Genomic DNA, 71,038 nt, shown 5'->3' on the forward strand with positions numbered 1-71,038 from the left:
GAAGTGCCCTCGGTTCCCATCCACATAAACTGATAAGCTTTTGTGCCTGCAAACATCAATGCATCAGTTACTTCTTATTAGCTATGACTCAAAAAATAAACCAAATGCCTCTCAGAAAGGATGACATAATCATTAATTTACTGCAAGTCTCTAAGCTAACTATATTATATGAACAAAATCAAATGAAACGGACCAAGGGAACTATATTGATAGATGCACAATAGTATAAGGATCATCCTATTCTACAAATATCATATAAGTGCCTTGAAAGCACAACATGAACATGGAAATGTTATACCAGATTGCAAAAGTGTTTTATGTTATCTAGGAATAATTGAGATTTCTTGAGTGCAGATCAAACCTGATAGAAAAGTTGAGCCGGGCTCGCTCCAACATGATTGATAAGGGATTCCGTTTGAGAACATTCGGCTGTTGTGTCGCCAGATGCAATATGTCGTCTGAGATATTCCTCCAGGTCAGAACTCTTCATGTAGTCAATGGCTGATGGTGAAATAACAGGCAGGGCTAAAAGCTGAAGTAAAGCTTCAGACCGCTCTTCATGTCTATCTACTAAATCCTGCGGCGTCATTGAAGGAAACTCAGAAAGCGTTTCTTCGCATGAATTCTCAATCCACGGACAAAGTAACTTGTGTCCATTATCCAACTTTAAGCTGAAGACAGACGCTGCTTTCTCCACTGTAAGAAACCAACAGAGACGATATCCAACTTGTTAACTGTATATACACACACAAAAGAACATTCTACACACACGTACCTTGTTGCTTTGACCAAGAAGCAGGGGCTGAAAAGTAAAGATGAGCTCCACAAGATTCACAAGAGATAGTATCAGTGTCATCATTCACCCACCCTCTCCTCGCGCAATTCAAAGCACTAATAACCTAACACACACACAAACACACACACAGAACAAGAATCAGCTAAGCATTCCATAGCAGAATTAAAGGTGAGAAAGAGGCAGACCTGGGGTTTGGCAAACCAAGTCATGGACTTGAAAGAAGCAAGCCTCCTCATAAGGTCTCCTCTATCCCACGGCCTGCAAAGACCAGACTGTGATGTCCCGGTGGCCGGAACCTTCAAAGACCTATCAATGGTGGTAGCTAATGCAGTCTTTGGCTCAACAAGTGCTAACGCAGATGAAGGATTTGGACGCTTCTTGCCTCTTGATTGCTGCTCTACAGGTGAGCTACAGAGACAAACAAATGATATACAAGTGACTAGATTACAGCTTCCCTTATGCAACCACAATCATCTAAAAATTGAAATCAGATTAACGATTGTAAAGAGTCTGAATCAATCTTAGCGAAGGTAGATAGAGATCTGATACTGACCTAGTGGAGGAGGGGGAAGAAGGAAGCGGAGATTTGGATGGGGTGAAGAGCTTGTCCATGATCTGGTGGAACCTCTTCTCCGAGTCTTGTGCCATTGTTTACTTTTCTTCTGAGATCGTATAAACCCTAATCCCTTTCAGATTCGCCTCTTTCTTCGCCGCCGCCGCTCAGGTGAATGAGTGGGGGTGGTGGTGAGGCGGAACAACACGAAAACGACGGGACTTCTGTCGTTTTGGTTCTCTAAGAACATATTTAATAACATTTTTCTTTGTTAAAGTTAAGAACCTATTCTTAAATTATAATAAGAACATTTTTAAGAATTCTAATTAATCATGGTTAAGGTTCCTAAAGAATCACAATTCACAAGCAATGATTTTCCATTCTCATCCTTTCTCATTCTTTTTTCTTTAGAAAAATAATTGTTAAATTTAAAAAAGAACAATCATACCTTTTTTTTTATGTTATCTGTTAATTTCATTTCTTTGCTCAAACAAGCTTAAAAATTTTGTTTACAAACAAACTTACATCCAAGCAGTTAATGTATTCTCCATCTATACCAAAAAATTAAGTCAACCCCCACATCAATCTTCACAAACCTTGATCCAAACCCAAAAAATGCCTCGGACTTAACCATTTAGGTCCTAACACCCACTGAGGACCGCCTTTCTTCATTATCAAAGAGTTCCCGAAACCAAAAGGAGCATCTATAGCTACATAATACTGCATGTAATAATCATTCATTTTTCATGCTATTTTATTTATTTGCATTCTTTTCTTATTTGTTTTTCTTGTTTTTATAATAGTCACCAGTAGGCATGGGCGTTTGGTACCCCCATCGGTTTCGTTTTGGGCGAAATGGATTTTTGGGTTTTCGGTTCTTAGCTTAGAAGTCCTATTCAGGTTATATGAAATTTCAGTATGGATTCGGTTCGGAACCTATCGGGTTCGGAACCTATCGGGCTCGGGTCGGATCGGTCATTCGACTCAGGATCCGCTTAGTTCCGAAGTTAAAATGGGTCCGGTTCGGTTTCGGGTTTTGTAACCAAAAACAACCGAATGTTAATAAATTAACCGAAAATGACTCAACAATCTGATCAAATCCGAAAATAAAATGTTCATAACCAAAGTTTGAACGAACCAAAACATAAGTAGTTCGACTTCAAAATTTAACAACCAAAGTCAAATACCACATCGAACTGCAAAATCACACAATACACTAGTAGACAGTACAAATTAATTGTTCAAATCACATACATAAAACAGAATCTTAAAACGTAGACGTAAATTAAAATGCTTAGTATTGTTGGGGATGTTTCATCTCATCTCCATACTCTGAAAAATGCAAAAGAGTGTTAACAATTTAACATTCATATTGAGTACTAAGCTTATACAAGTTTGTTTCATGTGATTAAGAATCAAGAATGTCTCTTTCAAACGTGTCCACATCTTCAGTAACAGGAAACATGCAAAATGCAAATGAATAAAAAATGAATCAAGCGACATGCAAATAGAAGACGAGGCGATTGACTTTGAATCGATTACCAAAGTGAAAGACAAGAGAAATATGGGAAGATAACTTGCATTAGATGAACTATACGATACAATCATATATACATCTCGACATCACCGAGATATACTCAAATATACTTGACACTTATCGTAATCTATACAATGCTTATCTAACTTATATGTCGGACCTAGATACTCCTAGATCTTCTCCTTAACACTCCCCCTCAAGTTGGAGCGTGCAAGTCGTACACTCCAAACTTGGACAACAAGTAATAAAATGCAGTACTGCCCAACGCCTTGGTCAATATGTCCGCAAGTTGCTCGTGTGTTCTAACGTGTCTTGTTGCGATAAGCTTGGCTTTAACTGCATCCCTCACACTGTGACAATCCGACTCTATATGTTTTGTGCGTTCGTGAAAGACTGGATTTGCAGCTATATAAATAGCCGATTTGCTATCACAGTACAAGTCCATAGGCTTCTCATGTTTTACTCCCAAATCCACCAGCAACCTCTTCAACCATTTAAGCTCCTTCAAAGCACCTGACATAGCCCTGTACTCGGATTCTGCGGAGGAATGAGAGACCGTATCCTGCTTCTTAGTTTTCCAGGCAACTGGTGAGTTCCCTAGCAGCACCATATACGCAGAGAGAGATCTTCTGGTTCGCGGACAAGCATTCCAGTCTGAGTCACAATAAGCTCGTATATGCAGATCGCTATCAGATTTCAACATTATACCCTGCCCTGGACATCCCTTCAAATACCTTAGGACCCTCATTGCAGCTTCCCAATGTGCATTCGTCGGCTCATGCATGACCTGAGAGAGCACGTGAACAGAGTAACTCAAATCAGGTCGAGTTATAGTGAGATACACTAGACGTCCAACTATCCTTCGAAACCTCACTGGATCTTTAAACAACGGTCCCTTGTCAGCCAACAATTTATGATTAATCTCCATTGGAGTCGAGACAGGTTTACATCCCAACATCCCGATCTCATTTACAATGTCCAAAGCATACTTTCTTTGCGATAGAAACATCCCCAATGGTCCTCTTGCTATCTCTATGCCAAGAAAGTATTTAGCTCTCCCAAGATCCTTCATAAGAAAGCACTTAATCATGTATGCCTTAAACTTCTTTATCATCTCAAGATCATTACCAGCTACAATCAAATCATCTACATAGATGAGGACCCGGATACACCTACCATCCTTGACGAAAATAAACAATGATGCATCCTCATACGATTGCACAAAACCAAAGCCTGTTAAGGCTTTTGTCAACTTCTCAAACCAGCATCTCGGTGCTTGTTTCAACCCATACAAAGACTTTCGTAAGCGGCACACCTTATTCGGATGCTTAGACTGAAAACCTGGTGGGAGTCTCATGTACACTTCCTCCTCTAGATCACCATGAAGAAAAGCGTTACTCACATCCATTTGATGAACCTCCCAGTTCCTAGCCACTGCGACTTCCAATAATATCCTCACGGTATCCATCTTTGCCACTGGGGCAAAAGTCTCCTCATAATCCTCTCCTTCTATCTGATGGTTACCGCAACACACAAGCCTCGCCTTGTTTCTCTCGACTGTTCCATCTGCATTATATTTGATGGTAAAGACCCATTTACACCCGATTGCTTTCTTTCCTGGAGGCAAGTCCACAACATCCCATGTTCTATTAATCTCGAGAGCATCCACCTCCCCTTTCACAGCCTTATTCCACCTTTCATCTGCAAAAGCTTCTTTATAGTTTTTCGGGATTACTCCAGCGCTCACCGCCGCTAAGAAAGCCTTATGGTGCTCTGAAAAATTGTCATCAGTAATGTAATCTGTAATGGGGTATAAGCACTTTGTTTTACCTGGAACCGTCGAGGGTAGCTCTGATTGCTGGCCAGAGATGGTGTTTAGTTTATCAGGACTAGCTTGTGCATTATAGGTGACGTAATCTCGAAGCCTAACTGATGGAATTGTCTTACGATGACCACGCCCCAACTCTTCTGTCCCAACCGGCTGTGCTGCTGCTTGTTCATTTTCTGTCACCACCGGCTGAACCATTTCTTGGACAACCTCTCTCTCTGTCCCTTCCACATGTTCTACAACAGAGTTAGAAGGAATATCACTTCTCCCCCTGTCGATCATCATCTCTGCCTGCGTTTCATCATAAACTCCAAGGTCCAGTCGAGGGAGGATACTAGTCTCCGCTTCTTTCTTCTCTGTCCAAGGAAAACTAGTCTCTTCAAACACCACGTCTCTAGATATCACGAACTCATCCTTCTCCATGTCATACAGCTTCCATCCTTTTTTCCCAAAAGGATATCCCACAAAGATGCACCTCTTGCTCCTCATTCCAAATTTATCTCTGTCTCTTCTTGCGTGATGTACAAAACACAGACATCCGAACGTTTTGATGTTGTCGTATGAAGGCACTTTCTTATACAGGAGTTCGTAAGGCGTCTTTCCACCAAGCACCTTTGTCGGAGTTCTGTTTATCAGGTGTGCTGCTGTCAGAACACTTTCCCCCCAAAATCGAACTGGTAGATTTGCTTGAAACAGAATCGAGCGTGCAACATTTAGAATATGACGGCGCTTCCTCTCCACGCGTCCGTTCTGTTGAGGAGTACTCACACAAGATGTTTGATGTACTATACCCTTCTCCTCAAAATACTTTGTCAAGCACATGAACTCTGTTCCATTATCGCTTCTAACCGCCTTGACTATACTACCAAATTGTCGATGTACAAGAGATATAAAGTTCAGTAGTACTCTCTTAACCTCACTCTTCTCAAGTAAGAGATGGATCCACACAGCTCTGGAGAAATCATCCACGATTGTTAAGAAATATATAGCCCCACACGAAGATGGTATACGATAAGGACCCCAAAGATCAACATGTATCAAATCAAAAATCGCTGAACTTTTATTAAGACTTTCAGGAAACACCTCTCTAGTCTGTTTTGATTGAAAACAAATATCACATCCACCAAACTTGTTTGGGACGTCCTTAACACCAGAAATAAATGGTAAAAAACTCAAAACACCATACGCAGGATGTCCTAGGCGACGATGCCACACAGCTTGATCTTCAGAAGCTTTCACTCTGTGACCTCTCTTCACCACGACATCCCGATAAACATAAACACCATCCTTGACTTCACCGGCTCCAATCAGAGTCCTCGTAAAACGGTCCTGTAAAATACACAAAGTATCTGTAAATACAGCTAAGCAACCAGTCTGTCGAAGCAACTTTGCGACTGACAACAAAGTACAGTTCAAATTTGGAACATATAGAACATTTTTCAATGTCAGGCTAGACGACAGTCTCAAGTTACCACTCTTGATAGCCATGACATTACTACCATCCGCAAAGCTCACTGGACAAGGAATGACACTGTGGACGCCACTGAGAAGTGTTACATCCCCTGTCATGTGATGCGAAGCTCCGGTATCTATTATAACCTCTCCTGTTTGAACCGTACCGTTTAACCTCTCTGGTATTGGAGTTGTCTTTTGTCGCTCCAGGAGTGCGGTCAGTGAAGCCCATTGATCGGGAGTGAGCTGCAGTATTGGTGAGGTCTGGTTTCCTGATGCTCCCTGTGAAGAAGTGCCGTGAGCCTGCACTGCATTAGCGCGCGAGGAGTTAGTTCTGCCACGTCCTCTACCTCCTCTACCACCTCTTCCTCCGGACTGGTTTCTCTCTGTATACCACTCAGGGAACCCAATGATCTGCCAACAATCCTTCTTCTCATGTCCAGATCTTCCACAGTTACCGCAAACCACAGAGGATCGAGTTCTGGCTCCCCCTGTCGCAGTATCCTCTCCCTCTTTCAATGCCGCATTGACTGCAAACCCCACTGGAGTTTCTTTGGAATCACTCCTTGCTCCTCCTAACCTTTTCTCCTCTCGCACCACTCTCTGATAAACAGAGTTAAGGTCTGGTAACGTCTCCAAACCGATAATGTTGGTGCACACATTACTGAATCTTGCTTCATCCAGTCCCATGAGAAACTGATGAACCTTTTTCTCTTCATAATCTTTCGCATAGATCTCAGCCGCCTTGCACGTACACGTCGGGATAGGTTTGCAATTCAACAACTCCTCCCACTTTTGTGATAATTTCCCAAAATACTCCATAACACTTGACCCTTCTTGCTTGCACGAAGCCAGCTCTGCCTTGAGCTGATGTACTCTTACTGCGCTTCCCACCGAGAAACGTTGCTTAAGCTCTGCCCACATCCTGCAGGCGTCAGGTGAGAATGGAATTGTCGACCTCAAGACAGGAGAGATCGACGCTCTGATCCACCCCACTATCATGGAGTTCTCTGTCCTCCACATCTCTGCCTCCACTGGTTTCTCTGTCTCGTCAGGAAGTTTCAAACTCCCGTTTACAAACCCGATCTTGCGCTTAGCACGTAACGCATTCTCGAGTTCTGATGCCCACTCAGCATAGTTCTCTCCAGTCAAGACTACCGGAGTAATAGCCGTCCCAGGGTTGTCGGCTGGAGCCAAGTAATACGGCGACATGGTTCCTTCAACTGGAACATTCGATGAACTCACCAACGATTTTCCATCACTCATCTTTTCCTTCTTCTCTCGTCAATGAACTCTACACAAAATAAATTTTGGTGGCTCTGATACCATGAAAGACAAGAGAAATATGGGAAGATAACTTGCATTAGATGAACTATACGATACAATCATATATACATCTCGACATCACCGAGATATACTCAAATATACTTGACACTTATCGTAATCTATACAATGCTTATCTAACTTATATGTCGGACCTAGATACTCCTAGATCCTCTCCTTAACACAAAGCATTCATAAGAACCGAAGAAGAAGAAGTGCAGAAGACATGAAATAAACAAACCTGTAATTGATTCCTCTAATTCTCAGATGGAGCAGAGGACAAAGAAATCAGTAGATTTATTGTTTCCGGTTTGTAATTATAAAGAGATCCAGTCGAGAGATTTTGGGACTATGATTTGCTCGCCGAATGGTAATCAGAACAGGTGAGAAAGAGTTGACTACATGGAATGTATAAAGATCGGTTTACTCGGATGTTTAGTTCGGATCTCGGTACACGACCGAACCGACCCGAGGACTGCTTAGAGCTAAAGACCCATTCGGTATTTTGCATGGTCCCGTTACTGATCCAAACCCGCTACTAGGGTTCGGCTTAGAGTACAGATTTTTGGTGTACTTAATTATGCTCAGACCTAGACACCAGTCCAACCCTTAATGAAATATTTTGATTATTTTTATTTGATCGAGCTAAATTTAATTTTGTCCAAGTTCTGGTCTGGGTTTGATTAGAAACATGGTTCGGCCTAGTCTATATATCCATCCTAGTGATCATTTTGAACATTTTGTGGTGTGTTTTCAGCAATCCAAATCTGCTGATAAGTACATAGGACTATACACTGATTCAATCCCAAATGTAAAGGTTTTCTACATGTCATCGGTTACTCGGTAGTATAACCCATTTATCAGTTTTCCTCTGAAATCTTTCCAGTTCCCTCCTTCCAGTAAATCTTGTTTCAGTACAATAAAAAAATGTTTATTTTGTGTAATTACTTTCTTCAAGGATGAACTTTTTTGGGCTGCGGCTTGGCTACGCCGGGGATGAGTACCACTTGAAATAGGTTGAAACAATGCCGGTTACATGGGTGAAACTGGATGGAGAATGGAAGAATTCTCTTCGGATAACATATAACAGATAAGCCGGTGTTCAAGTCCTTGTCACCAAGGTAAATAACCTGGTTTCTTCAATAATGTTATTTCTGAAGTTTCAAGAATACTAATCTTGACTCTTGTTTGATTTGTGTGTGTGCTTATATATTGTTAGAAGTTAAAGAAGGTGGATATACTTCTTGTGCTTGTCTAAAGAAAAATGATGGCTACAACATTCAAACAACTGGTAAGTTAATTTAGTATAAAATTCGGTGAATATTGAATGTTTTGCTTGTTTAGTGGAGGAAAATTCAGGTGGTTTGATGTATGTTAGAAATTATCTCTCTGCAGCACATGCGAAACTCAATTTTCATCATGGTTTGGTTCAACCTCAAGCACTTTTAGACTTTGCTAGATCTCAGGTAATCAAATCTTTGAGGAACACAAAACCATTTTTTCTTGCTGCTTTAATGCATTAACCACAGGTTCTTTCACCTTGCAGAGCGATTACATTCTTTGAAAAACTGTCAAGGAATGAATTGCCAAGTTGGATATGGACCAAAATATCCAATCAGAGTCCACCATACAGGCCCGTCATTCCCTTCAATCTTTGTTCAACGTTCTTATGTGAACTGTGTTGGTTTAGAATGTCTCACGCTGATATGTTATCCACGGTGCTCTTGTTGATGGACCAGATCAGAATGATTACTATTCAGATGAAGGACAAACCACGAGCAAATCAGAACCAACTTTTGTCTGGAACAGCTCCACTTGTTGGTCTATTCGCTAAACTCTAACTAAACAATAAACTGTGTGCTCTTACTCTTGTTCCGTGAATCATATATGTATGATGGAGGAGGATCTTCTAAACCATACCAAACAAGTGAACAACTAAACCCACCAGGTTGTTGATCTTCTTACTTGCTTGCTCTATACAACTTCTTGCCTCTTCGGGCATTTCTGATTCTCATTTTCTCTGAAAATCTTCACAGTTTTTGTCTTACAAAACAGTTTTTGTCTTACAAAACAACACCAACATCATACTCCAAAGCAATGCACCAATCGAACATTTCATTCAATAACTGCTAATTGGATGGCCGGGAACTCTAGGTACTACTACATACCCTAAGTGCTCATCAAGAACAATTCTCAGAGGGACCGGACCTCAAGCTTCAGACTGAAGATCTCTAACCTATACGCTTAACCAAACAGGGCAAAACAATGCATATCACCTTCCTCAGGGGCAAGTGAAATCTGGCAATCTGCCCCTCTATGGGTATCAGTTTTAAGTTACTACTAATCCTCTTTATTAACATCCGGTTTTAAAGTCGTTTATCATTTGAGTGATAAGAATTCGAAGCTCAAGGAAGACAACAATTCAACACAAAAAGCACTCAAAATTGAGTTTTAATTTAAATTCAGACAATAATATAAGGATTCAGACACAAGTGGACTAGAAAAGAAAAAAAGCTGAAATAATAATAAGATGAGTAAGCATCACAAGGCTAAAAGACTTGAGCACACAAGAAAATTCTTCTCCTTAAGCTTCTAATCGTCAAAGGTAGTCTTCTTGTTGACTGCCAAAATCAACCAAGAACATGTCAGAAGCTGGGGTACTTGATAACTATCAAGATTCAAGACAACATCTATTAACAAACTAACATACCTGAGGAAGTGAAACTAGGTTCGCTGAATCCACGGCCACCACCATTGTCTCTACCAAAACGACCACCGCCATTTCTACCACTGCCAAAACGACCACGCCCACTGTCTCTTCCTCTACCACTACCAAAACGACCACCTCCGCCACCACTAAAACGACCACCGCCGCCACCACTGAATCCTCCACCACCACTGCTGTCCCTTGGTTTAGCCTCATCGACAACAATATTCCATCCTCCCAACTCAGTACCATTAAGGTCATACGCCTTCTCTGCGCCTTCCTTAAAGTCAATGTACGCAATTCTGCATTTTAAAACAATTGTTTTAGTTAACCATCTGAGAGAAAATAATACACAAAGTAGAGGGAAGAAGAGTCACACACCCTCTGGAAGCACCAGTTTCACGGTCCATTGGAATTGAGACCCTTGTGATCTCTCCACATGAAGCAAAGTGTTGAGTCAATGCCTGCCTGATATCTTCCTCAGGAAGGGACGAGTCGAATCCCTTGACGAATATTTTTTGACCTTCACCACCACCACCACCGCTTCTGAAGTTACCACCACCGCTTTGTGGAGTGTTGTATGCGGGTCTATCTCCCCTCTCCGCAGCCATATCAAGACGAATGTCACGACCAAGTAAGGCTCTACCGTTAAGTTCCAATGCCTGAGTACAAATGAATTTTAGTCAGCAAGCAAATTTCAAAATAAATACTTTAAAAGTACAAAACTAGCACTCACCTTCTGTGCATCTTCAGAACTAGCAAACTCAACATGGCCAAATCCTCTGAAACTGCCATCATCCTTGTTGGTAGCAAATCTAACATCAACAACTTCGCCAGCTTCTTTAAAGAAAGTCTCACTGTATTTGGAGGATAGACTATCATTAGATCACGACAAAAAAACTGAACTTGTCCAAAGAGAGAGAGATAGAGAGAGCTACTTACACGTCTGATCTTTCGATCTGGAATGAGAGATTACCAGCAAAGAGCGTCTTGGGTCCTCCTGTAGCAGGAGTTGCTGGTGTCTTAGGCTGAAAGACAAAGGACGAAACACAAATTAACTTCAACGTATGACATCAAAAAATGAGGTTAGAGATACTACTAGAGGGATATTCTTACCTGTTGCGGCTCAGCGTCCACCATTTCTACATCAGCGTTCTGGTTTTAGTAAAAAAATCAGATCAGCAAACAGCAAGTTATAAAAAAATTATGCAATAAAAAAACTCAAACTACGATATTTTGGAATCATAATGAAATATTTCACACCTTTTTCTTTGGGGTTTCTTTCTCATCTTCACTCTCTGATTCGTCAGAGTCAGATTCACCACTACTGCTATCCTTTTTAGCTGCCTTGGTGATAGCCTTTTTAGGTGCAGGCTTTTCATCTTCACTTTCCTGGAATGACAAAAAAATCAAACAAATCAACAACGATTCAAATTACAGGACATCAGAAGCTGCTTATTGATCAAGTTAAGTAGAGAATCTAACCTCATCAGAATCTTCATCAGATGATTCTGAACTGCTTGCAGCCTTGGTAGCAGGAGCTGCCTTTTTAGCAGCTGGTTTCTCATCCTCAGACTCATCTTCCGATGAATCATCATCGTCAGAAGATGAAGAATCTTTAGCTTTAGCAGCTGGCTTCTTAGCAGCGACAGGTTTCTTTGTAGCAGGTTCCTGTTATCCCATCACCAAACACACAAGTAAGTTACATAGTTCAGAAACATAAAGAGGAAAACAGTAAAAGATACTTATGAGGAGGTGCTTACTTCATCAGAAGATTCCTCATCGGAAGAGTCTTCCTCTTCAGAAGAGCTCTCTGACTTGGCCTTCACAGAGCCGTTTTTAGCAGCTGCAGCAGGTTTCTTGGTAACAGCAACTTCTTCCAGAAATAGATGATAAAGGCCAAGTATGTTAGCAATAGTCCAAAGAGAGCAGGCTAAAAACTCGCATAGTAATCAAAAACTAACATCATCTGAAGATTCTTCCTCAGAAGATGAGTCATCTTTTGTTTTCTTTGCAACCTTTCCGTTAGTGGCCTTCTTGGCTACCACAGGTTCCTTCAAAGACAAAACATTGAAGGTTTTAGAAAGACGCTACACAAAGTACAAAACTGAAGCACACAGTAACAAACAACCACAAAACTCTTACATCATCTGAAGAAGAGTCGTCAGAGGACTCCTCGCTGCTTGAATCAGCCTTAGCTGGAGCCTTCTTAGCAGGAACTTTCTTAGCCTAACATGAACAATACAATACTATGAGACAAACATCAAACATAGATTAATCTACAATTACTAAAACAGTGAGTATTGTGGGAACCGAAATTCACACTGTCGATTTCCGTTTAAATAAGGAAACTAGGAAAACCCTAATTTCCCAGAGGACCCGGATATCTGTTAATTACCACACGTCAAGCAATCAGAACACGAGAATAACAACGATAAAAATAAGAAATCGAAAAGAGAGCAAAGTAGATCTTATTCCGAATCTGCGTATGAGCGTTACAACAAGGTATAAGCCTGGGCTCGAGAGCTGTCGGCGAGATTCCTAGTTCTAGCAACCCTAAGACGGCTAAACCTAATTGAGTCGCAGCTCGAAATAACAAAAACGGAAAATTGCCTAAATTGCTCTAAGTGCTAAGTTTGCTCTGAAAAAGTCCTCCCTTCTTGCTCCTCGCCTAGGACTCCTTATATACTAGCTCCAAGGTCGGTTTACGCTTTTACTCTTCTGCCCTTAAGCCGTCATAGCATAAAAATGGAGATATTCAATTTTTCCCGATCTTCACAATTATCTTCGAAACTTCCGTATTTATCCGCGGAAACTTGACATTTATCCTTCTTCGTGGGCCAAGCGTGAACCATGCTGTGGTTCACGGGCTTTTGGTTAGGAAAAATCGTAGGATGGGCCTCGAATCGTGTTTTAGGTCCCTTTGGGCCGTCTTCCGACTCGACACGTTTACTACGAGTTTTCCGCGGTTTCTAATCCGCGAAGTTTGATCGATGAATTAGAATAGCGGGAAACATGGACTGAACTCGCTACAGTCTTCGGGAGATAGCATTCGAAGGTTTGACGAGAATGCAAGGACTGGTATCGTATCGATGTTCGGAAAGGTTCAATCGCTACACGACGACCGAACTTTGGCTCGAGCCCGGTCGCTACGTAGCGACCGAGCGAGACAAGTGCTCGGTCGCTACGTAGCGACCGAGCTTTGACCTGAGCTCGGTCGCTACGTAGCGACCGAGCGGGACGATCGCTTGGTCGCTACGTAGCGATCGAGCTTGGCTGAGCTCGGTCGCTACGTAGCGACCGAGCTTTGGCTCGAGCTCAGTCACTACGTAGCGACCGAGCGGGACGATCGCTCGGTCGCTACGTAGCGACCGAGCTTGGCTGAGCTTGGTCGCTACGTAGCGACCGAGCGGGACGATGGCTCGGTCGCTACGTAGGGACCGAGCTTGGCTGAGCTCGGTCACTACGTAACGACCGAGCGGGATGATCGCTCGGTCGCTACGTAGTGACCGAGCTTGGCTGAGCTCGGTCGCTACGTAACGACCGAGCGGGATGATCGCTCGGTCGCTACGTAGCGACCGAGCTTGGCTCGGGTTTGGTTGCTACGTAGCGACCGAACGGCGTGTATACGTAGCGACCGAGCTTGGTTTGTTCGGTTTGAATCCCAAAGGATACTTCTTCGTAAAAACCTCGTATAGGTTATTTTTACGAAAATTACATCTCTTCTTTTACTAACTCTTTCGGAAATACGATCTCCGAGGATTTTCGGGTGGTAATTCCGTCGTAACCATTTTTGACCCCAACAGTTAGCCCCCCAGCCCGTTAGGATCATGCATCGTAGGATCCTAGCGTGCGGTTAGGCATGTTTGGCAAGTTAGGCGTGATGGATGGAATTAATATCCGAAAGTCCGAGCTTGAATAGTAAATCCTCAGGTCTTATAAGAAGAGAGGTAACTTGTTCCATAATTTTTTCACTTTCTTGTTTTTCTCTAAGATCTTTCAAAAAAACTTTCTATCTTTCTCTCCACCCTTTTCCTCTATTCTCTCAAGAGAAGTGTAAAGATGTCGAGCAAGAAAAAGATTGCGAAAAAAGGGTCTTCGTCCGCGAGTCCTTATGAAGAGCTCGTCGTTCCGAAGATGGAGTTCGTGCCTCACTCGGTGCATCCTGCCGAGAACGAGGCATGGTGGGTTGCTCATTATGGCTCGTTGACCCCTCCCAAGGAGAAGCCGTTCCCGGTCCTGGTCCATCGTGGAGTCGAGGAAGAGGATGCAAGCAGGACTACTGACGAGTTTCTCGCAACGATGCGATCGTTCAACCACATCCCGGATGCTGTGGAGTTCCGGGTTCCCTGCCGCGGGGAATGTGCTAACAACCCCCCGGAAGGTTACTTTACTTGTTATGAGGCGTTCGTAGTGCGTTGTCGCCTCTGGTTCCCCATACCCGAAATTCTCGTCCGAGTGTTGGACCGTTTCGAAGTTGCGATAAGTCAGTTGACACCCCTTGCCATTCAGCACCTTATTGGGATCCTGATCCTAAGCTACGAGCATGGCCTTTCCCTTTCCGTCGATCATTATGAAGCTCTTTTGAGGCTTCAACTTGTCAGGGGTACGGATAAGCATAGGTTGGTCCCTCGGAAATTTATGTCAGTGGTTAAGAAGTTTATTTCGAACTTCAACTCGTGGAAGAAGTTCTTTTTCTTTGTCCGTATAGACGCTGCATCCGTCAAAGAGAGTTGCATTCCATTGTTCCGGAGGTTGCCGAATGATCGTCCCTTCATCAACCCTTTTGCTCCGTTCCCCGAGGACATCATTTCGGTGAGGGATCTTCTCAGGAATGGTCCCTTCTTCTGGACTTCTTTTACGCCGAAGAGGGTTTGGAAAGCACTGAGATTCGTGCAACCCGATCCTGCTTTGGATGCGGACACGGGAAGCGACTCCGAACCCGATGACCAGAATCCCGTCGAAGCTCCGATAGCTGCGCCGGAGTCGAGCTCTTGGAAGGGAAAAGATGTCGATCTTGGCGACATAGAGTTTTCGATGGATGACTCTATGCTTCCAGGATGGGATCTGAACCTTGCTTACGGCGACGGGAGCGGTTCGAGCGAGGCCCCTATTCCGGATTTCGATGATTTCTTTGCTGGGCTGCCATCGGGTTTCGATGCTCCTCCTCCTACGAAAGAATCGGCGAGGCCGAGAGTCGTTGCGGAAGGATCTCGCATCATCAATGGGGTTAGTTTTTTTTTGAGAATTTTTTGGTGATTGTCCTATGTATATATTTATAACATGCCAATCGATTTTGCAGGGCCTGAGCTTGCTGGGCTCGGCCATTGAGGCGGGCCATAGAGAAGCCATGGTCTACCGCTTCAAGGCGGAGAAAGCGGAGCGGGATCTTGCTCGCGTGCAAGGCGAGATGCTGGAGCGAGAGGCGCAGCTTACTCGTGACCATGCGCGGGCTGTTCGTAAAGCGGAGAGGAAAGGCAAAAGAGAAATCGTCGAGGTGATGAAGACTCGTGCATCTCAGTTCCAGGTTGAGTACCGGAACCTCAAAAATGCCTTTACCTCGGTGGGTGACTTTCGCGAGTGCCGTGGTTCGGTCGGAAGTCTTTGGAGGACGCGAGCCGATGACTATGTGTTTGAAGAGGAAATGAGCTTGATGAAGAGTGGGATGAGTGACTGTGCCCACGCTGAGGCGCTTATCCCTCCGATTGACGAGAGGATTCAAGGGTTCTGGGATTCTATCCCGGTTTCCCCTGATACCGAGGAGGTTCCGACCAGTTTTCCCGATGGTGGCGAGGAAGTGGATCGTCCCGCGGATGCGTTTGGTGCTTCGTTGTCCGTGGACTTTGACTTTGGATCATGAGGGATGGATCAGTTATCCTTGTTTTCGGCCGAGTGTGGCCCTTTGAATTTGAATTTCGTTTAGGCCTAGATGGCCGTATTTGTATTTCCGGGACTGGCCGTTGGTGGCTTTGAATCTCTTTCCGCTTTACGCGGTTTCTTTTATATGATAAATGTTTTGTTTCGAGTTTTCCTGAGTAGGGTTGAAGTAAATACGAGTTGTCGTCTCGTATGTAGTTCTGATTAGACGTTCATTCTGTTGGTTCGTTCGTGATTTTCGTAAAAATTTACTTATCTTTACGATTTTCGAGAACATTGAGATACGAACGGAGAGACATGGTTTATGATCTCGTATCTTTTAGATATCATGCCTTGAGATGTTTGAGACCAGAGCGTTGGGTTTAGGGCAAGACCTAGGTTTACTTTCGGTTAAGGTTTGTGCGGTGACTAGCCGGCTATCGTTTTTCTTGTTGCGATTTCTTTCTGATTCGCACCGATTTAAAGTCCGCGATATGTTCTCGGCTTATATGACTTGTATGGTACGAATCGAGCATCTTCTCAGAATCAACTGGAAGTGCTAAACCAAAATTTCGGATTTTTGTTGTAGCGCGCTTTTGTCCTTGTGCTGGACGTTTTTAAAGATCAAAAGAGTGATCGGATTGCGTTTGTTTAAGACGGCTGGCGTGTTCGTCGGGGCCAATCGACGAACGGGGTGTAAGGTTTTTGGTGGTCGCGTTCGGACAATTTGTTAGCATTGTCCTCGAATTTTAACTTTTGCGACGTCTCGCAGTTATTTCGAGGATTATGCGTGTATTTTTGCGTGTTTGAAAGATGATAATCTTTACGATTTTTGGGCCGGAAGGGGCCGCAGACAGGAGTCTTAACGTTTTCAGGCGTGTCCTGAAAGTTTCTTTTGTGTTTTACTGAAGCGTAAACGTTTTCGATAAGAAAGGACAACGTATATTGTAGTAAAAGTTTTTGAAGTTTCTAAAAACTCGATTACAATAATGAAGATTTTTCTAAGTGGGAGTATACGAGTATACGCACCCACTCCCCCCCCCCCTTTTTAGAGAAGGGGATAGCTGAACTCGTCTTTTGACGAGCTGCCTACGTACCCCTTTCGAGGATCAAGCCATCTCGTAGTTCTGTTTCATGCCGCGAATGTTCTTACTCGGCGGTAGATGTCGCGATGTCCGCCTTGACCGTGTCAATCGTGGCTGGGTCGACGCTATTTTCCGGATGTTCCGGTTGAGTTGTTGTGTGGGCTTCGGATTTATGTCGAGCCTCGACGTCCGATGCGTTTGCGTTGATAGACGATTTTACTTCGTCTTCTCCCGGGGCGCTTTTGGCTGAAGATCGATCTATCTTCGCGCGTTTGCCGTTTGTGGAAGCCGTGATTTGCCTTAACTTATGCTCCGCGAGGAAGCATAGTCGCGACTGTTTTTGGCATCCCAAGATGGCCGCGACTCCGCTCGGTGTTGGGAACTTGAGACCCAGGTGGTAGGTTGACGAAACTGCCTGCATGACGTTGAGCCATGGGGTTCCCATGATTACGTTTTAGATAGCAGGATGATCGACTACCGCGAATTCGACGATTTTTGTGATCTCTTTGGCCATGACTGGCAATTGGAATGATCCGAGAGTCATCGACACTTCGCCTGAAAAACCCGTGAGCGGTTTTGGCGTCGGAATTACTTCTCCGAGTTCGACACTCATCCGCTTGAGAGTGTCGCGGAAGATTACGTTGACCGTGCTTCCCGTGTCGACGAGTACCCTTCCGACTTCTAAATCTCGTATGACGAGATCTATGAAAAGCGGGTCGCAGTGAGGTTGGTCGATACCGCCGGCTTCTTCCTCCGTGAAGGTGATCGAGCAACTTTGGCCGTCTCGAGGAGGAGACCATGTAGGCCAATTTGCACTTGACTCTGCCTTCCGTTGGTAAGCCTTGATGGCCGACACGGTATCGCCGCAGTATTGTGATCCTCCGATGATCATATTGACTCTGCGACGATTGTTATCGTTCCCTTTGTCATCCGGCCTCCTACCGCGTTTATCCCCAGGATGGTTTCGTTGAGGGGATTTTTCAGCGGGCGGATTTCTATCCGTCTTTGGAGGCCGATCAGAATCGAGGATGAGATCCTTGACGCTAGTTACTTCCGAAAGCTCTCCAGCGACTAGCTTCGCGGCCAGTCTTGCTCCCAAGACTTTGCAATTGGTCGTGGAGTGTCCTCGGGATTGGTGGAACTCGCAGAAGGTGTTTTCGTCATACCCTTGATTGCGAGTCCATGTGTTGCACGTGGTCCGGCCTTGATCCGAACTGATCGCATAGTTATGCGCCCCTTGGAGATCTTCCCCCTCGTGATGGACGTACTTGTCGTTACGAGAGTTCTTCTTTTTCCCCTTCGGATCTGCGTCTTTCGAGGATGGTCTTGCCGGCTTATCTTTTTGCGATAAGACTTTAGTTTCTTCCTCGACTATGATGTAGTCCGTTGCTTTGTGGAGGGCGTCCTGGATCGTTCGCGGTTTGTCGAGAGTTATCCATTTTCTGAATTTCGACTTGAACCAAAGCGTCTTTCTCAGCGCGTCGATGGCCACTTTGTCGCTTATCCCGCTGACTCTGGACATTATCAGCTTGAACCGACTGATAAATTCGCGGAGGGGTTCGTATTCCCTTTGGGAGAGACTCCAGAGGTCAACATCGGAGGTTTCCCTGTCTATGAATACATAGTACTGTTTGAGGAATTCCGATGCGAGCTGTCGAAAACTCCCGATGGTGTTGCGACGAAGGCGTGCGAACCATTCGAGCACTGCTCCTTCGAGATTTTCGACGAACAGGCGGCAATAGCCGGCATCTTTTTCGCCGTCCTTCAATCTTGCTCTTCCCATCGCGATGTGGAAAGCCTGAAGGTGCGCTTTTGGGTCGGCCGTACCATCGTACTTCGGTACTTTGATCTTTCCCGGATCGGACACCCTCATGTCCGAAATGCGACTGGTAAAGGGGGTCTTTCGAGCTCCTTCCAGCAGTCAATTGATCTCGGGGGCAGCACTAGTAGCATGATGGATTTGAGACTTTACGGCTCTCACTTCTGCCGCAGTCTTAGTGATGTAGTCGCGAAGATCGCGGATATCTGATGTCTCGTCAGTGGATTTCCGAACCTGTCGGCGTTTACTGCGACTGAGCTCGGTTTGCCTTTCGGCCAGCTCCTCTTGTTCGTTCCAATAGGCGACTTCTTCTTCTTCTGTCATTGGTTTTTCGAATGGGGAGCCTTCCCGAGCGGATCGGCTTCTGGTCCTTCTTGGATGTCTGTCGACATCCTCGTCGGTGTCGTTGGAGACATCGCTAGGATCCAGGTCAATGTGTTCGGCTTCGTTATCCTCCGAGTCCTTTGCAGGGGGCGGAAGATTTTCAGGGTTCCCCTTTTCGACGGGAGATTTCTCGCTAGGGTTTTGACCGGAAGGTCGTTCCCGCGCGAGTCCTGTTCTATCGAGTGGGGTGGCGAAGTCGAGCCTTTTCCCGCGGATTTTGGTGGTTCCGCGGGGACGGATAGCTTGGGTCCTTGCCGTTAAGGTTTCAACCTGTTTGGTCAAGGTATTCACGAGCTTATCCTGTTCTTCCGATCTTTTCTCATAGGTGGCGAACATCTTTTTGAACTCCTCGAGCGTCGCGGCGTTGGCTTGCGCGTTGGCCGCGGATACGTCCGCTACTGGAGTGTGGAGATCGGTGCCGCTGCCTCCATTAAGAGGAGTTTGCATGTTATCCGCGTCGTTGGTTGACATGTCAGATTGTGTGTGGCTTTTGCGGGTTAGATTGATCCGTAAGTCCCCCTCCTTCTAGCGCCAAACTGTGGGAACCGAAATTCACACTGTCGATTTCCGTTTAAATAAGGAAACTAGGAAAACCCTAATTTCCCAGAGGACCCGGATATCTGTTAATTACCACACGTCAAACAATCAGAACACGAGAATAACAACGATAAAAATAAGAAATCGAAAAGAGAGCAAAGTAGATCTTATTCCGAATCTGCGTATGAGTGTTACAACAAGGTATAAGCCTGGGCTCGAGAGCTGTTGGCGAGATTCCTAGTTCTAGCAACCCTAAGACGGCTAAACCTAATTGAGTCGCAGCTCGAAATAACAAAAACGGAAAATTGCCTAAATTGCTCTAAGTGCTAAGTTTGCTCTGAAAAAGTCCTCCCTTCTTGCTCCTCGCCTAGGACTCCTTATATACTAGCTCCAAGGTCGGTTTACGCTTTTACTCTTCTGCCCTTAAGCCGTCATAGCATAAAAATGGAGATATTCAATTTTTCCCGATCTTCACAATTATCTTCGAAACTTCCGTATTTATCCGCGGAAACTTGACATTTATCCTTCTTCGTGGGCCAAGCGTGAACCATGCTGTGGTTCACGGGCTTTTGGTTAGGAAAAATCGTAGGATGGGCCTCGAGTCGTGTTTTAGGTCCCTTTGGGCCGTCTTCCGACTCGACACGTTTACTACGAGTTTTCCGCGGTTTCTAATCCGCGAAGTTTGATCGATGAATTAGAATAGCGGGAAACATGGACTGAACTCGCTACGGTCTTCGGGAGATAGCATTCGAAGGTTTGACGAGAATGCAAGGACTGGTATCGTATCGATGTTCGGAAAGGTTCAATCGCTACACGACGACCGAACTTTGGCTCGAGCCCGGTCGCTACGTAGCGACCGAGCGAGACAAGTGCTTGGTCGCTACGTAGCGACCGAGCGGGACGATCGCTACGTAGCGACCGAGCGGGACGATCGCTTGGTCGCTACGTAGCGATCGAGCTTGGCTGAGCTCGGTCGCTACGTAGCGACCGAGCTTTGGCTCGAGCTCGGTCGCTACGTAGCGACCAAGCGGGACGATCGCTCGGTCGCTACGTAGCGACCGAGCTTGGCTGAGCTTGGTCGCTATGTAGCGACCGAGCGGGACGATCGCTCGGTCGCTACGTAGCGACCGAGCGGGACGATCGCTCGGTCGCTACGTAGCGACCGAGCTTTGGCTCGAGCTCGGTCGCTACGTAGCGACCGAGCGGGACGATCACTCGGTCGCTACGTAGCGACCGAGCGGGACGATCGCTCGGTCGCTACGTAGCGACCGAGCTTGGCTGAGCTCGGTCGCTACGTAGCGACCGAGCGGGACGATCACTCGGTCGCTACGTAGCGACCGAGCTTGGCTCGGGTTTGGTTGCTACGTAGCGACCGGACGGCGTGTATACGTAGCGACCGAGCTTGGTTTGTTCGGTTTAAATCCCAAAGGATACTTCTTCGTAAAAACCTCGTATAGGTTATTTTTACGAAAATTACATCTCTTCTTTTACTAACTCTTTCGGAAATACGATCTCCGAGAATTTTCGGATGGTAATTCCGTCGTAACCGTTTTTGACCCCAACAAGTATCATACCTTAACCTCTTCCTCGGAATCAGAAGATTCTGATGATGAGTCTGAGGAGCTCTCAACCTTTTTAGCTGGAACCTTCTTAGCCTACCATTTTTTCAAAAAAAATCTCAGTGAACATATAACAATTTATTCCTATGAAACGGACACTAAACAGAGTCTAACCTCCAGTTACTTTCAAGTTCTTAAATCTAACGAATCAACAATGATACTAGTAAGAAACTGAGAGCTATACATTAACCTCTTCCTCGGAATCTGACGACTCAGAGGAGCTCTCAACCTTCTTAGGCACCTTCTTCACGGCTTTCTCCTTCTTGACGGCAGCAATCACATCCTTCTTCTGCTTCTTAAGGCTCACTTTGGTATCCACGTCATCCTCAGCCTCTCTCTTACCTGAAGTATAATAAATACAAAAGTTCAAATCAGACTAAAACTACAGATACCAACAAAAATAAGGACTCAATTAGAAAAAAAACACAAAAGAAACATAAAGTTCTTACCTTTCTTCAGAGGTTTGGTCGCCTTAATCGCAACAGGTGCTGCTTCAACCTGAAGACACGAAACAAAAACAGAGTTTCGTTAAACAGTACGAAGAAGAGCTAATTGGAAAACCCAGAAGGAGACGAAGCTTACTTTGGTGGCGGATTTTTTACCCATGGCAAATCTGAGAAGAAGAAGAAGCGACTGCTAGGTTAAAGAGAGAGGAGAGAGGCAAAATAAACCCTAGAGAAGCTGCGCGAGATATTTTTCAGTTTAGGGTTTTAGGACATGTATTTATAATCTCTTTTGTTTTGGTTTGGGGGTAAACATGTCATTTCCAGTATCTCATCTAGTGGCTGTCTCCTCGCGCGTGTTATTTGATCCACGCCGTCCACGTTGTAGTCTTGTTTTGTTTTTTTTATGGAAGTATATATTCTTAATCAAGTTGGTGACCGTTGGGACTATGTAAGTCAAAGCGGAATACGCATCCTTGTCTGTGATGGGCTCTATTTTCGTGGGTTTTTAGTAGGCTGGGCTTTGTAAAACTTTGTCGGATCAGGATTACGTTGCTCAATGATCAATGGATAGGAACATAAAAACAAAAGTCAATCTTTTTCTTTTGTTAAAATTCAAATATCACACTTTTGTTGAAACGGCAAAATACACACGAGTTCGATAGTAAAGGTTATTTGAAAGATGTTTTGTCGATCAATCAGATGATGAGTTACAAAAGAGTGATTACCGAACAAGCGAAAATGACAAGGTTTCTTGGGAGAAAAAATATAAATGATAATACCTAGTTCTAGCTGCTTGTGACATCTTTGTGTTTCTTAATGCTCCTCTCTAAGTCTGTTCTTTCTCGTTTTATATATGGCTCCCTTCTACACTCAATTCGGTTTAAAACCTAATCGAATGGGTTGAGCTGAGCTGGGCCGAACTATCTTCATTATGCCTATTGAAATTGGCCGAGCTTTGTATTTGATGGCCTTGTTAGTTTGTTAGTGGTAGTTAATAATTAATATCAAAAGTTATTTCGGATTATTAGAAAATTTATTTATAGTGAACATTCAATAGAAAAAATCAACACTATAATTAAACAAGTGACTCTTGAGTTGAACGATATTTTTGTAAATCCTTGAGAAACCGAGATGTAAAAAAAACTAAGATAAACAATTAGATCATTTTATTTATACACATCACATATAGTTATAACATGCACGGTCTTCATCCTACTATTCTTCTATGTTAACCTCTTCAATTAAACAGAGATTAGGCAAAAGCGTTTTCTCGAAAGATTATTTCATCATTCTCTTTCTAATCGTGTTTCCCAACCAATCACCTTATTATGGGCAGATTACTGCTACATATTCTACGGTTGAGCTATTAAAAGGAAAATGCCTTGATTAGAAATTTCAAATTGTAACAAGAAAAAGTGGTTTCATTTGTTGTCTGGACATTATTAATGCCATGGAGGGGAGAAATATGTTGTGTATAAGAAGATGAGGAGAGGAAAAAGGTTAAGGTGTTCTCATGTGTGTTCATAGTTTTTCACATATGTGTTCCTCCCTTTTTTGTGGTTCTTTAAAGTTAGTCTTCAACAAAACTGAGATTTAGATGTAGAGTAGGTATGTTGTTTTCTTTTATTTGGTAGGCGCTGAAATGATATTGTAATATCCTTAACTCCTTGCCTTTTAAAAAGACATTTTAAGTCTTCTCTTTTTTTTTTTGTAACAATCTTCTCTTATTTTTGCATGACTTTACTTTAGTAGCATGAGGAAACAATCGAACCAAAGAGAGATACAATTCATTGTCCACCAAATGCATAATTTGAAGGTAGAATTTCAGATTTTTTTCAGCCATTCATCTAAATCACTTTTTAGAAAAGATTATAGCGTTACATGTTTTCAAATGTCTTCTCTATTTCTCTTCAAATGCATGGCTTCCTTCTATTGAAACAACTCTTAGTTGGGGTAGATGTGTCTTGTTGCGGGCTGACATAACCACAATGTGTGCATATGTGTGCTCGCAAAGCCAACATAGAGACTATGCTGGCTGTCAATGTTTAGTTAGTTTTGTTAATAATCCTCATTTATGTTTTCATGATTTCGTCTCCATTATTGTTTGTGAACATTGACGATATGATGAGTTCACCTATCTTTTAGGTAATACGTAATTGCAGAGTAAGGATTCAAGATAATTGAACAATTTAATCAATCTCAGCAGAAACATTAAGACTAGTTGAACTCTTTGCATTAATGAACATAGCAAATGCTGAAACGCCTATTGGTCTTGGAGGTTACTTCTATACTGAATCACTTCTTCATAACCATAAAGTAAAAAATCAATTGTATGTGTTAATTAAGCTAATCTCCTTTTGCTCCACAATTTTTTTCAGGATGATGATAGACATTGGAGAACTGGTGTAGTCGATACTTCTTCCGACTTTTTCTCTAAAGGTAAAATGTTTTATTTGTGAATCTCCTTTGAATGTAGTGGCGGATGCACGTTATGCAGCAAGGGGGCAGCTGCCACCACTAAAATTTAAAACAAGTTTAATTTATTTTTTTGGATTGAATGTTAAATTGAATTCAAAAGAAAAAAATCCATTGTACAACAAGTGTTCTACGGATTCAACCCATCAATGATTCCAACACGATCTATGAAAAACCTACCAATATACTTTGGAGTAAATTGTTTCCGCTAAGCGATTATGTCTGCCACAAAACATGTACCCAAAACGTGTTTGTCCCATGTTTCACACTCGCTCTGATCTTCCATCTGCAACCATTAACACGACATGTTGCCACAAGGAAAATTTTTCGTTGACTTGTATATTCTGAAGGAGAACTTACGCCTCACTGTTGTCAACCGCATCTCCGAAACCAGTGCATCCATACTAGCAAAACTCTGGTTGACATAGATCTTGCTAGCATTCGATCTTCCTCCTTCACTATCATATGTACTTTTGAAATCTTCAAAACACATATCATCATCTTCTTCCTCATCCTCATCTTTAACCTTTCCATACTCACTGTAATCCTCAGCATCATCAACCGCTTGAGCAACATCAGGGATATCAGCATCCTCGTCCGCACCATCCTCCTCCCCAACATCCTCCTCTCCATCATGATTTTCATCTTCAGCCATATCATCATCATCTTCATCCCCTTCATCAGCTTCATCCCCTTCATCTTCTTCTTCCATTTCCTCTTGAACCGTTCTCATCTTGCTAAGGCTTGATACATAAAGTCGTACTTCATGCGTTTTAGTTATCCCGAGAAAGTTCCGAACTTTTTTATCACTTGTAATATGAATATGAGGGGTGTTTGGAGCCATCCATTGCATCATTGCTTCTGGTAATGAGTAGGCTAACCCCACAGACTCGGTGTTCTTGTCTAGGTTATAATCTTCTTGAGCCATTGCAATGAGTTCAACATGTGTCGAACTTTCACTCAAAAAGAACAGTCTCGCTCCTTTGAACTTATCAACCACACAATTCCAACAGTCATCTTTCAACAAACATTCTCCATACACTGCATGTAACTGACGATCCATCTGCAAAAATTCAAAATAAAACACATTAGCAAACATAGAACATGTATGAGTTAAAAGCACATTAGCTAGAAATTTAATTAACATGAATGTTGGTAAACTCATAAATATAACTAATTAAGTTATAAATTTTATTCAGTAGCCCAAATATTGATTAATAAACATGAATTAACAAGAAAATGTTTCTTGCAAGTTTCTTAAACATTGACGCAGACGACATCCACAGAAGTCTTCTGGTAGACTTCCGTAGAAGTCGTCCATTTATGTCATTTTTGCAATTAAAATTTTACAAAGGATGACTTCCAGAGAAGTCGTCTCTACAGCAGATTTCTTTGGAAGTCTTCTTTTGTAAATATTTTCATACTTTTGTTTTTAAAAAAAATTCGAAAAAAATAGAGACGACTTCCATGTAAGTCGTCTAGGATAAACATATTAGTTTTGCATTTGACCGGATTGTGTCAGAAATTAAACTTTTCCTCGATGACTTACACATAAGTCGTACAATTGAAAACCAAAAAAAAAATCAATATTTTATTATAACTAGACGACTTCCATGTAAGTCGTTTCAGGTTAGATTTACAATTGGAAAATAAAACTTATTTACTATACGACTTACTTTAAAGTCGTCCGGTCGATGAATTATACGGAAGGCGTCCAAGATAAGCAAGGTTTGACCAGAATCTCGAAAGAAAATCTTGGACGACTTTCGTGTAAGTCGTTGACCGGACGACTTTCAAATAAGTCATCTAGAATAAATTAAATATTTAAGTTTCCAGTTGCAAAACTAACCTGAAAGGACTTACATGAAAGTCGTCTAGGTATAATAAAATATTGTTTTTTTTTGTTTTTTTACTGGACGACTTACAAGTAAGTGGTCCAGAAGAAGTCAAATTTCTTACATATTCCGGTCAAATGCAAAACTAACTTGTTTATCATAGACGACTTACATGGAAGTCATCTCTGGGTTCCTCGAGATTTTTTTTTTTTAAAACAAGCAAAAATGGACAACTTCAGTATAAGTAGGATCTAAAAAAACGCATTTAAAAGTCAATTACAAAATTAACCTTTGCATTGATCAGAAGACTTACATGTAAGTCTTCTACAGCGAGAAGACTTACCCGAAAGTCTTTTAGGCGAACAGATCTGGATAAAATCTCGATTTCATACCTTAAATTAGTGAGATAACTTCCTTAGCACACAGAACTCTTCTCCACGCACATAGAAGCTCAAACGAAAGTAACCCACCGAGAATCGTAACCTTCAATGGCTCAATGAACCTTAAAAAATTTAAAATCAAAATTTTGGTTTTTTTGGATGAATATGGAGATAAATTAAATAAATGTTGTTTTTAGTTCATAAGAATTGGGAAAAAAGAGTGTAAATTGATTTTTAGGTGCATTAAGAGTTTTAAATTGGTTGTTCATGGTGGTTGGTGTATTGATGGCAATAACAATATTGTGAATACTTGAGAAAGATGAGGGTGATAAAGTAAAATATGCATTTTCGAAAAGAAAAAAACGATGGCATTTTCGTGAACAATCTAAACTTTGGATATGAAAGAGGCAAGTCAAAGTTCTAAAAAAACATGGGTTAGTTTTGTGTTTGATTTCAAGTTTTGAGTCATATTTGCAAAAAACTTTAAAAACTATTTGAATAATTAACAGAATTTTGTAAACATCTTCTCGCCGGGTACCCGTAAATATTTTACCTATTACCACCTAATGATAAGAAAACAATCAATGCATGAAAGTTTAAACAAGAGAGTTTTTGTTCATTATTTAACAATAACTATTTATATTTGTATCGTTTAAAATTTAACAAAATTTGAATAATTTTTGTAATTGATATTAATATTAATTGATATATATATATATTTACAAAATTTAACAATAATTTTGCATGTCATGTACAAAACAATATTTTGTTGGTTTTGAATTGTATGTTGGGGTATGCCCAAAACATAAATATGGGATGATCATGCAACACCAAAACATACATGTAGTTGGTTAATAAATTTTAGTTGATTATTTAACTATTTTTATACCGGACCAATCAAAATAATGATCCGTCGATTTATTAGAAGTCAATTAGTTTTTTTTATTAGCTTAGCGAAAAAGTGTAGACTTTGATTATATGATTTAGTCTTTGAACTAAGGATGCTCAATCCACTGAAAACCGAACTGTAAAAGAGAAAGTGGTTCGGAATTGGTTATAATGTATAAATCGAACATATGTTAGTTTTAAAAACTCTGGAATATAAATATTGTTCAGTATATAAACCAGTTAGATCAATTAAGTAGATTCATTAAGGGGTTTTTGTCAAAACTACCCACAACTTGATTTTAACCTCAAATCTATACACAAACTTGAATCAAATGCAAAACTAACCTAAAAGCCTTGTGAAATTATAGCCCAGCCCCTTGTGACCAAACAAAAAAACAGAAGATATTTTTACGAATATAGCCCTAGTAAGTCGTCTGAGTCGTCTGAGATGTTGGAAGTCATCTGGACAACTTCAAAGTAAGTATTCTGGTGTAGCTGATCTTAGGACTGGGCAAATAAACCGAACCCGAAAACCCAAACCGAATCCGATCCGATAAAAATGAATCCGAACCGATCCGAACCCGACGTAAATACCGAATGGGTCTTGTTTTATGGTATTTCGGGTTATGGGTATTATCTGAACCGAACCCGAATCTAAATGGATATCCGATAGAACCCGAAACATTCAAAACCTCGAAAAGATCTTGTACCAAACATGATCTCAATTCCTAATATGTATCCAAAATACATTAAGAAATATTGAATATCTAAAATACTTATCTATTACATGAAGGTTGGTGGTTCTATTACATGAAGGTTGATGGTTAAAGATGACCGTTGAATCTTGAAGTATTTAGATTTAAATTTTGTTTTCGTTAAACAATATTTCTCATTTCATGAGAACTTGATTTTCGGTTTATGCTTTTATTTATTTGGTTTTCTTTTTATCAATAAATATGTTTACTTTTCGTTTGATTTTAAATGATCACGGTTGATGTTCCTTATTTTTGAATCGATTTTACTTAAGTTTTGATTACAAAATAGGTACAAATCAGGTATTTTAAAACTGAAGAACCGATTTTACTCATGTTTTAGTTATAAAATAAGTAAAAATCAGGTACTTTTAAACCGAAAAACCGATTGGGACCCGAACCCGAAAGTATATTGGGTTGTACCGGTTCTTTGAAGATTCACTAACCCCGACCTGAACCCGATAGAATCCGAACCGGTCCCGAACCGAACTTTCATATAATCCGAATGGGGCTGATTTTGATGAACCCGAAAAACCAAAACCCGATTGGATAAAATCGAAATCCGATTGGGACCCCGATTGCCCAGGCCTAGCTGATCTTAAAAATAATTTTTAAATTTTTTAAAAAAATTTTGATAAGCGAAAAATTAAAATCATGTAATTATAAACAGTTTTAAGTGATATAAATTAAAATATAACAAAATTGAATTGTTTTCAACATAGATGAGTGTAGGTAGTGAATCATGGTATTCTTTGGTCTAGGGTTTGGGAACATATGTTATAGTATTGTATGTATTCTTAGGGTTAGATTTTGGAAAGCTTGAATGTTTTTTGAAAAATTAATTTTTTACCTACACGTATTTATTTTTGTGTATAGTAAACACTTTTGAAGTTTAATTTGATTTTATGAAGTGTTTAGTTAGTTAATTAAGTTTAGGGGTTATGTTTAGGATCTAGACGACTTACATTTCAGTCGTCTGGTGAAGAAATTAAAACAGACGACTTACATGTAAGTCGTCCAAATATTCCCGCCTAAAATTTTTAAAAACATTATTTTCCCGCTTAAATAATTTAAACCAGACGACTTACTTGTAAGTCATCTGGGAAGTCTTCTATTTTAGTTTCCCGCTAAAAATATTTTAATTTCCCGCTAAAAATATTAAAGTCTTCTGGACGACTTACAAGTAAGTCGTCTGAATCAAAAATATTTAACATAATTGAATTTTTTGTCTCCCTATATAAAGAAAAATTTACACATTCTTTCTCATCCTCTCCAATTGTTGCAACAAAAATGTAATGTTCATCATTCTAAAACTCTTCAACCTCTCTCTAATCTCTTTAACTTGAAAACACCAAACTTTATATGAATTTTTCAGTTTTGTCTCATGTATTTCCTACTAATCTATCTCTTTTGCAGGCTTTTGTCTCATGTATTTCCACTCATTTTTTTGTTTTTAAGTCATATGAACGTTTTTTGCTATGCAGGTTTTTAAGATCTGGATTTTATATGCAGGTTTTTTAGATCTGGAATACTTCTGAGACGACTTATATGTTAGTCATCTAAAATATAATGCACTTGACGACTTCCAGGAAGTCTTCCAGACGACTTCCTGGAAGTCGTCTGGACTTCCTGGAAGTTGTCTGGACTTCCTCGAAGTCATCTCAGAAGTAGTTTGGAGAGTTTTAGTTTGACATAAAAACTGAAAGTTGGAAGTTGTCTGGACTTCCTGGAAGTCTCCCTTTCATAATAGATCTGAGTGTTTTGGTAAGTTTTTATGTCTGATTTTTCTTCATTTGGTAACTTCTTGTTGTATAAAGTTCTTACTTTTTTTTCCCAAACTAAAACACTCCAAACCCACTCTAATCTCTTTGACTTTAAAACACCAAATTTTATATGAATTTTTCAGTTTTATCTCATGTCTTTCTTATTAATCTATCTTTTTTGCAGGTTTTTAATCACATGGTACTCATCTTCTACTCATTTAAAGGTAGATCTATTAATTTTAGATATGTATTTTTGTGTGTTCTATAAAGGTAGATTTATCTAATTTTCCACTCATTTTTTCTGTTTTTAAGTCATTTGAATGTTTTTGGATATGCAGGTTTTTCAGATCTGGATTTGATATGCAGGTTTTTCAGATTTGGAAGACTTTTGGGACGACTTACCTGTTAGTCGTCTAAAATATAATGCACTAGACGACTTCCAGGAAGTCTTCCAGACTACTTCCATTTCAGTCGTCTGGACTTCCTGAAAGTCGTCTGGACTTCCTGGAAGTCATCTGGACTTCCTGGAAGTCGTCTGGACTTCCTGGAAGTCGTCTGGACTTCCTAGAAGTCGTCTGGATTTTCTGGAAGTCTTCTGACAAAGTTTTCTTCCATATCAAGTGGAGTCCAAGCTTGTCTTTATAGAAGACTGATCTATAATAGTTTTGTTTGTGATCTGTTTTGTGAATTGCATGTCTACTCTTTTAGTTGTGAATTTTTTTGTAAAATCAGTAATAATGTTTCCCAAGATGTATTACATGTACTAACAATGTGTTTACACATTTACAAATCAATGAAATAATAGATTTCAGTAGCTTTTTTCTTATCTTTGGATATCTCATATGCAATAATAAACTTCAATGGTTTTTTTCTCATTTTAATGAACAAGAATGTTGGTAGCTTCATATTGATACAACATTTTAAGAAGCATTTTAACCCTTCTTCCAACTCGTAACAATAATCATCATTAGTGTCTATAACAACAATACTTAAGAGATGGAAACAAACAATAGTAACTAGTCAAGGCATATCATATTTTTTATTTGAAAAACTTAGTCAAATTTAGTAAAACTAAGGGAGAGAACATATTTTGTAAATATGAGTTTTACATATCTTGAAGTTACTTATCACTCTTAAAAATACAAGTTATTCAAAAACTAGCGTAGAAGACTTTAAAACTAGCGGAGAAGACTTCCATGGAAGTCTTCTCGGATCAGTTAGAAACTTTAATTAACGTGAATATTGGTAACCTCATAAATATCACCAATTAAGTTATAAATTTCATTCAGTAGCCCAAATATTCATTAAGAAACATGAATTAACAAGAAAATGTTAAAAAGTCTTTATAGTTTTAGAGAAAATGCAAGTTTATTAAACATTGATGCGGACGACATCCACGGAAGTCATCTAGTAGACTTCCAGAGAAGTCGTCCATTTAGGTCGACGCGGACGACTTCAATCTAAGTATTCTAGACGATTAAAATATAAGTCGTCTGGTCAACGCAGAGGTTATTTTTGCAATTGACTTTAAAATCTGTTATTTGAGACGACTGAAAAATATGTCGTCCACTTTTGTTTGGTTAAAAAAAACTCCAAAAAAGCTAGACGACTTACATTTCAGTCGTCATAGGTTAGTTTTGAATTTGACTAGATTATTTCAGAAGTTTGACTTTGCTGGACGACTTACATTTCAGTCGTCTCGTAAAAATTAAAATATCAATATTTTTTAAAACTAGACGACTTACAATTAAGTCGTCATAGGTTAGTTTTGCAATTGAAAAAAAAACTTCAATATTTAATTATATATAGACGACTTACAATTCAGTTGTCCGTCAGACGACTTACTTGTAAGTCTTCCAGGATTGACGAGGTTTGACCAGAATTTTGGAATAAAATCATGGACGACTTACATGTAAGTCGTCGGGCGGATGACTGAATTGTAAGTCGTCTGGGTATAATTAAATATTGAAGTTTTTTTTTCAATTTCAAAATTAATCTATAACGAATTAATTGTAAGTCGTTTAGTGTTAATAAAATATTGATATTTCAATTTTCACCAGACGACTGAAATATAAGCCGTCCGGGAAAGTCAAACTTCTGAAATAATCCAGTCAAATGCAAAACTAACCTATGACCACTGAAATTTAAGTCGTGTAGGTTCTTTGGAGATTTTTTTGTAACCAAACAAAATCAGACGACTTAACTTTCAGTCGTCTCGGAAAACATATTTCAAAGTCAATTGCAAAAATAACCTCTGTGTTGACAAGACGACTTCCAGGTAAGTCGTCTACAGCCATACAACTTACCTGTAAGTTGTCTGGACGAACAGATCTGGAAAAAAACTTGATTTCATACTTTAAATTGGTGAGATAACTTCCTTAGCACACATAAGGCTTCTACAAGAACACATAATCTTAAACGAAAGTGACCCACCCAGAATCGTTAGCTTCTTTGACTCTATCAACCGTAAAAATGTAGAATCAAAATCTTGAGTTTTTTTAGCTTAATGTGGAGAGAAAGTGAGAGAGATGTTGTGTTTAGTTCATAAGAATGGAGAAAGAAGAAGGGTAAATCGATTTTGGGAGCATTAAGAGCTTCAAATTGGTTGTTCATGGTGGTTAGGGTATTGATGACAATGGCAATCTTGTAATTACTTGAAGATGATGAGGGTGTGAGAGTAAAAATGTCATTTTCGAAAAAAAAATAAAAAAAAAATTGATGGCATTTTCGTTAATTATATGAACTTGTGGGGTGAATAGGGCATAACTAATTTAAAAAAAAAGGTGGTTAGTTTTGTGTTTGACTTTGAGTTGTAGGTGAATTTTGCAAAAAACCCATTCATTAAAATATAAGGATATAGTTATATGTAAATTACATGATAGAATTGATAATATATATATACGAAGTTTATTTTATTGATATGATCTTGATATTTTAGACATTAATTTTATTAATTTGTCATTTTAAATAAAGACTTTCATTGACATATATTTGTGCTAAACTTAATTTATTTAATAATATTATGATATTTTTAATCTTTTCATCTTATGAAATTATAATAATTATAATTTATTTAATAGTTATTTTTATTAGTTAAATAAATTAGAAAGCATCATAATTAAAAATTAGAGTATTGTTTAATAAATTCAAATTTTAATCACACAAAAATAAAGTAAATTTTTTTTATAAAAGATAAATATAGTTGAAGTTGTTGGTATAAAATCGAATAAATAAAAAACCGACAATATATAACCCGAACCAAACATAGTAGATATGGTTTTATCATGATATATAATTTTTTTTAATTAACCACTATGTCCGACGACCGAGGTAAGCCAAATATTATGTGGGTCCCAGAAGTGTAATATTAAATTATCTAGTGGCCAACGGAGATCAAACTGTAGGTTTATCGTATTGGAGTTATCCCTCTAGTGCCACTAGCCCAAGATCCGTTGATTGGTATCTAATTTTTATATATCCAAATACCAAAAAAAAAACTGAAAAAACCAAAATCCGCATTAAGCAGCCATACTTTGGATATATAGTTTTTACACCCATCTCAAGTTAGATCATTTTTATTAGTAGATTTAGAATATCAACCCATATCTAATAGTCAAGATAACGATATACATCAATATCTTAGAATATGAAACTTATCATTATCTTATGTTTTTTTGTAACAGAAACTTATCATTATCTATATGTAATATTTTGTATTTCATAACTAATATAGAATATTACATTATAGATAATGATGAGTTTCATTTCTAAGATATTGATATATATCCTTAAACTTGACTATTAGATATGAGTTGATCTTCTTGATCTCCCAATAGTTTTCATCTTTGGCCAAGAAAATATTTTTTCTTTAACATATGATTGTGTATTCTACGTATAAGAATCATATTACGTATGGAAAACTAAAAAATAATTCCATAAAAGATTCAGAAATTTCCATAATTGGCAATGGAGATAAAGGGAAATGAAATCATTTATCTTTATAAAAGTAGAAAGGAAAGACTATATTCCTCTTCATCTTTGACCATACAAAATACCTTTCTTTTGCATATGTTTGTGTATTATATATATAACCAGACCAAAGAAAGAAAAACTCATAACATTTCGTAAGAGAATACATTATACAATATATCCTAAGTGACTATTACTATGAGAACTTTAATTGCATTTGTTTTTACTGTCCTTTTTATCATATCTGATGCTCATCGTTATATTCCACCTGTTCATGCTCCGGGTAATAATTATTTTTTATACCTCCAATTTTTTATTGTTTCTTTTGTTCGTTTATTTTAAATACAAATGGTTAAATGATTTTTATTTATAAATAGGTATTGGAATAAAGCAGACGGACATAGTATGCTTTCCCCCAGATCCGTGCAGACACAATTGGAACGTAGGTTGCACTAGCCATTGTCATGACTGGGGTTATTTTATAGGTGTATGTACTAACAACGAATGTTGTTGTGAAAGATAATATGCATCGAAGATGAAATAATCTAGTCAAATGCACTTGTATCTCTTTTCAAAACATAATATTAAATACTTTTTCATGTGTTTTTTATACATATATGTATACTAAAGATTTATAATGCGATAAATTACCTATATCAAATCAAAGTTAATATGATTAAATTCAGTAATTTTTGGAATCAGCTATCTCTTTGTAATTTGAAAATTAATTGATTTAAGTTATTGGGAGGCTGAAAATATCTGTGCTAGTAATGGAGACGTACATTTTAAAATTACTCTTAGACCTGAGAAAAAAAAAAAAAGAGAAACAAGTGTTTCATCTTCTTTCTTTAAAAACATCTGACCCAAAACACGATCAGTCCAGTTAAGATTAGAGAAATGGGTTTAGATAACCAGCTTCTACGTCGTCTGCTTTTTCATTCTTCCTCCGCGGTGACAGGCGAGAGAAGGACGATGAGGATCATGAAGAAGAGAAAGTTGTAGTAAAGAGAGGAGAAATCATAGTTTGGGTCTTGGAAGTTGGAACAAATTGTGATGGATGGAAAGTAAAAAGCCATTATACTATTTAAAATGATTTATTAATATTTGTGCAAATCCTACATTGTGAATCGCTTTGTTTTCTGAAAAGATCCATTTTGTAATCGGCATCAAGTAAAGAAGATGTGGAGAAGCCACGTCATAGGATACTCTCCACTAGGTACTACGAGAAGCCACGTCTTCTTGGGTTGCTTCAACGCTGGTTCAGTACACGTATTGGAAGGACTTAGTTCTGTTAGTTCCTTTGGTGATTCTTTACTTTAGATTGCTAAACATAGTTTGTATATAACAATTCTTTTCTCTGATGATCAATAAATTTAAAATTTCATAAAAAAAAAAAAGATGTGGAGAAACATAAAAACCTAAGAGAATAGTTGTATGAAAGCTTTTACATCTCCCAATTATTTTCGCGATCCGCAGTATTAGATCCTACTAAGGGCTACTACGCAAGCGCATGGTTGGAGATGTGATTGTTGCTCTATATAAATATGTGGAGGCGGTGTTGTGTTTGGCTGTGGTCTTTGATTTGCCAGATATTTGTATTATAAAAGGACCGAGGAATCGTGTCTCGTAGTCTGGTGGTAAAGGAACCTCGGCTGAGGTATCCGCCATCACGAGTTCGAGTTCCGGCCACAGTGGATTTAACATGGTTTTCGTTTGGCCTCCAGGACCTTCTTCGCCAATTTTGGTTGGACGCGGTAGGAAAGTCAAACTAAATGAAAGATCCGGATACCTGGATTATCAAAAAAAAAAAAGACCGAGGTGAGGCGATCAACTGTGGTTATTTTATGTGTTTAATATTGTGTATTATTTTCTTGTTATAACAAAGTAGTATATTTGTGGGATTTATTTATTGTTATTTTATGTTGAAATAATTTCATTAATCCAAACTTGGTAACCTTTTCTTCTTTGGACCAAAGTCGGGTTTGAGTACATGATTATCAAACATTTGATTGGGGCCCCCATTTTTGGGGGTTCCGGTTAACAATTTTTTTTTATTCAAAAATTATTGGTTTCTATATTTATTTATATATAAATATATATATTCATATATTTATATATAATGCAAATGTAAAATAAAAAGTAAAATACATTTTATAATGCATAAATTTAATAGAAAATGTTAAATTTTGGGTTATTATAATTGAAAATGACTAAAACTACAGTAAAAAGAATATTATTTTTATGGTAACTGAAACTAATAACTTTTTATTTAAATACAATATATAATTCCAATAAAGTTTGGAAAAATTACCACAAATACCACATTCATAATATAATTTTTTTATGTTTACGCTAACCACTTTTACCCTCACTTTTAATGAAGAGTAAAAGATACTTATACCTTTAGAATTAACTAATCTAGACTTTGGATTTAGAGTTGAGGGGTGAGGTATGATTTTTGGAATGTGAAATTTAGAATTCTAATAAATATATAAATAAATACTTAAAAAATATTAAACAAAATTTTTAAAAATAGTTTCAAACATAATTTTTGATTTTCAAAAATAAATTTTAAAAAAAAAAACAAATTCGAAAAAAATATAAAAAAGTTTGAATTTAAAAAAGTATAATTCGAAAACATAAAAAATATTTTTTAATTTTTTTTAGTTATTTAAATAATTATTTATTATATATATAGATAACAAAAGTATAAGAGTCTTTTGCCACTTAATGAAGAAGATATTTTTGAAAATGTTCCTTTAGTAGTGGTAAAGATGAAAAGTGGTATCATGAAAATGGTAAACATAAAATTTCTCCGTAAAGTTTTCGCTATAAGAAAATTATTATCAATTCTAAATCAAAAATAATTTTTTTTTATTTTTGAATAGGGCCCCCCAGTTAGTTTTAAATTTCAGGACCGGCTCTCCTTTGGGTGATGGTGAAGTCAACAGGAGACTGATGGATTCCATTGTGGGATGTATATTTTTGATTGTAGAATAGTGTTAGGGATTGTGGAACTAGTTGATAAACATAGATGTATAATATTTAGTTATTCTCTTGTATTATGGTGGTTTATTTGTGTAGTTTGGGAGCGGTTAGGACTTGTAGGTCTTTTTTCTAATTATAGTGGCATTCACTCACCACCGTTTCTATGGATTTTATAAAAGTTCTAGCAAATTTACGTGTCTGGTTGGTGTTGCTTTTGTAATATTTTTCTTTATATAATAGTGTGTGTTAATTTGTTGTGTGTTTACCTTTTGGATAATGGGAAATGTTAGTGTTTTTTCTTTTAAAGATGGCATTCTATTTAAAAAAAAACATTACAGCCCAATAAGTAATCATTACAAGCAGCCCAGTACAAAAAAGATTAACGAAAGTTAAAACAGATTTTGTTAAGCGTTCCTGCTCGAGCATGCAGCCAAAGCGGTGAAAGAAGAAACCAGATAATCATGGGATGATCCATCATAGCGTCCTAGCGATCATCAGTTAGTTTAATTGGAGAGAATCAGGAAGCTTTCATCAGTAGAGTGAGTGGAAGATCGAGCTTACGAAATGTTTGTGTTTGTGTTAATAATATAGAAGCGGTTGCTATCGATTCCTCCATCATCCCCATCTTCTCCATCCTTGCTGCTGATTTTCTTCCTTTGATAACATTTATTTCAAGAGAAAGAAAAATAGAAAGAAAAGGTTGAGGTTTTGCAAAGAACCTTTTGGTTGGCAAGATTTTGACATTCTCAGGGAACTTACAACTTCCAAACTGGACAATGAATGCTCTAGACTTCAGATCGTGCTAGAGCACCATAAGAAAACAACCTACCCAAGAAGCATTCTTTCACATCTTGTGTCAAATAGCAAAACCAAAGCATTAGAGTCTCTACAGCATAAGTTACACACAAAACAAAGCACAAAACAACTACTTACTTGTCCCTTCAGTAGAGAATCAGAAATGAGCTTCAGTAGAAATTCCACATTAATGCTAGAGATTAAAGCTAACATGTAATCTCAACCCCAACTCAAATTCTTGTCTTGCACACTATTAAAGGAAAAAAATGAGTTATTTTATAGAAAAGTTAAGATATTTGGATACTAAAAGCTTAAAATAAAGTTGGTTTTCCTAAACCAATCTACGATTACTGAGTAGACATTTTACAAAAAAAAAGTTTTGAGTTATTCTATCAAATGTGTAAAATATTTATCAAGTACAAACATGTTGAACGAATAGAATTGTCATTTCTTCTATGAACTAACAAATTGGCTAATAGTTTTATCAATAAAAATTAATCATGCGCTTTCAAAGCGCGGATCAAAATCTAATTTATGTTAAACTATAATCTAATCTCTCCTTGATACATTTACATAAGTTAGTTATTTATGTTATTACACAAAGAGTTGTAACTCTTCAAGTTGTGTCCTTTAGTATAAAGAGTTGTGTCTCTTATACTTGTATTGATTCGATCTCTATATAAAGATCAATCATCTGTTGTAAACATATTACCGAATCTCAATAATACAAAAGTATTTTCAGTAAAGTTTATAAGCCTGAAACGTCTATCTTATTCTTTCTCTCGAACTCGTGTGTAACACACTGCGATCATTGTGTAACACAAGCGGTTGGTAAAAGATTAACATGGTATCAGAGCTTTACGTTTGAGAGGACAAAGAAAAAAGCACTAGTAAGAGAAACACTTGGCGTGGAGAAAAGGAGGCTAGAGGATTTTGTCATATGATTTCGGAATCACTCGAAACGATGAAGAATCAAGTAATCCCCATATTTGATGGAGAGAAGTACGACTTCTGGAGCATCAAGATGACAACCATTCTCAAGACCAGGAAGTTATGGTCTGTGGTTGAAGAAGGCGTAGCAGCCCCACCAGCACAAGTGGATGAAACCCCTGAAACAGCAAGGGCAAGATCGCTTAGAGAAGAAGCGATGATGAACGATACATTGGCTTTGCAAATCTTGCAAACTGCTGTATCGGATCATATATTCTCACGGATTGCAGCAGCATCAACATCCAAAGAGGCGTGGGATGCATTGAAGGAGGAGTATGAAGGCTCTCCTCAAGTTCGTTTGATTAAACTTCAAACATTGCGAAGGGAGTATGAGAATCTGAAGATGTATGAGAATGAAGACATTAAGGTCTTCACAGATAAGATAGTTGAATTGGCAAATCAATTAACTTATCATGGTGAACAGAAGTCAGATGTTCAACTCATACAGAAGATACTCATCTCTCTCCCAGCCAAGTTCGATAGCATAGTCAGTGTGTTGGAGCAAACAAGCGATTTGACTTCAACAAAGATGACAGAGTTGATCGGGATCTTGAAGGCTCATGAAGCAAGGCTGGCTGCAAGAGAAGAAAGCACCAGTGAAGGAGCATTCGATGCTCGTGTTAAACACAAAAATTCTGGTGTTACACAAGACAACTCAAAGCGCCAAGGAGGCAAGAAGTGGTGCGGTTTCTGCAAGAGAAACAACCACAATGAGAGCGAGTGTTGGAGGAAACAGAAGAAGGAAGATCCAAAGAAGGATCACAGAAGTAACAAGGAGTGTTACAATTGTGGCAAGTTAGGCCACTTTGCAAATCAGTGCTACTCAAAGAAGAAAGAGAAGGCACATGTGAGTCTCGAAGGAGATTCAAATGAAGATCACATGTTGTTCAGTGCGAGCGAAGCAGCAACAACAGTGATGGAAGATGGCTGGTTAGTAGACAGTGGAGCAACTAATCATATGACAAAGGAGGAGAGTTACTTCTCAAAGCTTGATAGGAGTATCAAGGTTCCAATAAAGATTGGAAATGGAAGCACAGTCATGACAGCCGGTAAAGGAGACATTACCGTCATGACCAAAGGTGGCAAGAAGACCATCAGAAATGTATTCTTGGTTCCGGGTTTGGCAAAAAATTTGTTGAGTGTTCCACAAATTGTTTCAAGCGGATACCAGGTGAGTTTCCAAGAGAAGAGATGCATCATAGATGATGCAAAAGGAAGGAGGATAATGGATATCCCAATGACTCACAAAAGCTATCGAATCAGGATGAGTTCGGCTCAGGTAGAAGAGGCCTTGAGTGCTAGTGAGCAAGGAAAGATGGAGACATGGCACAAGAGACTTGGTCATGTAGGCGACAAAAGGTTGCAACAAATGCAAGACAAAGACTTGGTAAAGGGATTACCAAAGTTTAAAGTCAAGAAGGAAGCATGTGAGGCGTGTAGACTTGGAAAGCAATCACGCAAAAGCTTCCCAAAGGAATCTCAAACTAAGACAAGAGAGAAGCTTGAGATTGTACATACGGATGTATGTGGGCCGATGCAGCACCAGTCTGTTGATGGAAGCCGATACTTTTTGCTATTCTTGGATGATCATACTCACATGTGTTGGGTATACTTCATGAAGCAAAAGTCAGAGACATTCTCACTGTTCAAGAAGTTCAAAGCAATGGTGGAGAAGCAGTCGGATTGTACCATCAAGACACTGAGATCAGATGGAGGTGGTGAGTTCACTTCACGAGAATTCAACCGGTTCTGTGAAGAAGAAGGAATCAATAAGCAAGTCACCTTGCCTTATTCACCACAACAAAATGGTGCAGCAGAGCGCATGAATAGGACCTTGGTGGAGATGGCTAGATCGATGTTGGCAGAGCAAGACTTACCGCTCAAGTTATGGGCAGAAGCGGTATACACTGCCTCATATCTTCAAAACCGTCTGCCATCAAAGGCAATAGAAGAAGATGTCACTCCTATAGAGAAGTGGTGTGGACACAAGCCAGATGTGTCACACATGAGAATGTTTGGTAGCATATGCTACATACATATCCCAAATCAAAAGAGGAGGAAGCTAGACGTCAAGGCAAAGCGTGGAGTCTTTGTTGGATATAGCAACCAATCCAAAGGCTATAGAGTTCTCATTTTGGAGAATGAGAAGATTGAAGTATCAAGAGATGTCGAGTTTGAAGAAGGAAAGAAGTGGAATTGGAAAAGGCAAGAAGAAGTGAGGAAGACATTGGAGTTGTCTATGGAAGACTCTCACTCGCCTGAGGATCAAACCGAAGGTGCATCCAGTCCTGAGGAACAAACCGAAGGTGCATCCAGTCCTGAGGAACAATTTGGAGGTACTTTCAGTCCTATTTCTTTTCAAAATGATGATCATGATACTAGTAGTGGAGATGAAGAAACTTCTGAGGCACCAAGGAAGTTCAAGTCCATGGTTGATATCATGGAAAGGGCACCAAGAGTAGAGCTTGATGAAGCGGCTCAAGCTATAGAAGCTTGTCTTCATGCAAATGAAGAACCATACACTTATGATGAAGCGTGTGGTACCAAGGAATGGAGAGAAGCAATGAATGAGGAGATAGCCATGATTGAGAAGAACAAGACGTGGGAACTAGTGGACAAGCCAAAGAAGAAGAATGTGATAAGTGTGAAGTGGATCTACAAGATCAAGACCGATGCAAACGGCAATCACATCAAGCACAAGGCGCGGCTAGTTGCAAGAGGGTTCTCTCAAGAGTATGGTGTTGACTACCTTGAGACGTTTGCTCCTGTCTCAAGACATGATACAATACGAGCCATACTTGCCTATGCGGCTCAGATGAAGTGGCGATTGTATCAGATGGATGTGAAGTCAGCCTTTCTCAATGGCGACCTCAAGGAAGAAGTGTATGTCACACAACCGCCTGGGTATGTGACACACGGGAAGGAACACAAGGTGTTAAGGCTACACAAAGCTTTATATGGTTTAAAGCAAGCCCCAAGGGCATGGTATGGAAGGATAGATTCATACTTTCTTCAAAACGGTTTTGAGAGGAGTATGAATGATGCGGCCTTATACATCAAGAAGCAAGGAGGAGATGTGTTGATCGTGAGTCTATATGTGGATGATATAATCATCACTGGAAGCAACATTCAGAGCATCAACACATTCAAGGAGAACATGAAGAAAGAATTCGAGATGGTGGATCTTGGATTGTTGAACTACTTTCTTGGAATGGAAGTAATTCAAGACAATGGAGGCATATTTCTTTCACAAGAAAAGTATGCAAACAAACTTGTAGACAAGTTTGGGATGCGAGACAGCAAGAGTGTAAGCAACCCACTTACACCACAAGGAAAAGGAGTTGAGGATGACAAGGAGTATGGAGATCCGACTAAGTATAGAAGCATCATTGGAGGGCTTTTGTACTTGTGTGCATCAAGACCTGATGTGATGTATGCAAGCGCCTATCTCTCAAGATACATGTCATCACCTCGCATGAAGCACTACCAAGAAGCCAAGAGGGTGTTAAGATATGTCAAAGGAACATCAAACTTTGGAGTGTACTTCACAAGCGTGAAAGAACCAAGACTTCTAGGCTACACGGACAGCGATTGGGGTGGTTCTAAGGAAGACAAGAAAAGCACTTCAGGTTATGTGTTTACTCTTGGATCAGCCATGTTTTGTTGGCAGTCAAGCAAGCAACAAACAGTGGCGCAATCTACGGCTGAAGCAGAGTACATAGCCGTGTGTGCAGCAACAAATCAAGCAGTGTGGTTACAAAGACTATTTGAAGACTTTGGTCAGAAGTTTGAAGGAGGCATTCCGATCTTATGTGACAACAAATCAGCAATAGCAATTGGGAAGAATCCGGTGCAACACAGAAGGACGAAGCACATAGAGATCAAGTACCATTTCGTGAGGGAAGCTGAGCAAAAGGGAATCATTGAACTGAAGTATTGCAAAGGGGATGATCAACTCGCAGACATTCTCACAAAGGCATTGGGTGGTTCAAGATTTGAAGATCTAAGGAAGCAGCTTGGAGTCAAGTCGAGATATGATTAAGGAGGAGTGTTAAACTATAATCTAATCTCTTCTTGATACATTTACATAAGTTAGTTATTTATGTTATTACACAAAGAGTTGTAACTCTTCAAGTTGTGTCCTTTAGTATAAAGAGTTGTGTCTCTTATACTTGTATTGATTCGATCTCTATATAAAGATCAATCATCTGTTGTAAACATATTACCGAATCTCAATAATACAAAAGTATTTTCAGTAAAGTTTATAAGCCTGAAACGTCTATCTTATTCTTTCTCTCGAACTCGTGTGTAACACACTGCGATCATTGTGTAACACAAGCGGTTGGTAAAAGATTAACAATTTAGTGTTTAAAATTTGAGTTAAAAAGTTTGAAATTTACCAAATTTTATAATGTCAAATTTTTTTGTCAGTTAATATTATTATTGGTTTTTTTCATAAATAAAATATGACACTTGTTAATTTTTTATGGATTAGTATGTAGGCGAACCTAAGAATAAGCGAGTCCAACACTCCAATTTTGGTCCAATATGTTTTAATAACTGATGGGAGTCTCTCTCCTCTCTCTAGAGAGAGAGAATACTCACTCTTCTTCTCCTCTTACTAGATTCAGATTTTTCAGAGGGGGAAGAGTTTTATGTTGTGCTTTTGATGTTAAATATTTCTCTTTGATCTATGGATCAAGTTGTTTTTGTTTCGCTAAGGCTATTATCTGTTTTCGCATAGGCGATTCTCTGTTTCGTATAGGCGATTTTGATGTGTTGTTTCATCCAATATCAAAGTGCTTGTCATTCTCATCTTCTCTGATATGGTTGAATGTGAATAAAACGTTCTGATTGTTCTAATCATATTTTTAGATCCTCTAGCTTTCCACCCAGTTTGATTTTGATAACAGTGATTAGATCATCGATCACTTTAACACTTCATAGGAGAATCATACTTTCTTTGAAAGTATAGCCATTTGGCTTGAAGAAAGCGTCTCTGACTGGAAGCTGAGCGGATTTGAAGGATGTTGCAGTCATCTATGGAGTTGATCAAGAAGAGAGATGGCATTTATGATGGTCTAACAAATGGTCTTTTTTTTCTTATTGACTAAAGCTTCCTCTGTTCTTAAATTTCGGTGAGACAAGTTATTTCTGAACAAGTAGCTGCGGATAATGGTGGATGCATCCTCAAACGAAGATCAACGGTTCAGCAGGTGCAATCAGCCGATAGCGCAAGCTCTCAAAAGTTCTTCATCCCACGGTGACAAGTGTGAATCTCGAAGTCTTTATCCCACGGTGGTGCGTCCCTAATGCGCGTGAATCTCGTCTCAACAACATGCAGAAGATCTGGATGACGTGTGTCCTTCTCTTCTCCTCCTTTGATGCGTGGCAAGATGATGACTTTCATGGGCTGGTTTGTATTGTGTACTGTAGTTAGAATGAGCCGTTGTAAGCTGAGTGTTTGTATATGTCCATTGGGCTTACTTTAATAAAGAGCAAAAGTTGACCAAGAAAAACGGGTCCAATTTCCTGGAAAAAAAAACACAAACCCGATTTGAACCCGTTTGTGAAATTTACCCATTGGGCGGGCATATAGAGCCCATCATTAGGCCCATCAATTTTGATATGCATCGCCTCTAGAGTACTAATCATGGATTATAGAATAAACCAACAACTTCTCCTCCCGTCACAATCCTCTCTAATCCCCGACGAAAGATCTCCGAATCAAAACCCTAATTCCTCAATCCCGATCCTCGATCTTAGTCGAATCCCCCGGCAGCGAATATGGTTTTAGCGGAGCTCGGCGGGCAGATCGCCAGCGCCTTGCAGAAGATGAGCAATGTGACGATCATCGACGAGAAGGCTCTCAACGAGTGCTTGAAAGAGATCACTCGCGCTCTTCTCCATTCGGATGTCTCTTTCCCTCTCGTGAGGGAGATGCAGAACAATATCAAGAAGATCGTTAACCTCGAGGAGCTAGCCGCTGGCCACAACAAGCGACGGATCATTGAGCAGGTTTTTTTTTTTTTTAATTTGGGATTCGATTAGGAATCGGATTTTGATTCGTTATTGGATTTGATTTGTTTTGTATCAGGCTATCTTTAGTGAACTGTGTAAGATGTTGGATCCAGGAAAGCCTGCGTTTTCACCCAAAAAGGCTAAACCTAGTGTTGTTATGTTCGTTGGGTTACAAGGTGAGGTCTTTGTAAGATTGATTGTTTGTTTCTTGATTGTTTGTGTAATCTCACTTGACTGTTAATGTTTAGGTGCTGGTAAAACCACAACTTGTACCAAGTATGCTTATTATCATCAGAAGAAAGGGTATAAACCAGCTCTGGTGTGTGCGGATACTTTCAGGGCTGGTGCTTTCGATCAGCTGAAACAGAATGCCACCAAGGCTAGGATCCCCTTTTATGGAAGGTATAAACTTGTCTTTTCTTAGTAACAGTATAGGTTAGTGTAAAAAAAGCGATGGAATTTTCTTTGTGACGGTAGAATCAAAGTACAAAGTTTCTTAAATTGTTTGAATTCGGCTCTGAGGTTTGGTATAGGACTATGGCTGCAAAAATCTGCACTTAATGGGACTAAGCTATCTTAGTATCAGCTTTCTTCTTGCATGTTTGTAACAGCTTTGGTGCTTGTTTTTCCAATAGAATAGTAGCTCACGTATAGGGTCAATCTCCAAAGTTCATGAAATTGTTTGATTTAGGCTCAAGGTTTAGCTTAGAACTGTGGCTGCAAAAATTGGCACTGAAAGGGACTAAGTTATATTTCCTTTTCCATCATCCGGTAGGTGTCGTCATACTTCTCTGCGCGCCACGTTTACGAGTCTCTTTAAGCCCTTTTGCATGTTTTGTCCTGCGCTCTCTTGAGGTCTTCTTTTTATATTTGCAATTACTGCGACTATGCTTGCTGTTTGTAGCTGGATTAATGACACTAAAAGAGGGAGAAGCAAATATTCTGGGCAAAAACTATTCTATAGGCATACTGTGATGATAGAATTTTGCTAATGCTGGGTTGTGATTCTTTGCAGTTACACGGAATCCGATCCTGTGAAAATTGCTGTTGAGGGAGTTGATACCTTTAAGAAAGAAAACTGTGATCTTATTATTGTTGACACCAGTGGTCGTCATAAACAAGAAGCTACTCTCTTTGAAGAAATGCGTCAAGTTGCTGAAGCAACGGTATGATCTGTTGTCTTGGAGTCTTATGTTTGTTCCTTGGTTTGATGTTGCAGGCTTTGATCATGGTCTTTTCATTTTTTCAGAAACCAGATCTCGTTATATTTGTCATGGACAGCAGTATTGGTCAAGCTGCATTTGACCAAGCTCAAGCATTCAAGCAAAGTGTTGCCGTGGGAGCTGTAATTATCACTAAGATGGACGGTCATGCCAAGGGTGGCGGTGCTCTTAGCGCGTACGTATCTTTCACCTTCTAAATCTCGTTCTATGTTTTCAAAATCGTCTGTATAAAAATCTTGTTGGCTTTTCCAATTGGACCATTGAATGTGATCCGTTTTCATCTTGTTAGTGTTGCGGCGACAAAGAGTCCTGTGATTTTCATCGGAACAGGAGAGCATATGGATGAGTTTGAAGTGTTTGACGTCAAACCATTTGTCAGCCGTCTCTTAGGTAACATTCATGACATTGCCCTCCCTGTGAAGAGTAATCAAAGTCTCTCAATGGGTTGTTATTGACTCGGAATCTTTTTTATGCTCAACAGGAATGGGAGATTGGTCTGGATTCGTGGATAAACTACAAGATGTGGTACCTAAAGATCAACAACCTGAACTTCTGGAAAAGCTCTCTCAGGGTAACTTCACGTTGAGAATTATGTACGACCAGTTCCAGAACTTACTGAACATGGGCCCACTTAGCGAGGTCAGAAGCTCTTTTGTCAACATGTTACTAAGCTTAAAAGCAGGAGTTGATTGAGATGATAATAACAACCCTGAGGTGTGTGTAGGTTTTCTCAATGCTACCTGGAGCTGCTGCTCAAATGATGCCGAAAGGACACGAGAAAGAAAGCCAAGCGAAGATAAAGCGATACATGACGATGATGGATTCTATGACAAACGAAGGTGAGAACGGAACAATAATATAAAACTTATCCAGAGTAGAAGTAATAACTGATGTTTAACTGGTGCAGAACTGGACAGCTCGAACCCGAAGATGTTTAACGAGTCAAGGATGATGAGAATAGCGAGAGGGTCTGGGAGGATGGTAAGAGAAGTGATGGAGATGTTGGAAGAGTACAAGAGGCTAGCAAAGATGTGGAGCAAGATGAAAGGACTCAAGATCCCAAAGAATGGAGACATGAGCGCACTCTCGAGAAACATGAACGCTCAGCACATGAGCAAGGTCCTTCCTCCTCAGATGCTCAAGCAGTTCGGAGGCATGGGAGGTCTGCAGAGTCTCATGAAACAGATGGGTTCTGGCAAAGACATGATGGGTATGTTTGGCGGCGGCAAAGACAAGTAGTTCCTTTCTTTCTTTCTCTTACACATCTAAAACTACATCTTGCTCGTTTGTCGTTATTAGTTTTTGTTTTTGATTTCCCTCTTTTAATTTTCCTGTTTTTACATTCCCCCTTCAGTTTTAACTTTCTTTGTATTTTTCCTTTCTCGAAGTAAAAGAATTTCACCTAATATACATAATATACATGTCATGTGTCTATTTTCATTTTCGTATGCAAATTTGGTAGAAGTGATTTAAATAATATAAGGATTCAATGTATAATTTCATTGTTTTTAAAAATAGAGTAATTCGATTCTATTTTAATAAATAAAATCATCCCATTTTGAAGTAAATCTACTTTTTACTCTAATTTACAATGAAAATGGAATGGAATTAAAAACACTTATTTTATTTTAAAATAGAGTTTGAAGTGGAAAATGGAATAAAGTTGAAAATGCTATTAGACATCAAGAAAACTGCTTTGAATCAAGTCACAGATAGTAATGAAATAATTTTATACCAGAAGAAGATCCTCTCACTCTCTTTGAATCGATAATACAATAAAGAAGAAGAACGTAGAAGAAACAATCAAAGAATGAATTTAAGAATCACTTTGTGACCCTCAGTGCCTTTATGTCCCAGAAGAAACAGGAGCAATTAGCTCCTAGAGATATATAATCTTCAAGGGTCGTTAATCATTTTTTCTTTCTATCGTGTTATGTTGCAAAAACCTGCAGTTAATCCTTATCACGGAACCTGCAAATCAAGTAAACAAAACATTCAGACATAAAGAAACTGTTGTGTTAGATAAGGAAAGCAAATAGAGAGAAAGTTACTTGTTGTCTAAAGAGGAAGAAGAGCAAGATTTCATTCCAGATATCAGGAACTCCAGGTAGACACCAATGACTACAGTCAGATACCAACGGGTTATCACTCCATAAACCCACATGACCATCACTTCTAAACGCTGACATCGAAGTTACATCCAAAACCGACACCGGAACCGTCATGTTCTTGACTACTTCTTTGATCATTTCAGAGAATATGCTTCTGTCTCTTCCTTGTGTATCCGGGGTTGGATACTTCGTCACATTGCATGATCTATGATCACTACACAACAACACCAAACTTCAATCTTAAGAAAAAGCAGAACAAAAACTGGTAAAAGCTAAGGAGCTGTACCTCCAATGCGATGGCTCAAAGGTACGAAACAACACACGAGTTTTGTTAGGATCAATCTGAGTCTCTATCCATGACGCCCATGTCTCTAACGCTACTTTATACGCTGAAGGAATAGACATCCCGAGCCTCAGTGAGTTCCCAACCTGAAAGTAACAACCACTGACGTTCCAAACACACAACAGTTAGCTTAAAGACAACACTCTAAAGTCTATACCAAGTTATTCAATTCAAAGCTTACGTTTCGAAAAGCTTCCCAGGCACCCACCACTGACCAGTATTGAAAACAAGATAATCCGCAGAGCTCCACTCATTGTTAATCACATCCAAAACATCCAGCTTCAACGTGGACTTTACACGTTTCGGCGCGTGCCAACGCAACAACTTCCCAGGCTGAACCAAGAAAACCGATCTATAGAACTCAACCGTGAAGTTAAAAGAACTAAACCTCACACCCAAGAACCTTATCCTCTTCGTTATATTGTTCCCGTTGACTTCATAAACACTCCTCTTATCATCCAAACCCGTCATCAACATACATATCAAAGACTCCCACTGCGTCCTACTCATCGAATCTCCCACAAAGACTATCCTTTTACCTCTCAACCTCTCCAACACATCACGCACTTGAAACCTCGGGACGCTACAATGCTTAGGCTTCCACCTCCACTTTAGATACTCATCGTGCCCACGCCCGTTGCCTAAACAGTTAAACCCTCTCTCTACAAACGGACATTCAGACGCGTTGTACAAAGGGTAGCTAGCATCAACCACCCAACTCCCATCGAATATGTCACACTCCTTACTATTAATTATAACAGAGGTGTCATTAAACTGCAATGCACCATTATAACCGAGGCTAGGAACAACGTAGAGGTAACCACCAGCTATGATCACAAGAAACGAGACAAGTGTTCCTGCGACGATGAGGACTTGAAACAAGTACGAGATCTCTTTCAACCTGTTTGTGTACGGACGTGGACTACCTCCGAATGTTCTCGGGCTGGCGAAAGCTGAGCCAATGGGGCTGTTGAAGGCGGTTGAAGAGGTGCTCCTAGGGCTTTCTACAGATAAAGAACTCAATGCTCTTCTATTGAACGATGTGCTCTTTGTGAAACTGCTCATTGTTCCTCAATCATTTGATCCTTCTATCTATCTATCTATCTCTTAGCTCCTTAACTTTCTATTTAAACCCATCATGCAAGAACAGAGAGATGATCCAATCTCTTAGAGTTGATGTAATTTTCCAGGGAAATTCAACATTTTGACGCAAACCCAGATTGAATCACGAGATGGGTATCGATCAAATCCAGCCGAATCGAAAGAGAAGAAGCGATACCGTGAAAAGAAGTTGGCGAAAGATTGCGAATTTGAGAACGGTAGGTAAGAACAGAGACTTTGATGTTTTTTCGAATGTGGAGAGAGATCAAAGACGCGTGTTTTGATTGAGATCGGAGATGAGGAAGAGAGAGAGAGAGAGATCGGCGAGGAAAGAGGGACACTGTCTGGTTCCGATGTCTGCTCTGTAATTAAAATTATATAAATCAAAGTTCGATGATGCGTCGAGATTTGGAAATAGCGTAAAGGGTAATTTGGTAATTTACTATGAAGAAAAATATTGAAAAATTGTCTTTTAAGAATGTTCTGGTCTTGGATCATTGTCTATGTTGTTGCAAAGACGCATTGTTTATGGTTAATCGGATAATGTTAATCACTGATCGTATCACTAATCATATGATATATATAGCGTATGTACTATTTTTCTGTTGGTTCTAAACAGAGACAACAAGAAGTTTGGTGATACAGATTAAATGCAATTTACTTTGTATTTAATGATGGGAACACATGTTCATAAGTTTAGTCACTTTTGGCAATAAAACTCACAGTTTTGTTTTAGATTTGCATTAGGTCTAGAAAGTAGTTCAGATTGAATCTGATAAGAGAAACATAAGCGTTATTTACAAGACAGAAAAACAGAGATTTGATAAGATCATGAAACTTTTTTTTTTAAATCATGAAACTTGATCTTGATCTTTACCTTTGATTAGTTTCCAGTTAATTATTAAAATCCAACAAAAAAAAAATCTCTACAACTGAAGACAGGAAGCAAACATATGGTGGTTTTCTTTTTAGGAAACAATAAAGTTCAATATAAATTAGCTCTTCTTGACTTTGCTATATGTTTGAAAAAGACAAAAATCATTGGTTAATCACTTTGTTGTGATTAACTCCAAAATTAACTCCATTAGTTCCAGCTACTTTGTTGTGAAACTTGATTACAAAAACACTCACATCAGTATTGATGAGCCTTCAGTAGAATATGGTCATTCGAAAAACAGATGATCCCCTGATTCGAAAAGACCCTGACAGAGGACACATGAAGAATTTGTACTAGTGTTCCAGCTAAGCATTCTATCTCCAGTCGCCTAACTGTTTTGATATGTAATCCAATGAAAGTAGCAAACTTAGGAGTACCGTGCTGAAACCATACTTCTTTTGACCAATGAACTAGCTGTTCATGTTGTCTAATCAATTCTCATGTGTGCTTCGTCTTGAAAACAGGTCGAAGCTTATCATTGCTCTGCTTCCATTATGATTGATCTTTCATTATTGTCATTTTCACTATGCGATTCTCAATGAGTGTTTCCAATTCGTTCGAGAGATCATTGATAGAGGTGAAGATCTTCGAGAGATCGGTAAATGTTGCACACTTTATCTCTTTAAAAAAAAACTAATGTCTCTCAAATGGCGATTCGAGAGAGGTGAAGATTTTCGACATTCGACTCAGCCTCACATCAAACGGTAAATCATTTCTTAGTTTTACCTTCTTTTTCCACTGATAAATAAATTACCTCAAATTTTTTTCGAAAACGTAATTTAGAAATAAACACTTATATGGACATATTATCACGTAATATATGATATACATCTTCTAAAAATAAACAATAAGACAAAAATTAAGATTCCTATAAACAAGCATAATACATAGTAATTCAAAAATTAGGGTAGTTTAAGGTAGTTCACAATAGTACATAGTAGTACTAGTAATTCCAGTAATTCCTAGAATTTTAATTTTCATCGATTTAACATTTTTAACCCATCACGAGGGTGTTATTCCCACCACTGTAGTATATTATTTTGCTTCAAAAGAGTGCAAATAAGCATAAATACACAAAATCATCTTTAACCATTATTTTCGTATTTGTTTTATATCAATACACCTAAAACTTTAGTTTTTCATCAGTTTAGGTGTTTTAAAACGACCAAGAACGTTTTACACAACCCAAAGTATCGTCTAACACCATTTTAATATTTTTCCTCAAAACAATGTTAAATTTAGAGAAATATACATAATTTTCTTTAAATTTGTATTTTTGAAATATTATTGTAATAATGTTTATAGATATTTCTGAAATTAATTGTTGATTAAATATGAAATTTATTTTAAATTTGATAATTTTTATATAAAAGAGATAAAATTTAGTTTAACCAAAAATCATTTATAGAAGTATTTTATTAAATTTATTTTGTTACTAATTTTTCATTAAAATATAATTGAAATACATATTTTATTAAATTTTTGTTTTTTGAAATATTTTTATATAACAAAATTTTTATAAATATTTTAAAAATTATTTTTTAAATTAACTTTTGATTAAAATATTATTTAAATACATATTTATTATATTTGTATTTTTAAATCTTATAGAATATGCAAATATTTTTGAAATTAATATTTGATTAAAATATAATATATCTTATTTTAATTTTGATCACTTTTATATGAAAGAGATAAATTTTGTTTTAGAAAATTTTGTTTATATATGTATTTTATTAAATCTATTTTTGTATTTATTTTTTATTCAAATAATTTTAAAATATTTTATTTTGTTATTTTACTTTTTAAAAAAATATTGTGAAATAAATGGAATTTGTTTTTATTTCTAAAAATTTTTAGTTATATTATTCATTAAATAATTAAAACATAAATTTGGTTGGAGAATAAAAAAGAAGATGGACACATGTCAGAAGAAGAATGAGCTTCTAAAAATGGGAACCACATATAAATTTAGATTTAAATTTAATACTTCATTTTTTAAAAAAATGGGGGAGAGGTCTGCATGCATGATGGGTGGGGTCCGCATATAACTTAAAAAATATTATTAAAAAAGGGTAATAGGGGAAAATGCTGGGGTAGTGAGAAAAATGGTGGGATAGTTAGAATAGTTTTTTTTGTAACTGAGGCGTTTTAGATTACTTTCCCATATCTGATACACTAAATGAATTGATTTTTAGGCTTAATAACATGTAATCCAAATCATTGTTTATTCACATTTTAAATAAAAACCATTGGACTATTTATTTGATCCAACAGAATTTGCTACTCCCAACTGAGAGTCACTTGTAGTGATCACAGAGAGACCTAAGAAACTCCCAATTGAGAGTCACTTGTAGTGATCACAGAGAGACTTAAAAATCGTGTTGGATAAAGGCACTGGATTTTGCTACACTATTGGCGAGACTCGTATTGAATAAAGACACCGGTTTTTGACCGGTTTAATAATGGTGATCACATAGAGACCTAAGAATCGTGTTGGAAAGACTCGTATCAATAGTATGAACTTGAAGTAATGATCGAAGGACTGTTATTAGATATACAATTTGTATGGTTTGTAAATTCTAATATACAATTTGTATGGTTGTAAATGTCACTGATTTTGTAAAATACAATATTACCATTAATGAGAGAACCTTACTACCTTAGACTCAGTTTTAAATGCAGTGGCAAATTGTGGCACTTGGTCAGTCTATATGGACCGGCGGCTGTACTCAAAGTGAAGTTAGTGACAAATATCCACTTACCCTTCAATTTCGAGCTATTTATATTTGTTGAAGACTTGAAGTAGTTATGATTTTAGAAATGAAATATTTGTTAAGTCCTATATTTAGGATCAATTAGGTACAACGTTAATTGTTTGTGTGTTTAAGAAATAAATATCTCGAACAATTAAGATTTGTTACTTACTCCTTCCGTTTCATTTTAACTATGTGTTTTCCTATAACTATGTGCACAAATATAATTTTAGAATTATATTTATAAATAAAGTTTTGTTAATTTTTTGGTTTTATTATTTGCATATAATATTTTATTTCTATGTAAAAACTAAGATCAAATAAATATTTTTTTTACATTTATATTTAATAATAAATATTTCTTGGAATATTTTTATTTATTTTATTTTGGTTAATATATATTAAATACAATTTTATAGAATTAAGGGAAAGTTTTTTAATATATAATGAACAAAACATAAAATTAAATAATATTTCTAAAATTTTTAAATATTAAAAAGAAATAATTATAATATGATTTTAATTTTTTTTTGAAAAATGCATAAATGTTTTAAGATTTGTTTTAGTAATGAAAAATTATAAAATTATTTAAATAAAATTAAATAATATTTTCGAAAATTATTATGTATTACTATATTTCTAACTTTACTATATATTGTTATATTAATGATTATTTATAAGTTGTTAGTTTATTCTAACAATTTACCAAAATTATAAAACAATATTAAATATAAATGTTCATATCACAGTTAGTCCAAACCATGTCATCTTTATTAATATTCCATGTCATTATTTTGCTTTCAAAGTTAATGTGGTGATGACATGTGTCAAAATTACTTAGTAAATAATGTATAGGGGATTGTTGTTTTACACTTATGAAAAAATATTAAAAATATTTAATTTTGTATATTTACTAAATAAAAACATCATTACCGATACTGAAATACATCTAAACACATTTCAACCAATACAGAAATAGATTAGATTATAAAATTAATAAATTTTGCATTGAAACTATAAAGCGACATTTATTTTGAAACAAAAATTTTACTATACAAATTAAACTGAAACAGAGGGATACTCTATTAGCTGCAGTGTTTTGAAACCCGACCCAGACCCGCGGTTGAACCGGTAAACCCGGTGATCCAGAAAAAATTCGGTTTGGGTGTTATGAAAAACCCAATATTTAAAAACCCGCAAAAAACCGTAAAAATCCGCAAAACCCCATTAAACCCCGAAACCCGATACCGGTTGAACCGCCGATTGAACCAATAAACAACTTTTATTTTTTTTTAGTTTTTAGATTATGTTTTATATTCTAAGTTTTCAATTAAAAAGTTAGATGCTGACAAAAAAAAAAGGTTAGGTTTTCCTTTTTCAGTTTTATATTTGTAATTTTTAGATTTGATGAAGATTTTTCACTATGGCACCTAAAAAATGAAGTGGACGATGATAAATTAAAAAACCAAAATTAGTTGCTGTGATTTGGTGTTAGTTTATTTCTGTTATTGACGATTTATTACAATGATCTTTTATTTTTAGTTTATTTTGAATTTGAAGTTACTTTATTATTTAAATTAGTTATTTAAATATTTGTGCGTTTTATATCTTAATTTTTTTAGATGTCATAACTCTTATTTTGTTACAGAAAATTTTAAATAGTCTAAATTATTTTTTATTTTATTTTTCATGTCAAATGAAAATAAAAATATAAAAACTAAAGTTAAGTTTTTCTTAAATACTTTTTAAACATAAAGTATATATATATATCCAAACTATTATTTTATGTTTTAAAAAACATTTAGAGACTATTAAACTTTAGTTTTTATATATTTATTTTCATAGCTAATTTATTATTATATAATAAAATTAATTCATTTATTAACCCGCGGTTCACCCGCGGTCGACCCAATGACCCAGCGACCCGGTAAGTCGTCCGGTTCAGTGTCCGGGTCGGGTTTAAAAACATTGATTAGCTGAGATCAATTTTCATTTAAATGGTTAGTGGGTACAAAAAAAAACTAAAATCGATGATGAATGGTTTTTTTTCTTATTCACTGTTCGCCATATACCCTATAATAAAAACTAAAACACTGAACGATAACATGATTTGTGAATAAGATAAGACTATGTATATTTTTCTGATTCATATAGCACTGAATAAGAACATGCTTCGTGAATAAGATAAAGACTGTACAGTAGAACCTCTATAAATTAATAATATTGAAACTTTAAAATTTTATTAATTTATAGAGATATTTTTATTTATCATAATTTCTTTTTTCAGATTTTTTTTAATATTTTTATTAATAAATTAAGAAATATTTAATTTTACCTTATATAAATTATTTAAATTTAGGAATTTGACTTCCATACTATTTTATTATCTTATTTGATGTATATTTTTATGTTTCATATAATTGTTATGTGGTTTTTGATATAATTTTATTTAATATTATCAAAATATAAAACCAACAATAATGTTTAGTTTGTACTAATATAAAATAAGTATAGAGATAGATTATTAATTTATGATTTTAATAGGACTATATATTTACATGAGAATACTTTTTATAGTGTGAAGTAAAGCCTTCGCATACATAAATTATTCCCATGTAAATAGTGCTTTGCTTCACACTTTTTCAATATGCTTCCATTGAACTTTTTCACTACATTTAATGTTAACGGAAGTATTAAGTTCTATACGCTTTAATCTAGCAATTAGGAGTAACTATCTACGCTTGGTCTAGGGAAATTGGGAGGCAATAAAAGGGAATACCTATTGTATTCAAATTTTGGTTATTCCTAATAAGTCATACAGTACGGGGTTGTTCGTTTCACCATCTGTCACCATCTGTCATCTCTATTCAGATGATCCATTTGTATGATCTATTTAGATGATCCATTCAGATTTTTAGGACTGTTTGTTTGTCTATCTAGATGGTTCATCTAGATGAATCATCTAAATGAATTTTATGTTTGTTTCTTTATTTTCATTTCCATCCAAATGAGTTTAGTAAAAAAATTACTAAAATACCCTTATCTTGATTTAATCATATGTTAAAATTTACTACAATAATAACTTCTAATAAACAAAAAAAATTGATAAACATGTATTTGAAAAAAAAAATTAGAGTTTCAAACTAAAAGAGTATTAATAATAAACTGACTGTAACTTCGGTTTTGGCGGAAAACAAAAATTTTCGGTTATAACGGAAAACGAGATTTTTCAATTTTGACGGGAAAACGAGATTTTTGGATTTTGACGGGAAAATGAGTTTTTTCAATTTTGGAGAAAAAATAAATTTTTTGGTTTTGGCGAAAAATGCATTTTTGCGGTTTTGGCGGGAAAACAAGATTTTTTGATTTTGGCGGGAAAAGTCAATTTTCGGTTTTGGCGAGAAAACACGATTTATGGTTTTGGTGGGAAAACACGTTTTTGCGGTTTTGGCAGAAAACAAGATTTTCGGTTTTGGTGGGAAAACACGTTTTTCGGTTTTGGCGGTAAAAGACGTTATGGCGGGAAAACACATTTTGTGGTTTTGGCAGGAGAACATGTTTTTGTGATTAGGTGGAAAATGTGTTATGGGGTTTTGGCGTGAAAACGCATTTTTGTGATTTTGGCATGTAAACATGTTTTTGCGGGAAAACACGTTTTTCCAGTTTTTGCGGGAAAACACGTTTTTCCAATTTTGTGCGGAAATGCATTTTAGGGTTTTGGCGTGAAAATTTTGATTTTAGGTTTTCGCGGAAAAATGTTTTCTTGTGGTTTTGCCAGTTTTCGTGTGTGACAAAATGATATTATGTTTATGTTTGTAATTTGTGAATTACATTAAGTGCATAATAGACATTATACCATATTGAATGAACCATCTCCATCCAAATGGTCCAAATTTGATCAGCTGAATGAACTTTAAAATTAAACCTAAATTTCCAAAAGTCATCCAGATGATCCATCCAGATGAATTGCACTTTTAATGTCTAAACGAACAAAACTCTCATCTACATCCAGATGGCTCATTCTGATGGAGAAACGAATAGGCCCTATAAAATTTGTTACCACAAAAATTTATACTGTTTATATACTCCATTGAATGCGAATCTCATTTTGTACAATATATCAGTTATGTACTTTGATATTGGTTAACATGAATTCTTGCTCATCATTTCAAAGCTATGTCAGTTATATATGACATTTATTCTGATCACATATTTGGTTATTTAATATGATATGAAATATTATAGGAACTTTTTTTTTTGTCAAAAAATCATTCGATTGCAATAAAACCAGTACTAAGACATGGCCAGAAGGAGTTCATACAAAAGAAAGCTTGAAAGGAATTAAACTAACAACATCAGTAGATGCGACAATTACTAAGGCCAACAGGGAAAAGAAGAAATAATGAGTGTCTTCTTAGCCATCAGTAGTAGAAGGAGGATCAATACTCCACGATCCAATCAACTTACATGACAGCCACCTCTGCTTCTGATCGCAATAAAGAACTGAGCCAATAGATAGGCAAGTAGAAGCTCAGATGAGAGCCTTAGCCTTAAAAATGATGACATGAAAGGAGGATAAAGACCAAAGCGTTAATCTGAACTTGAGGGAATAATGGAAATTCATGAGTTAAAACCATGAATACTGTAAGCTCTGCTTTTATCCACAATAGTGGCTTGAGAAGAACCCAACATAATTCAAAGTCCAACTCCAAATGATGAATCCCTATCAATTCAGATCAATGACAGCCCAACATGCATCTAGGTATTGTTGTGTATCCAATAAACCCTAAATGAAAACCATCTTGTAACAGGGAGCAAGGCATAACTCCTCTAACAAGAACCAGGACAAACTGAACCAACTACCATAGCAAAGCCCAAACACAAATGAATGGCAACAAAGAACTAAAACTGTCGCACATGACAAGCCATACAAGATTCCATTGCAAAAGAATCCGCCACTGTCACCACCATATACACTCCAAACACACCTTCCTTGCTCTAACTCCATGTAGAACATCATAAAGCTACACAAAGACCATCAACGACCGCTGCAAAGGAGACCATACAGAGAGAGAATAGACGACTTTAGAGAGAAAAGAAAGATACACCACTGAAAGAAGAGATCGAGGAGGAATAGCCTTCCCCGGTGGTGGCGGAAGCCAAACCACCGAGGAAGCTGTGGTGGATCTAAGCAAAGGCTTCGGCGGCTACGAAACTTTTCGTGAGAGAAAATTAGGTCTCGCTAACCGTAAAACTGTTGACACGAAATATTATAGGAACTTTATAATCAAATATGTAAGCGTATGGATTGAAGATCAAGTTTCTACCCTTTAAATTATTCAGTTAATGTCATATATACCTACATTTATGGCCGAAATTATTGAGTTTATTGTGCTACCAGTTGGTTCTTCTATATATTGATCATACTGCATTTCATCCAAATCAAAAACTCTTACCTCTTTATACAAGTTTCTTTTGCATAAGTTTATAATGGCTGGTGTAGAAGAAGAATTTATTATTGGTCCATACAATCACCCATACTGTTATTTTGTTCTTATTACTCCCCTCCTACATTTTTTTTTGTGTTTCTATCTGTGAGACACATTTGCAACAACTCTGCAGAAAAGAGATAAGAAGAATTTTATTAAATGTCAATCCATTGAGAAAAATTGATAGTAAGCGAGGTCCGTTTAATGTAATTTTCTGTATATTTTGTCTAACTTACGAGTTTCCTATGCAGTCGTTCAATTAAACGGCTTTCAAAAAACGACATACAACCAACATAGACGAAAGATTTCTGAAATCAATCGACAATTAAACGGCATTCAAAAGACCACATACAACCAACATAGCACTAATCTTAATGATTGTAAACATTCATAAAAGACTCACAACCCCTTACATAAATAATCGCAACTCAACAAAAATCTGATAACCGAAGATCATCAAGTAGAAAGAAAATAAAAAATAAAAATAGTTGTAGGTTATAGTGTTGAATATTATTAAACAAACCATTGTATATGTAACAATTGTGATTTGAATTTCATCGAAAAAAATATGTAATAATTGTGTAGATATTGAATAAATAGGTGAAAGAAAGAGAAAGTGAAATGTAATGTTAAAAAATGTAAATTAGGGTGTTAAATATTTTTTTTACCATTGTAAACAGACTAATGGTTATCACAAAGTGTTTCACGGGTTTAATAGCAAACTTAAGTGGTCTCTTTGAAAACAGATTTAACCAAATGAGAAGATCTTTATCTGATAAACTTTTGTTATGTAGGCAACGACTGTGACTGAAGCCCATTGTAATGCAGTAAAACACTTCGATGTTGTCAAAAAGTGTGCAACAAGATCATTTCTGGTATCAATCTTTAGAGAAAAACCCAACCTCAGTTTTGGTGTAGAATTTATCATTGATTTCTAAAATCGTATTTGTCAAATCATACTTTCTGATGGTTTAGATGCGTTCTTGAAGAGTTTATTTTGCTTTTTTGATGTGATGCAATCTATAACATAGTTGTTATCGTATTTGGTAATCTTACTGAAAAAATAATTTTTAAAATAAAAAAACTTTGTTATAATTTCTAAAAGAAGTATTTATAAATTATAGACAATAAACTAGTAAGATGAGCTTATAACAAACTTATATAACAAACTGCAACATAAACTCTAAAATTAATAGACATGAAAAACTAATAAAAATTTTCAAGTCAACTTAGCCAATGTAAAATATAACATAATTTAATAAGATAATAAGATAATAAGACAATAATATTTAGAAATTTTGATAATAAATATATAGTCCCATTAGAATCATAAAATAATAATAACTATATATATATATATATATATATAAATTTTATATACATAAATAGACTTTTTAATTTTTTTAAATTCAAAATTCATTTCCTTTCATTTTTTTTCTATTTTACTATTTTAGTAATAATTTACCAAATTATATCTAAAAGTGTGGTTATATTCTACGATGAGTATTAAAGAAAATAAAAATATGTCCAATCATTTAAAAGAAAGACGAAATACAAATTGATAAATTTTAATATATGATTGTTCCTCGAGGTGAAAGCTAGAAGAAGCCCCGCCTACAAATGAATGAGAGATTGGAGCCCCATCATATGACCCAGAACATTCATAGCAATAACAAATAAGTAGGGTTGACTGATAGAAAGCATCTCTCTTTTGTCAATAATTGTGAAATAAATGATTTTTTTCTTTTTTGAAATATAGAATATATATTGTGAGTAAATACATTTAAAATATATATCAAAATAGGAGTTTTCTTTAAATTAATAACTATATAAATTAATAAATAATCAGTTATTATTAATTTATAGAATTTTTAGGGTAGCTAAATTAGATAATAATAATTTATTAAGCATATAAAAGATAAATATATGACATGAAATGTAATTTTTTTTATATAACCCAAATTTTTGTGTTACCAACGCAGTTGATTTTTCAATGTGGGTAAAATATTTCTCAAAAGAACTTAACAATTAATTAAAAATATTCTATAAAAATTTTACTTCTCAAAATTTGTTTCCTTTTTCTCTAAAGTTCAAAGATACATATTTTTATTTTTATTCAAAATTAATTTTATTAATTACATTTTAGTATATATATCTATATATTAAGATTTTAAGACTTTATAAGTAGAAAATTGAAGAAATATAAATTTATTTCTTTTTAGCTTTTGATGAAAAAGTAATGTCTTAAATATAAATATATATATATATATATATATACATATTTGTGTTTTAATAAACTTATATTTATTTCCTATTTTTAGGGTCAACATAGAATACATTTCTTAAACAAATCATGACATTGACAGACAAAACTCCTATAAATAGAGACATAGGTTCATACTTTGTAGCATTCACCTCAACAAGCATCAATCTCTATAAAGAATCAACATGTCGACGTTTAAAATTATCACGTTGAAGAGCTGCGATGACAAGATCTTTGAGGTTGAAGAAGCGGTGGCTGTACAGTCACAAATGATAGCTCACATGGTTGAAGATGACTGTGTTGATGGTGAAATCCCTATTTCCAATGTCACCGGCGCGATTCTCGCCAAAGTGATCGAATATTGCGAAAAACATCTTGTCAACCCCGATGTCGATGGTGATTCATCTTCTTCCACAGAAGATGAACTCAAGAATTGGGATGCTGAGTTCATGAAGAATATGGATCGGGAGATGCTTTTTGCCTTGATAATGGCTGCTAATTATCTAAACACCAAGGATCTTCTTGATCTCATTTGCCAAACTATAGCTGATATGATCAAAGGTTTTTCTGTAGACGAGGTTCGAACATTCTTCAACATTCAAAATGATTTTACACCGGAAGAAGAAGCAGAGATTCGCGCCGAAACTGAATGGGCTTTTGAATAATCATGTAGATCACTTTGGATGACTTGTTCATGACTTTGTCCTTGTGCAATCTTTTTTATTTAATTTTTATATATAAGCGACAAAAAATGTTTTATTTTTATTCTAATTATATTCCTGTTTTTATTAACTTTAAAAGTGTTTATAGTTTTATTGCAAGTTTAAATATAATATAATATATTAACGATAAGAAAAATTAAATACCTTGACAAAGATTATAAGGAAAAACATAAGTATCTCAATTTTTTTATACTTTTTTTACTGAAAAAGAAAAGGTAACTGTTTTAAAAAGAACATCATAATTGCTAACAAAATAAATTTGTTATTTTTATTTCATCGTAATTGTAAAGTTTAGAAGAGCATTTACAAGATGTTAATGCATTACAAATGATTTTTGATTAATGCTCTCAAATGAAATTTTTGGTAGAACATTTGGATAGAAAATATATAAAAATTAAAAGTAATTATATATAATTTATTAATTTTATTTAATAATATTAAAAATTATGTTTATATCCAAAATTAATTTTCTATATTTAAAAACTAAAACTAAAAATATATTATTTTTTAAAAAATATTAATATTTAACATTTAAAATATAATTTAATTTATATAGTTATATATGATTCATTATTTTTAATAACATAACATAGAATAATATATATTTATATATTATAAATATAAAAATATCTCTATTATTTAGAAATAAATAAATTATATATTACATATTTGTTTTTATAATAGTTTTATATATGAAGTAAATCACCGTATTAAAAATATTAATGCAGATTCTGCAGTATACTAATTCTATAGCTTACTCCTACTATTTTATCATCATATCTACCAATCAATAATTACAAGCAGCGAGCGCTTGGGGTTTGTGTTCAATGTTGACCTCCTGAATAAATAGCAGCGTGTCTAATGTTTTTACATCATCGCTCTCATTATTTCTAGAGAACATCATCTTTTAATATATCAGAATATATTGCTATCGCGAGAACAAATCTGAGCTTTCTTTTGGTGATTAGCATAAGAGAACAAAGTTGAAGTTTTGTTTTTCAAATGTTTTCTCTAATGATGTACACTCAGATTTTGGTGTTGTTTTCATTTATTAATAAAGCTTTAAATGCATTGTTCCTCTAAATTGAGTAAAAACACTGCTTTGATTCAGAATTATTTTGATTGTGAATTTGCTTATAGTGGCCTTGTTTCAGTGTTGTAGGTGAAGAAAGCTTAACACAGAGATCAGGAACTCTTCAGTTTTGTAGGGTAAATGGTAGAGATAGATTCTTGTTGAGATTGAACCTTGATTAAATACTCCAAGAAAAGAAGAATAAAGAAGAGTAGCTTAGAAGAAGCTACAAAGGAATGGAAGAGGAAGAAGAAGAAGAAGAAGAATAAGAAGGAGAAGCTTGGAGCGCAAGCAACAGAGGAAGAAGAAGAAGTAAGACCAACGACAACAACAAGAAGTCAAGGAAGAGATTTGGTTGTAACTAGAAGTTACAACAAGGAGAATAAAGAGTAACGTCTAGTTAATTTAGTTAAGCCAACAAATGTGTGAAGTGTTGGTTAATGTCTAGCTAGTCTAGAGTTGTTGTTTGACTTGGTAAGAGTTGTTTGTAGAGTTAAGGCTAAGTTGAAGTGCAAGTGTAGTAGTTAGTAAAAGACTACTATAAGTATGTATGTGTGTGGTGTTGTAAAAGGTATCCAATTCTAATAGAAAGAAGTTGGAGAAAAGAAAAGATGTAGACAATCAAAGTGTTCTCTCTTCTCTCTACAAACACATGTAAGAGAGTAAAGAGAGTGTGTGCTTGTGTTATGATAAAACACAAGTAAAGAAACAAAGAGAGTAAGTGAACAAATCAGAGTACAAAACAGAGAGAGCTGGGCATGAGAAGAGTGAAGAGGCCAAGCCAAGAAAGAGACAAAATCACAACATGGTATCAGAGCTCAGTTGATCCGTAGAGCCTGTTCAAGAAGAAGATGATGGCAGTCCAAAGGAGACTAAGAAGAAGAAAAGGATAGGGACAGCCACCAAAAGAAAAAAGAAAAAGAAAGCTGAGACTAAATCAGAGAATAAGAGAAGGAAGGAAGAGGTGGTGACAAGAGAGAGAATCAAGAGAGAGAATCATCAACCTTTACAATCACATTCACAAACATACCAACAAGAGGGCTTCAAGTGCATTCAAGGAGATAGTGAAATCTTCTGAAAAATAGCAGTGAAGACAATGGTATGGAGATAGTATTGTGGGAGGATAATTCTGGATCTTTGTTCTACAATGTAAAGGAAGCTGAGAGAGTTGTTGGGCGTTCCCCTCCATAAGAGAAAGAAGAAGGCCATATGAGAAGAACCTAAGGCAAATGAGAAAGAAGAAAGTCGTCTCCAAGAGGGAGACATGAACAAAGAAGAAAGAAGACCATGGTGGGGATCAAAGATGATCAAGGAAGCTATGGGAGTTGTTGGATGTTCTTAGCCATTGGAGATATGGATGAGATCAACAGCAACTGAACAAAGAAGGCAATGAAGTCGGAATACATGATTGAAGCTGAAGATCCAGAGATGTTCAAAGCTGAAGATGAAAGAACCTTGCTTAGAAATCAAGGTGAAAGTTCAATGAATCAAAGAGTCCAAGGCCAATGAAGCTGAGGTGATGGTTTGGAGAAAACCAAACATACTAAAGGCAAAGAAGACTGAGGTGAAGGTTAAGAGAAACCAACAAGACCAAAGTTGAACAAGGCCTAGGTGATGGTTCAAAGAATCAGGTAGCACATGTAGATGATCAATGAAGACATTGAAACCAAAGAAAGAGTGGAAGCCGGATGAAGCAATGATTGAAGCCAAGAAACAAAACCTAGAAGAATGAGACTTGCTTACCTAAGTGAGAAAGGGAGCAAGGTGGTTGGAGAGTCAACCAAAGAAGACGTGACAGAAGCTCACGGAGGAGACGTGACAAAGGCTCACGGGAACAGAGAAAGATGGCGAAGAAAACCAGTCATGAGATGACAAAGAAAATTCGCAAGACAAGGAGATGGTCTTGGAGATTCTTGTCAAGAGGGAGATAAGAATCACAAATGAAGAACAAGGAAGATGGGATCAAGTCCCTAAGAGCATCTCCAAAAGACAATCTATAACTTCAAAACTTTGAAGTTTTGAAGAGTGAAACTCTGTATTTGAAGTTTTATTATTCAAAACTTCAAATTTGAAGTTTCATATTTTTATTTGCATTTTGGTTCCTACAATCACACATCATCTTTATGATTCATAAATATTTTTTTGTTTATTGTTTTAATCCTTAAAAAAATTATATCTCATATATATTTTAATTTTTGTTTACATATTTTAAATTTTAAACATAAAATTAAATATAACTTTAAAATATTTTAAATTAGATTTAGATAACAATAATATACAAAAGAAACTTAAAAAAATATTTTTTGAAAATTACACGAAGACATAACTATTACACAAATTTAAATATTACAATAACACTAATAATCAGGTCAATTTGATCCGGAACCTTCAAAATTTTCAAATATTGTCCAATTTTTTTTGTTATACTGAAGATGGTTGTTGTTGTTGTTTTTGATGTCTTTTTCGTACAATTATTATTGTTCATATCGAATATATTCACGAGTATTAATATCATCAAAAAGAAATTAGTATTTTAGCAATATTTTATGTTTCTCTTTTACTTTCTTATTCCGATTTTATGTATTCACAAGTATCAATATCACCCGATTTTAACAACTTTTAGCTTGCAATCTACAAAGTAAAAATGAGGAGAGCCATTTTTACTTCGAAATGCACTAATAGATCATATATGCATTATGAAAAATTATTTTATGGAATAATATGGTATATTGTTTGAAGTTTAATATTAATTAAGTTATTTTTATTTAAATTTTTATAGAATATTTTATTTATTAAAACTAATGTAATATGTTTATATATGTGCTAGTTATTTATAAAAAATTTTATGAATTCAAATTTGTTATAAAAAAATATAAGGTCCATTTTATAAAATACAAATAGTTTTGAAGTTGAATTTGAAGTTTTGCTTTTGGAGAAAAACAGCTTAAGACTTCAAATATAGAGTTTTGGAAACTCCAAAATAGAGTTGCTCTAAATGGAGTTGGAGATTTGATCAAAGGATTCAAGAGGGAGTGTTGAGATTGAACCTTGATTAAATACTCCAAGAAAAGAAGAATAAAGAAGAGTAGCTTAGAAGAAGAAGAAGAAGAAGAAGAAGAAGAAGAAGAAGAAGAAGAAGAAGAAGAAGAAGAAGAAGAAGAAGAAGAAGAAGAAGAAGAAGAAGAAGAAGAAGAAGAAGAAGAAGAAGAAGAAGAAGAAGAAGAAGAAGAAGAAGAAGAAGAAGAAGAAGAAGAAGAAGCTTGGAGCGCAAGAAACAGAGGAAGAAGAAGAAGAAGAAGAAGAAGAAGTAAGACCAACGACAACAACAAGAAGTCAAGGAAGAGATTTGGTTGTAACTACTTCCACTGCAAACGATTGACTGTGAAATGACTTTTTGGTGGGTGGTTCTGTTAGATTATGTACAGAGATATAAACCATGCATGCATTATAAAACCGTAATCGGTACACATGATAGATTACATATCTCCAATGTCACTTACGACAAGGTTACTTCCACTTATACACATGAAAATGGCAAACCATTTTACATGTTTATATTTTGATTATTTGTTGATACTCAAAAAACATCCCTCCTCAAAATATGCATTGTATCACATTGTATATATTTCATGTCCAATATGAGAACCTAAAGAAGAAGACCAAACCAATTATATGAATATATACCAAATAAGTTAAATGTAACATGTAATACATTTAAAATCGGCCACTTGAAAAAATATTGTAAAAACAGAACAATATATGTCTACAATATCACATATGTTAACATGCCATATTATCTTTCTTTTTTAACTCTGGATTGTATTATAAATATGGTAAATATTAAAATTATAAAATTTAACATATTGTTGTGTTTGAAAACTATAAAATTGTTGTGTTTGAAAATATTATATTAAAATTTTTTAACGCTAGGGAAATGCAAACTATAAAATTGTTGTGTTTGAAAATATCATATTAATCTTTTAGTAATATGGTAATTATTAAAATATATACCACTAATCATATAAATAAAATATTTAAATGTATAAAAATGAAAATAACCACCCGCACGGTTGTGCGGGTCAAGATCTAGTATTCATCTAAATTTGAAATATAAATAACAAAAGTAAATTTATAAGGTATGAGATAAAAACCACATCTATTTTACTCTTCTTAAGAAACAAAGATATTAAAATATCATATTGTTTTAAAATCAATATCATATTAGTCTAAAAATATTTTATTATTTGTTATTGTTCCTTAGGCCCTAGTAATATTTTTTTTTCATCATATCGAATTTAATTGGATCTGTATACGCCAAAACCTCATCGATAATTTTATTCAATTTATTCTATTTAATAATAAACAAAAGATAAAAATAAAATGAAAACGAAATCATCATAAAATATCATAAATTCACAATTGTTTAGTTTAGGAAAAAAATTAAAATGATAAATGTTTCCAGTGAAATAAATATATTATTTTTTGTCATATATTGTAACTTGTAAATAATTTTTCAGATAAATGCACAAATAAGATTTTTTTATTTTCCACGGAATGTGAAATATTGGTCTACTATTATTTAAATATACTTAAAATCTAACACTGTTTCGTTTAGTTCATGATTATCAAATAATACTTGACTAAATATCAATTATTTCATTTTTATTACGATTTTGTTAAACTAGTTAGTATAATGCTCAATATCTAATCTAACAATATTAAAAGGGGAATATGAAGCCCTTTCAGCTATGCCACGATTGGAAAATCAGCCTATCATGTTTTTGCCACGTCATCATCGAACTGGTCTTAGATTTTGGGGTTTAACAAAAAAGAGAGGAGGGGTCCAATTCAAGCCATGTCACGTGTAGGAAGCATAAACTTTTGGTCTTCTCTGACTGATCAAGATCTCTCCACTTCGCTGTTACTGTAACTCACTTTCAAGAATATATTATGCTCTTTAAACCTTCTTTAATGGTTTCGTTCCACTTCCTCCCCTCTTTCTCATTCTATATATAGAGATTCATCTCATAATAAATCCTTCTCTAATAGAAAACCTCCACTGAAGAAGCTACAGCTACGGCCATTAAATCCACCGGGAATTCACAAGTTGTGAACTCCTGGTACAGAAGGTTCTTACTGATGGAAAATCCGGCACCGTCCCGTCACAAGAAAACACTGAGATGTTTTGAGAGGCTGTGAGTAAATTCAATAATTCTTTTACTAAAGTTTGAATCTTGGAGCATGAATCTTTGAATTGTGTCTAAATCTAGATGTTTTGTTCGTTTCTGTATCAAACGAAATCAAGGCTGAAGATGTTGATGTGAGCCCTAACATGACGTTGCGTATGCATCTATGTTCCCTTCTCTTCAGTTTAGCCTATTCTATTTTCGTTTTTATTGTATAAAAATCATCCCCAACTTGCAGTTTTTTCCCCCACTGATGACACTCTTTTCTTTACATACTATGCGTTAGAGTGTGTGAGCTAAGCTTGCTTGATGAATTGTTTGGCAATTGGTTACCTTTTGATTAATAGAGATCTTACTTTTAGATACTATTTGCAGGCTTATGTCAGCCCACAACAACCATAAGATTATTCCCTTGTGAAGCTTCCATGGCGGCGGCTCAAAGATTTAATCTGTTTCCTCTGCAAGCTTTTCTATCTCATCTTCCTGTCTCCCCAAGTAAGCTGACCCCAAAATGGCATAGACTACTACTACACATGATCTGTTACAAAACATGATGTATAGCAAAGCTAAGAATTTTTTTCCTCTTTGAAAAATTTACGGTGATATTTTGAAAAACAGATTTGTGAGGGAATGAAAACATATGTGTGGTTCATACGCCTGCCATTCATAGCTTCAAGACAGAAGAAGTACTGAAAAATGAAGTTAAGATGAGAGACCTTTTTATAACCTTTGCCTTCGCTTTCTTCAAGAGTGAGACTCTTTGTATCATGCAAAATGAAGTATATGCAGAGAAACAGAACGCATATCACCCAAATCCACAGATCAATACTCAAGCTCCTGCAGAAAAAATACCATGTGAGCTAAAACCTCCAAAACTTGATTATTCGTATTTATAGTGATCTGTAGCTCATAAACAATATTTAATACTGATTTGGTCAGCCGAGAACTAAATGGGGAACATCTAGAGGAAGCGTCTCGATAGATCTGGTCCAAGCCATGTTCAAGTCTATGAAAGCTCAAGACGATGAAGCTCATGTAAGATTATGTTTTGATTTTATCATCTTCTGAACCTCTCAGTTTAGAAAACACACACACGCAGACTAAATGATACTTGAATAAACAGAGAGTATTTGTTTATGGTGTGATGCAGTTGGAGTATGAGTTTGCAAGATATTTGGTCAGAAGATGTGAATCTAAGAGAATTTGGTGTCGAGATTATATTAACGGAAAGGGTACTCACCATATCCGAAACTGGCTTTGGATCAAATATTATAATGATATAATCAAATAATTGAAGCTAGACAACTGGTTTTTATCTTTTTGTTGAAACAGCTTCTCACGACCTAAGATCAAGGTATTGTTTTACTATATCCATGTTGCATTTTGGAGATCTTTTTGGATCATTCACTATGGTTTTGACTGTGTTTAATGATTCAATGTATTGTTTTTTTAATCAAAAAGAACTAGCTCAAATATTTGAGAGAGTAAAGTCTGTGGATCTGCATCCTACAGAACCATGGTAATTTCAAGCATTTGATTATTCTTTCATGCAGCTTAGTTGTAGTGATTGAAAGACAACTTTAGACCACTTGGTATCCTTAATTTTGTGGAGTAGAAGCATGTATGTTGCTCTTATAGTTTTTACTTTTATTTCCTACCAGCATGACTGGGAACTGATATCACATTATCTGCAGGTTTCTAACAAGTTTATGTTTTGGAACTTTGTGTATTTGGAACTACCGGGACACATATGGATGAATAATTTTTTTTTCTTTCTTTTTTAATATGCACTATTATTCAATGGAAAAAACTTGCGATGTGTAATGATCAAAAGTGCAATTGGAAGATTATTGTTTCTACGAGGTTTCATAAACGAAAAGACTAAGGTTTTTGAGACGATGACAACATTCTTAATTTAGAGTCATTGTTGGTTTATATGTTTTAAATATCAAGTTTCGGTAATGATTTGTTTAAAAAGTTTGTTTTTTAGTTTGGTTTGGTTTGCACAATGATATTATTTTTATGTTTGGATCAACTTTTGATTCAATCCTATTTCAATTATGAAAGTGTTCAAGTTGGTATTAAAACTTAATGATTAGTTGAGTATGTTAAGTTGATGACAGAAAAAAATAATTCAATGAATCTCAAGTTAAAGTTTAAACAAATTGTAAATTTTACAATTGTTACAATTTTTTTATACAAAACTTAAAAAAATAAAACAAAATATATTCAAATCATAAGTAGGTTTAGAGATTTTTTTAATCCTACTTATAATTATATATATGACTTCTAATAATAAAAGATAACAAATTGGTAGTTTAAACTATTTTAAATTTGTTAGACACAAGATAATGAATAAATGCAGAATTTTTTTTTTTTTTTACCAATTGAATAGTTTAAAATTGACAATTATGGTCATATATAAGTGTCAACTTCTATAAGTTAACTAAAATTTATACGAATTCTGGGCATAGTCCGGGAAAATCCCTAGCATATATAAATTAAAGTTGGTTCTTCTCACCAAATGAATATTCATTCACATTTTCCATTTTTGTGTAATCTACACGTGTTATTGACGTGTTTGATTATTATCTTAGGGGCTTTTGTTAGATTAGGATTATGTACTTCTTAGCCTATTGAGTTTTCTCTAACAAAGCTTGGTTAACAAAAATAAAATAAAATAAACCGAAAACCCCGGAGATAACAAGAATTAAAGATGGTTTGATTTGGTTCTTGTTGTCTGGGTTAGTGTTGGTAGGTGGAGGATTTACCTTTGCGCCTCCAGTTGCAGAGGGAAGAAGAAGACCACAAGACATACCCACCAACCCCCTTCACCAACTCCTTCTCTCCTCCTTTTAAACCTCTTCTCTCTCATTCATCTCCCGTTTGCTTCGACCCTCCTCATGGCGTCTTCTCTCACCTCCAAATCCATTCTCGGATCCACCAAACCCGGTTCTTCTTCTCTCTCTCCGGAGCTCCGTCGTCTCTCGTCTCCGGCCGTCCAGATCTCAATCCGAACCCAAACCAAGAAGAGCCT

General features: G+C 36.5%; 6 protein-coding genes and 2 long non-coding RNA genes across 12 annotated transcripts in view; 4 read left to right on the forward strand and 4 right to left on the reverse strand.

Moving 5' to 3' along the window:
• The window catches only part of LOC103832970, a 3,246-nt gene extending 1,639 nt beyond the window's left edge, over nucleotides 1-1,607 (reverse strand). For both annotated transcript variants that reach the window (XM_009109080.3, XM_009109079.3), the window contains exons 1-5: nucleotides 1,350-1,607; nucleotides 982-1,204; nucleotides 776-899; nucleotides 362-696; nucleotides 1-46 (exon numbers count right to left, since the gene is read on the reverse strand). The exon at nucleotides 1-46 is cut by the window's left edge and continues 696 nt beyond it. In XM_009109080.3, the coding sequence (XP_009107328.1) occupies nucleotides 1-46; nucleotides 362-696; nucleotides 776-899; nucleotides 982-1,204; nucleotides 1,350-1,444 (823 nt within the window). In that variant the 5' untranslated portion in view covers nucleotides 1,445-1,607. The remainder of the gene's footprint in view (nucleotides 47-361; nucleotides 697-775; nucleotides 900-981; nucleotides 1,205-1,349) is intronic.
• An 8,292-nt stretch (nucleotides 1,608-9,899) lies between these two features.
• Nucleotides 9,900-22,207, reverse strand: LOC103833240 (nucleolin 1). Of its 4 annotated transcripts, none has more exons than XM_033277770.1 (15): nucleotides 22,079-22,207; nucleotides 21,946-21,994; nucleotides 21,726-21,838; nucleotides 21,452-21,508; nucleotides 12,342-12,425; nucleotides 12,161-12,250; nucleotides 11,960-12,076; nucleotides 11,682-11,867; nucleotides 11,460-11,588; nucleotides 11,313-11,351; nucleotides 11,139-11,224; nucleotides 10,933-11,053; nucleotides 10,578-10,858; nucleotides 10,200-10,498; nucleotides 9,900-10,110 (listed from the first exon to the last, which is right to left on the reverse strand). In XM_033277770.1, the coding sequence occupies exons 1-15, from the start codon at nucleotides 22,100-22,102 to the stop codon at nucleotides 10,082-10,084; spliced, it is 1,704 nt and encodes a 567-aa protein (XP_033133661.1). In that variant the 5' UTR covers nucleotides 22,103-22,207; the 3' UTR covers nucleotides 9,900-10,081. The 4 variants fall into 4 exon arrangements, with proteins under 4 accessions (XP_033133661.1, XP_018508905.1, XP_033133660.1 ...); XM_018653389.2 differs by having other exon boundaries at nucleotides 21,452-21,532; nucleotides 21,687-21,838; XM_033277769.1 differs by having other exon boundaries at nucleotides 11,460-11,590; nucleotides 11,696-11,867; nucleotides 21,452-21,532; nucleotides 21,681-21,838.
• Nucleotides 22,208-31,950: 9,743 nt separating this feature from the next.
• LOC103832971 lies at nucleotides 31,951-36,593 on the forward strand. Its single transcript, XR_626070.3, has 2 exons — nucleotides 31,951-34,287; nucleotides 34,382-36,593. It is a non-coding gene; the product is annotated as an uncharacterized LOC103832971 (long non-coding RNA).
• A 7,971-nt stretch (nucleotides 36,594-44,564) lies between these two features.
• Nucleotides 44,565-47,461, forward strand: LOC103832974 (signal recognition particle 54 kDa protein 3). Its single transcript, XM_009109082.3, has 9 exons — nucleotides 44,565-44,795; nucleotides 44,875-44,974; nucleotides 45,047-45,200; nucleotides 45,814-45,964; nucleotides 46,048-46,196; nucleotides 46,311-46,411; nucleotides 46,503-46,660; nucleotides 46,746-46,860; nucleotides 46,929-47,461. The coding sequence occupies exons 1-9, from the start codon at nucleotides 44,565-44,567 to the stop codon at nucleotides 47,258-47,260; spliced, it is 1,491 nt and encodes a 496-aa protein (XP_009107330.1). The 3' UTR covers nucleotides 47,261-47,461.
• A 218-nt stretch (nucleotides 47,462-47,679) lies between these two features.
• LOC103832975 (protein trichome berefringence-like 7) lies at nucleotides 47,680-51,921 on the reverse strand. The gene is made up of 4 exons (XM_009109083.3): nucleotides 48,657-51,921; nucleotides 48,419-48,577; nucleotides 48,073-48,346; nucleotides 47,680-47,992 (listed from the first exon to the last, which is right to left on the reverse strand). Exons 1-4 carry the CDS (start codon nucleotides 49,538-49,540, stop codon nucleotides 47,984-47,986), a joined length of 1,326 nt encoding a protein of 441 aa, XP_009107331.1. The 5' UTR covers nucleotides 49,541-51,921; the 3' UTR covers nucleotides 47,680-47,983.
• Nucleotides 51,922-52,516: 595 nt separating this feature from the next.
• Nucleotides 52,517-58,507, reverse strand: LOC117127433. The gene is made up of 2 exons (XR_004450445.1): nucleotides 55,237-58,507; nucleotides 52,517-54,351 (listed from the first exon to the last, which is right to left on the reverse strand). It is a non-coding gene; the product is annotated as an uncharacterized LOC117127433 (long non-coding RNA).
• A 2,024-nt stretch (nucleotides 58,508-60,531) lies between these two features.
• LOC103832976 (SKP1-like protein 13) lies at nucleotides 60,532-69,776 on the forward strand. Its single transcript, XM_033277778.1, has one exon. It carries the CDS (start codon nucleotides 61,207-61,209, stop codon nucleotides 61,684-61,686), a length of 480 nt encoding a protein of 159 aa, XP_033133669.1. The 5' UTR covers nucleotides 60,532-61,206; the 3' UTR covers nucleotides 61,687-69,776.
• A 944-nt stretch (nucleotides 69,777-70,720) lies between these two features.
• The window catches only part of LOC103832977 (chorismate synthase, chloroplastic), a 2,925-nt gene continuing 2,607 nt past the window's right edge, over nucleotides 70,721-71,038 (forward strand). The window contains exon 1 of the mRNA XM_009109086.3: nucleotides 70,721-71,038. This exon is cut by the window's right edge and continues 2 nt beyond it. Within this exon, the coding sequence (XP_009107334.1) occupies nucleotides 70,905-71,038 (134 nt within the window). The 5' untranslated portion in view covers nucleotides 70,721-70,904.

This window comes from Brassica rapa, chromosome A08, assembly GCF_000309985.2.
Source record: "Brassica rapa cultivar Chiifu-401-42 chromosome A08, CAAS_Brap_v3.01, whole genome shotgun sequence".
In the NCBI taxonomy this organism is placed as follows: domain Eukaryota; kingdom Viridiplantae; phylum Streptophyta; class Magnoliopsida; order Brassicales; family Brassicaceae; genus Brassica; species Brassica rapa.

Excerpts from the sequence above, each read along its gene's own strand:
- LOC103832974 (XM_009109082.3), top strand. The coding sequence starts at position 44,565 with ATGGTTTTAGCGGAGCTCGGCGGGCAGATCGCCAGCGCCTTGCAGAAG. Across the intron at positions 45,201-45,813 it reads AGGATCCCCTTTTATGGAAG|TTACACGGAATCCGATCCTG; the intron begins GTATAAACTTGT and ends GATTCTTTGCAG. Across the intron at positions 46,197-46,310 it reads GGTGGCGGTGCTCTTAGCGC|TGTTGCGGCGACAAAGAGTC; the intron begins GTACGTATCTTT and ends TCATCTTGTTAG.
- LOC103832976 (XM_033277778.1), top strand. The coding sequence starts at position 61,207 with ATGTCGACGTTTAAAATTATCACGTTGAAGAGCTGCGATGACAAGATC.
- LOC103832975 (XM_009109083.3), bottom strand. The coding sequence starts at position 49,540 with ATGAGCAGTTTCACAAAGAGCACATCGTTCAATAGAAGAGCATTGAGT. Across the intron at positions 48,578-48,656 it reads CCTGGGAAGCTTTTCGAAAC|TGGTTGTTACTTTCAGGTTG; the intron begins GTAAGCTTTGAA and ends TTGGAACGTCAG. Across the intron at positions 48,347-48,418 it reads TTTGAGCCATCGCATTGGAG|TGATCATAGATCATGCAATG; the intron begins GTACAGCTCCTT and ends GTTGTTGTGTAG.
- LOC103833240 (XM_018653388.2), bottom strand. The coding sequence starts at position 22,102 with ATGGGTAAAAAATCCGCCACCAAA. Across the intron at positions 10,499-10,577 it reads GAAACTGGTGCTTCCAGAGG|AATTGCGTACATTGACTTTA; the intron begins GTGTGTGACTCT and ends TTTAAAATGCAG. Across the intron at positions 10,111-10,199 it reads ACCTAGTTTCACTTCCTCAG|TCAACAAGAAGACTACCTTT; the intron begins GTATGTTAGTTT and ends TGATTTTGGCAG.